The sequence below is a fragment of the Carassius gibelio genome, chromosome A20, assembly GCF_023724105.1.
Source record: "Carassius gibelio isolate Cgi1373 ecotype wild population from Czech Republic chromosome A20, carGib1.2-hapl.c, whole genome shotgun sequence".
NCBI classification, from domain to species: Eukaryota; Metazoa; Chordata; class Actinopteri; order Cypriniformes; family Cyprinidae; genus Carassius; species Carassius gibelio.
Window position 1 is genome coordinate 19,449,616 of NC_068390.1, and position 72,089 is coordinate 19,521,704.

A 72,089-nucleotide genomic window follows, 5' to 3' on the forward strand; every position below is an offset into this window, starting at 1 on the left:
GTTTTCACAAACACATATGGGGTTGTGTATTTTTACCTGTGAATAAAATACATCAAAAACCAGACAGAGCAGAGGAGGAAACATGAGAAGAGAGAGGGAGCGAGAGAGACATGGAGATAGAATGAAAGGATAAATAAATTAACTGAGAGAATGACTTTGTTTTTACCTTGAGTATGCCAATGAAAGGTACAAAAGCAGCCCTCTGAAGCTCATTTTTGTACAGTTCTGAGAGAGAAAGAGCATTAGAGGGAGAGATGCTGGTTAGATTCACTCTTTAGCCTACTCATAATGTCATTCTCCATCTATGATTGGCAAATAAAGTGTCTATTGATGAGGGACGGAAGGGGAGGAGGGACAAAAGCAACGAGGAGAGGCAGAAATTGATTTCTGTGGGCAGCGCAGGAGAAAGGCAGTACATGAAATTCATTACATTCCCAAACAATGAGCTCAAGAGAAGAAGTCTCTCTCTTTCTGCACAGGCAATAAACCTGCATCACGGTGAATGGAGACTTCAATTAGCCACATGAGCATGATAAGCCACACACACACACACACACAGACAGATGTAAAGAGACCATGATGAGGATATGCTGTTGTCTGTGCTGTAAAAGCTTGTTTAATACTGCTGTGGGCAAGAAAATCTAAAGGAAACCGAAGTGTCATAACAGAGGGATGTTGAGTCCAGTGAGACATGTTCAGCCAGTTCTCACCCAAGAAATGAAAGCATGCTATAGGGATCTTACTATGAAAGAACAGATAAAGCATTTCCATAGGCGTCTGGAGGCCACTCGTTTTAGTGAGTCATTCTTTTTTCCCTTTCTTTTTCCAAGAGCAATGCAAACTGGGATGACTCTTTTTCCTTAATATCCACTTATAATGTTAGTCTACACTGTTTTGTACAGTGTGCAAATTTTTTTTGCCCCCCCCCCCCCAACCCTTAAAATTAAAAAAGCTATTTATGCTATATATACTCTCAACAATTTTCCATATATATTAATTGTTATCTTTAATCCTTGTCCAGAAACATTACAAAAACTGAAAAAATCATGGGGGTTTTGAATATTGGCCTTGAAATTAAAAAGGTTATGAACCACTGCTTTAAGATGATTCTGCAGTATTTTATTTCTGACATTTTAAAAATACTGTTAAAACATTATTCAAATATTTTTAATTAAACTTGTCTTTGATGATTCTCAATCATCTGTTGTAGGTCATCAAATAAATGTATTCATATATATATATATATATATATATATATATATATATATATATATATATATATATATATATATATATATTAACACTACACAGACACATCTAGATACTTCTGAATGAATTCTACACTCTTTTGGCAGCTCAACTATATTATCCCGGTGCATACGTAAAGGGTCATTTAAAGATTTAGGAAGTGACATTTGTACATCCATTTCCCTCACTTTACCTGAAGAAATGGTTTTAGACGACGACAAACATCCAAGTTCAGACAAGTGAGCCTCTTCAGTCCAACATCTTTATATCAATAAACGAGCAATCTTTCGGTGCCATCTCTCTCCCTCCCATCTTTCATGTGTACCCGTCTATCCATTAGTCACCTAATTAAAATGGAATTAGATGGCTATTAAATTTTAGCGTAGGCTTTGTTCTCAGTGGCTGGTTAATGTCAGGAGAGGGTTTCTTTATGTTTTGTACTCGGCACACAAGGCCACTTCATACAACGAGACATTAGCAGCGCTCCAAGACAGAGACAGAGAAGAGAAAGGCAGGAGTGTCTTATCTCTACCCTTATCACGCTCCCTCTCCAGTTTAATGTAGCATCAATGTAAAAATTGTAGCAAATTTCAAAATACGGCGTCTGTTGAATCAACAATGAGGCAGAGGAAGAATAGTGGACAGAGATAAAAGACTAACTGCTCATGTTCAAGCGGGTATCAAATAAAATTGCCTCGTTTTATGATGAACAGCATATGGGGTGAGAAATCTTTGATGGCGGCCAGGTTTAAGTTTACACATGATTTAAAGGGATAGTTCAGCCAAACTTGTCACACACATAATTTTAAACCTGTATGATTTTCTTTCTTCGGTGGAACACCAAATGAGATATTTAGAAGAATGTCAAAGCTGCATTTTTCTGTCTTTCTTTTTTCAAGACAGCTTTTGCCACCATTCCCTTTCATTGAATGGAATTTAACAGCTTAGACATTATGCTAGATAACTGCCTTTGTCTTCCACAGAAACCAAAAAAGTCATAAAGGTGAGTAAATAATGAAATCAAATGTATTTTTGGGTGAATTATTCCTTACAACAAAAAAGCACATAGGAAATGGTTTGCTGATGAACTAAGGGTTTAAAGTTCAGATGGATGCTGCAGTCGTTGTATTTCAGCCCTGAATAACACTCCACAGATTAGTTTCATGTAATCCACCACACAGAAGCAGCCAATGACAGGTGTTGGTAAGAAAGGACGAAAGCAATAAAAAGCTGAAAAGGAGTGAGAGACTTTACGTGTATTATCAACAGACCTCAAACATCATGGCATCGAAATACACATATTAACCAAAGAGTGACTTAAAGGGGAGGTGAACTTTAAAAAGGTGTAAAAAGGAAGAAATAAGATCCTGACACATGAGATCGTGCAGAACTGGATTAGAACATGAGACGGATGTGTAGTTTAGGAACATGTTTTACTTTCTGGACACACAAAAGACTGAGAAGAATGAGAATGGTACGTTGGTCTATTGTTGGGAAGTTGGTTGCAAACAATACAAGGGGAAAAAGTAGAAGAGTCATGTGTGTGTGTGTAGGTGACAGGTCAGTATCAGAAAACACACTTAACCCTGGAAATTGATGGAGGGAATAAAAGGAATAAACTGCTTTTACTGTCAGATTTTTTTTTGAAAAAATGATTATGAATTATAAACTCTAATTTAAATAAATACCTTTACATTTTGGGATCTGTGATATTTGTTAATGTTTTTGAAAGGAGCCTCTTTCAAAAGGTGCAATTATTTGACCAAAATACAAGAAAATGGTAATATTATGAAATATTATTACAATTTAAAAGAACTGATCTGTATTTTAATTTTTTTTTTTTTTAAATGCAACTTGCTCCTGTGATGGCAAAACTGAATTTGTCTTCACTGTTATTATATTAGTTCCTTCAGAAATCGTTTTGATCGTCCTAATCAGAGTCTTTTCAGTATTCCAGGATGTTTTGTAACATTGTAACATTGTAAATTATGTAGTGAGACAGGTACATTTTTAACTTTAACTTTTCAAGTTTCAGTTTATTCAGATCAAAAAATAAATATCTGCTTAAATAACTGCTTCATTATCACAGCATCGGCTATATCTACCATCTGGAAAATAAAATAAAAAGAGAAATATTATTCATTGTACTCTGAAGAAAAACATTTAGTATGGCAACACATATAATCTGCATCAACATTTACTTTTCCTGCTCATGTAAAATACAGCATACCATCAGATAAGTTCATAGCAATAGGTCAAACTGAATCTTTGGCTCTGAATTCTAGAAACTGCCAAACTGTAATAAGATGAATGAATGTGTATTAATATATTAAAAAGGTCACTTTTAATTTCATGCTGACTTTAAAGCAACCTATAGCTACTGTTGTTTCCATTCAGTTCTCTGGGCAGGACTGTCAAACACTAAGAGAGTGAGCACAGATGATTTAGCTGAAGATGAGCGAGGAGCAACTCTCTCCCCTTTGCCCTTCCTCTGCCTTGAACTAATTGTGTGCATGCATGGATACTTGTGCATGCGTGTACATGTAAATGAATGAGCAAAAACCAGGTGTTGTTACATTTTAAAACCAAAGCCTCGGCCAAGGTCCTTTGACATCACAAGCTCGCACACAGACGCAGGACAGACACAAAGCCACTCCACCTGACTGTAAAATGACCACACAGGGTTTCTGCTAGAGACAAGGACAAGTGGTCCAAGCGCTGAAAAAGGTAAATAATTGAATACATAAATAAATAAATGAACAGCGTTTTGAGGTAAAATCAGTGGCACAATGACAGCCAGATGGCCACACCGAGACAAATACATACATACACACACACACAGATGCGCTCCCATTGTGCTCTTGAGGGCCTGGCATGGCTGTCCCTGAATCTCAGAAGCGAGAGGATGAGTGGTTCTTTCATTATTATCATTTTCATCATCATCATTCATTATTATCATTTAAACGTTGCCTTTTTCACAGCAAAGAGCTGTTGCCTCACACACATCTGCAGCAACACTGGGGCTGCTGACCCTTCCTTGACAAAAAGGAGCCCTTTAGTCAATAACACACAATGAGACCGACCATGGTCCGCTCTCATCTTCTCCCACGTTTCTGCTACTTTTTCAGGGTTGAAATGCATTTAGTCAAAGCGCATATAGAGTTTCTCCTCACTTCGCATTGATACTTTATCAGCGTTTGCATATCTGGCAACGAGGGGCCAAATTTGGGGCTGGGGATGTTTTTGTTATGTAGAAGATCTCCTCATTCACTGAGCTGTACTTTTCTTAGGAGGACACACTTATGACTGCCATACCCCCAACATATGTTGTTTTTCTTATATTGAAGTGTTTCCCTTTTTTGCATATTAAACCTTCAGCTCCATCAAACCCAATTAGCATCTTCTATAGTGGCCTTACGTGCGACAAGGTGGAGGGCATGCGTGTGTTGTAGAAAGGGTGGTCGGTTACAAAGATGAGGTGCTATGGCATAAATTGGATCCCATTCCCTTTAACCGTCCTCTTCTATTCTTTATTTCAAAGGAGTCATTTAATTATGACCTTTTCATCCGTCCTGTATTTGTTTTTTGTTTGTTGCACAGGCACCGCGACACTCATGTGTGAGTGTGTGTACACACACACTTTTAGTCTCGGGGTATTGATTGCCAGTTTGAGTGCAAGAAAGCCCTCTGTGTGGCGTTGTTGTGGACGACAGCGAAAACAACAGCACGGATATTCAAATGAGCATCCAATTATGCCAGCAAAGAGTCACTTTTGTGTGGCGCACACGGGTGCCAAATTGCACTCTTTTGATCTTAAATCTTTACTTACACAACTCTGTCGATGAGTAATTTCACCCGGCGACTGACAGGGGCCTGAGACAATGCCTCAAGCAGTTTCTGCTCGCTCTTTCCTCTTTCTATATCTCTCTTGGGCCTTCTCTCAATACCTTGCATTCATTAAGGGAGTGGAGAGGGACAAAAGGGGAAGGCTACAAATTACTGATAATGATGCCGGACTAATGAAGAGAATGGAGAAATTTCATTAGCATTTAAGAGGCATGGATATATGCGACCCGCCATAGTCGTTCTCCATTACCCCTCACTCAAGGAAGCAAGAGAGGCCAACTGAAACTCGATGCCTCATTTGCATACTTAAGTGGCAGTGGCTCCTGATTGGTAAGGGGCTGTCAGCTTCTCATTTATGCATCATAAACAAAATCTGTGTGCTTTCCATAATGCAGCTAGCGATGATTGGCGAGCAGATTGACAGAAGGTAGGCTTTCGGGCAATATTAACTAAATAAATATATAAATATATATAAAATAACTAAATAAGCTTTTAGCTCTGAGGTAAACATTTCAATTTAAAAGCCGTTAAAACATAAAAATAGAAGTCCTTCATCCTTAAGCAGATAGAGAACTCTTGATTATCAGAAATTAAATCTACACAGGTTAGTGGAGTACTGTGTGTAATATTAATAAGATAACTGGACATTTTTTTAAATAAATAACTACCACACTGATTCTGAACCAGAGAATACTAAACGAGATAGTTAATATGCATATAATTCTTTAAGGAAAATATTATCGATTGAGAAATGGGCTGATTTCTGAGTTTAAAATGGCAAAAGTTTATGTGACATTTCATTTAATACATCTGTTTGGGTTTGTGAAGAATAGTTCTCATTTCGGTTACCTGTGGCCTCAGCATGTGTTTTCTGCTTTGTGTGAAGGTATCTGACTCCACTAGATGGCTCCAAAATGAGCAAGCCTTATATCTATGAAGAGCTTTTCCACACTCTAGACAGATAAACATCCCACAAGCATGCTGATTCTTACTTACAATATTACATTTAGGATTTCTGCAGCTTACATTATTTCCCTCACTCAGAAAATATGCATTGAATTGCAGCTTAGAATTTTTTCAACAATTTCAAAAACTCACCCTCCCGATTTCCCTACTCCTGCCCTCACCTGAAACCTAACAAAGAATAGGAGACAGGTTTCCTCTGCGATCTCCATAGCAACCTGGAAAGATGGGGTCATACATTGTCATTCTACCAATCCATTGCTTTTGCAGACTCTGTTTCAGTTTGTGGATCTTTTTATTCATCAAATAATCCTGAAAAAATTTGTTATCACAGGTAAAAAAAAAAAATGTATTAAATATTAATATTTAATTAAATCTAATTAAATATTATAATATATTTTTACTGTGACCAATATTACTAATTTCTACTGTCACATAAATGCAGCCTGGGTGGACCCAGAACAAACTTCATTCAAAAACATTTTTAAAAAACATTTAAAAGATCGAAACAAACTATTGAATGGTTGTGTTCTGTATACTGTGTGACCTTTCATGATGTCTCCACACATACTTGAAAACTGGTCACCTAGGCTTAGTTAGAACTTACTTCCATGTGCATCTTCTATGTGAACACTGTTGTTTCTTTTGCTTTTCACAAATGAATAAAAAAGGTCCATCAGCATTGTTTTCCCAGTGCCTCTTGTTTATAAAACAATAAAACAGAATAGGTATTAATTTACCTCTCCAATATCCAGTCCAATCCCTCCAAAGTCGATGCATGTTTAAAATGACTGATCATTTTGTTCCAATAGCTAAAAAATTATCTCAAGCTCACCAACATTACCATAGATATAGGAACCGTGAGGAGAATGTGGCTTTGAGGCCTCCTGTAAAACAAGAACAAATATACCATCTTCTTCAAAGCTGTAAAAAAGCTTGTTTGGTTAACTCCGCAGATTTTAGCCTACATAGCTCATATCATAAAACAAATGTATAAAAATGCACATATCCAAGAAGGTTTTTATTTTGTCACCCACTAAGAAAGAAAATTATTTTTCAGGAAATTTAAAAGCATTAAGAGTCCCATTGACTTAACATTTCCAAACAATGTCAGCATTGCATTCAGCTTTCAGAGTACAAGGGGTTTGATGAGCTAGTCCAAAACTGTCTGTGGCTGCAAACAGTTGATTATTCAGGAAAGACACAGAACCGTATTCTGATTTTTTCTGGTGGGGGCAATGCTGTTTGAGCAGTGAAGCGCAGCGTTCTTGGATGACAGCGTGTGACTTCTCACTGACTTCCAGAACTCTCTGTAGCTCGTTATTGTGGCTGGTGGCAGTGGTCCAGTCACAGTAGAGTGGACAAACACAGAGCGGACACAGGCCCTGTCAGGGACGGGTCCACAAGGTGGAGTCATGCGCTACACTTTCACTGGGAAAAAGTTCACATCCCAACACTCTTAATTAGAAAGTCTGTTTTCCACTCTCTTTAACAAATGAACTGTTGTTTGCTCTGGTAATGCTTTAGATATACAATGACTTTGGGATTTTAATAAATTTTTTAAGAAGGAATATCTTTGGTTAATATAAGAAGTGATTCACTTTTAAATAAAAAGAATGCATTTAGTCAACCCTTGCACTGTTCAATTCACCCTATGCACAAAACATTTAGCTTTTTTGTCCTAAATAATCACCACAAGAGCACATCGCTGTACATGTTTATGTTTATTTCTCCTTATTAAAAATGGAGCTGGGAATCTCTTTCCCAGACAATAGCGACCCCTCATTACTGAGACGAGGGGTAGGTGGGGTGTCCTGACTCAGTAGGGGGCTGTGCTGTGATCCAGCAAGTGCTTGGTCTCGTCTTTCCTCCCACTCTACACCCCCACAAACACAGACAGGCTGCTTTGACCTACAAATAACAATCCCACAGCAAATTAGGCAATGGCACAGTGCAAGCGCTGGGGTCTGACTGAAGGTTGGACTGCTAAGCATTTTCTTCATTGTAAACATTCACAGAATACATTTCTCAGTTACGCACATACTATACGAGTCATTAACATCTCTGTCTTCTTTTCATTTGAGTTTACTTTATTCTCCAGTTCTGAGGTGGTTTGACTCTGCAAGCAGACTTAAGGTTTGAGAGAGAATTATTGGGATGTTGGTATAGTCTGTCATCACTCATAACTCTGTTTAACTGTCCTAACTGAAGAAGTGCAGCTCTCTGTTGAGCGTCCTCTCGCAGTGAACCAGAGTCTGTCAAAGTGGCTGATGAGTCCGAAGAGCCCAAGATGCTGATGAAGTATGTCCTGCAAAAATAAACATTTATTTGACATCTATTTAGTAAAGAATTTTTACAGTGCTTACATCACATAATACTTGATAATAATACATTAATAATTCACATGTTTTTTTTTTTATGAATGCAGAACAACAGAACTAAAAACGAACAAAGGTATACGGCAAGAGAATAATGTTAGCATTAGTAAAAGATGACCATAAAAATTTTGGGGTGAACTATAAATTTCAGGCAAAACATACAAGTGGCCATATCTTTAAATAAAATATGGTCAACATATGGATGATAATGAAATAGTAATAAATGCATAATCAAAAAAAGCCATACTGACCAACGCCTTCAAATTTAAAAAGGATTGTTCAAAAGGAGATATTTGAACTTAAAATATTTACATTTGTGGAAATATTCAAGAAATATGCTCTTATATGTAAAATAATACAGCACAATAAAAGGTTTGACAGACTGGTTATTTGTTTTTTTAAATAAATACAATAATATACTATCTGTATCTCTTTCTCTCGGACACCTTGATATCCCTTTATGTAGATCAGATACTCTGCTTCTGCATGGTGCTCTTTCAGGATTATGTGAGTTACATTATATGAGAAATCTATAATGTAACAAACACGTTATTACTTAAGAAATGTGTTTTTATAAATATAAACTGAGGCAAAACCTAAATCATATCTTAAATCATTAAGATCATCTAAATCATTTATCCAGTCACCGAGTATTTTGGCACGTGACATAAACGCTAGGCATTACTCTAGGACGGTTATAAATAGTCATGTAACCTATAACATATTCGACTTCACAAATGTAGCCTGCCCTTAACTAAAAAGTACACTCTACTTGCTATGACAGCTTCGATCCAATCAAAGCACAGGGATAGTACCACGTGACCGTGTCGGTATGTCACATGTCAGCTGTTCCTCAGCTGATCGGAAGTGTAACCGCTTGTTTGCTAAGAACAGAAAGCCATGGCTGAGGCTATACCAGATACGAGAAGGCTGTATACTAAACCACAAAACCTGAACGATGCGTATGGGCCACCGAGTAACTTTCTAGAGATTGATGTTTCCAACCCCGAGACGGTTGGCGTCGGTCGGAACAGGTTCACGACATATGAGATCAGACTGAAGGTGAGCAGCCAATGCTGGCCTGATCAGACAACAACACGCTCTGGCACACTGATCTGATCAGACTGATGCTTGAATATTCTCTTAATGCGATTATAAGAAGTGATCTATAATGGGATAGATCCTAGTGTAGTGAGGCTCGCGTTAGTTAATAATTCCATGACTTCTGTTGACATGCGCGTTCAGGTATAGCTTTATAAAACTTGATGGCTTGCTAAATATTTCCATGACAGTGTAATTGTTCAGCTTGCTTTTGATTTTGATTTAACAAAACATTGAGGACATCTTCGTGTTTATCAAAACCATCTAACTTTCTTTCTTGACTGGAAAACAAAAGGAGATGTGACTGAAGCTGTCAAGTTCACTTTTATTGAATGGAAATCAGGTTCATTGAAAGGTGGCTGAAGCTGGCAGTTGTTAACATTCTACTTAACATCTCCTTTATTTTGTGTTCACTAATAGGAATGAATACATGTTTGGATCAAAATGAGGGTGAAGACAGATTATTCAGGTTTTGGTGAACTATCCGTTTAATTTTTCCATTTGACACTGACCTAAATATTTACTTATGCCTGACTGTGCAATGAACAACTATGTTGTGTAGTCGAGTACCGTACGTAGTTAAGTTGGCTTGAAAGACTTTTAAGACAAGTTTCAAGCAATTTCCAGTTAGATCTCAAGCATATAGTCTGTGTGACCACACCTTTTTGTGTAAATTCAAGATAATGGTGCTTATAACAATAATGATAAACCTGGTTAAAACTGAAGTACTGTGCACATCTTCTTTATCAAGTGAGACCTTTCAGTTTTATGCTTGCTTCTTTAAGTTGTCTTATGATCAAATTCTTCTGAAGCCACTGTGTAGATTATGGCATATATTTTCCACATTTACACACACCATTCCTAAGAACGGAGTCAGCTTGCCCATATTAGTGCTGATAAAATGCATACCCTTTGGTTTGTTGGCCAAATTATTCTGAATGCTAGAGGAAGTTTAGAACAGTGAGACAAAGACACATGTGGCTTCCGTCTGCTTTGCGTATGTGAGTGTTTGTGCATGCACGGTTATGCATTGAATCAACCTTTCGACAGATAAAATGACTGACAGGCCAAATAACATGCAAACCTCCTAAATTCCCACACTGTTATGGTAAAAAGGTGAAGTTACGGTACATGTAATTTGAATTCTAGGTATCCGGAGACAGCTAAAATTGCAAATGTTCATCTAAAAGCAAATGATGCCCAGACAGAGCGATGATACAATTTGGTGCAGTTGCTGATATTAATATGCCTAAAAAGTAAGATGAATTCTGATAGCATATAATGTGAATCAGTAAGATCTTTGTAAACATTGTACAATGCTTCTTACAAGCTTCTAGCATTATATTTAGTGTTTCAACACTATACTTTGCATTCTGTTTTGCATTACTTCAGATTGCTTGTGCTTTCTGTTTTAAATTACTTCAAATGCATGAGAAAAAAATCATTTACATCAAAATCATCAGGCAGGCCAAATCAGAAAGCAAACTGACTCGTGTCATCATTTTGTTTCCAGGGGCATTCAGTATCTGCCCCTGAAAAGCAGTGGGTCAGTTGGTGTAAGTTGTGTAATTCATTTCAGGGTTTTCCCTGTATAGAGATGAAATTAAATTAAAAGAAAACCGATAGAACACAAAAAGATTAGAAAGCTAAGAATTTTTTTTTTTTTTAAGGGAAAAGTGTTGTTTTTTAATGTATTTTTTATTTTTATTTATTTATTTATTTATTTATTTAGCTTAATATAAAAGGCTACACATAAGTTATCTCAACAACATTATATGACAAAAATCCAAAAAAGTTATTGCAAACACTCGATGGTGGTTTGAAGGGAGATTTGTGTGAAATCATAGAATTAATCTTATAAATAGTCTTATGTAACTTGATGCTAATGTTAGCTCAGATACACCTGTTACCCTTCTGTGATTAAATTTCATGATTTATTCTATCAAATAATTTACGGGATGTTGTAAGAAAATGTTTGGTTTTCTAGAAATCCTTTTTTTAATAAGTGGATAAATGTATATTGGATCAAAGTGGTGTGTACCAGGAGAGATTTTCAATTTCATGCAGTGTTTAACGAACTGATGTTATGTTTATGTTCACCTACACTGTATAAGGGCCCCTTTTAGCTGTTATGTTGTGTTTAATTTAATGTTCAACAGGTTTTGTTTGTGTTGCGTGTAAAAAGTGTTTGCTTCTGCCAGTTAAAGGGTGGTGTGCATGATCAGAATGGTACCACCTCCACCTGATTTTGAGCCAGGAAACCCCTGTCTTCCTTATAGTTTTTAGAAGATTCCTATAACGAAGCATAAAATTTAGCAGTTCTCAGTTATCCTCAGTATTTTACTGGGACTCATTTTGGCCCAGACATACTGTTGTTTTCTAAGAGGAATTTATGTATCAGGTGCCGGTTTACTGTCTGTACTTCCACTGGTAGTCACACAATGCATTACTGCTTATTTTCATGAAGTTAAACTCAAGTTTGAACTTTATTGCTAATGGTCGAAGTTGCTCAAATTGCAGAAGTCACCAGAAATAACTTTGTTGCTGTGTGTGAAATGTCTCTTTAGCGAGGATACATTTGATTTAGGTGTAGGTGTGTAGCGAAGTTAGAAGTCCTAGTGGTTAAAGATTTAGGTTGGAAAACAAAAGATTGCTCTGACTATTGTGCACTCGCTGTCCCTGCAGCTTAACAATGCAACATTACCTGAAAGTGGAAACAAATTTTACAATTCTCAATTGTTTGTTGGTCTACAATTGTGTTCTACTCTCTGTTCTACTTAATTTATTTCTTGACATTTGTAACAATACTCAAAGGCTTCATACTTTCAGAAGTTATGATGAAAGATGTACTATTCATTGGACTCAGGTGTTGTTGTTGAAACTCTTCCCATCTATTTCATTTTTTTTTTTCCCTAAATAGCTTAAATTCTCCTTTGAAATGTGATACTTTTAAATTTAAGGTGCTCGTCGAAAGGAGGCGGGGGCGAAGATAAGACATTGTCAGAACCCCTTCCAGTCCTAAGCAGTGATTTTCCACAACTGATGAGTTGTGACAAGTGCTGTTGTGTCTGCTAATAGGCCACTGTCTTCCCAGCTTTCCTATAGTATTTTTAGCTTTCTCCTACCTACAGAGTGGGCCACCGCCTGCCATTAGCCCAAATCTAAAGCTACTGTACTTGATTAGCGTATAATAATTAGCATATGCGTGTAATCAGTATTATTGTGTGTCTCTGAGACTGCGGTGACCCTGCTTTGCATAAGGGAACACCCCACACATCCCTCTCACGCTATCGCTCTCTCGCTCTAGCCCTCAAGACCGCGAGAAAGAGAGGGGCTGTCAACTTTTGATTTGCTACTGAAGTAGCCCAATCGCAACAATGAGAGGAGATAAAGAGATTCTGTTTGTATTTGTCATAGTAACACTGCCTGTGTTGATTACATGCTTTTGTGTGCCAAGGGCACCATATTTCTTTGACGCTCTTCCGCACCATCCATGCACGCTTTCTCTCTTTCGCTCGGTGGCCAACCATTATCCTTTCCATCGTCATATCCCACATCCCATAGATGTCTGTGTGTCTTGGAGAGGGAGCGAGAAGCTTCTTAATCCCTTCTTTTAAAGTGGAACGTGTGAATGACTGTGGGGGTGCAGACCTCGTCTTAACCCCCTGCCAAACCCACCCCCCACTGCATGGCACAAACATGCCCATCCCCCGTCACCTGCTTCTCTGGTCTCGTCTCAGGACGGGCTTATCTCTTCCTCAGTTCAGATATTGATGGATTCTTAAAGTTCTGTTGGATTTTTTTTATTTATCTGTAATTTAAACTTAAAGGTAGAATTTATTTACTCTCATGTCATTCCAATCTGATTATCAAACTGGCATAATATAAAAAGTGAATATTTCCAATATAATTAATCAGGAACATTCATGTGAGCAGTATTCGATTTATGGACGTATCTTGTTGTGTGAGTACAATCTTTGTCATCAGACAATCGATTCAGTTCACAAAACCAAAACTGAATGATTTGTTTGTGAACTAACTGGCTCAATCAAACCTAAATTTTGTGTGTTCCTATAATACTGTCATATGACTTCAGAAGATATAAAAATGTACCACACAAGTTGCACGCACAACTTTTATGATCCTTTTATTGTTTTTGCATCCTCTTTAAAGCCTCCATTCCCATTCTTATAGTTGGAAAGTGCAACCAGTACAGTTCTTCAGAATCTGTCCTTTTGTGTTAAAGAGAGAGAGTCAATAAGGATTGAAATGACATTAGGGTGAGTAATTAATGGCAATTTTAATTTTGGGGAGAATTGTTCGAGAGATTTTAATGCAGTAACACAAAGCAGCTATATAGTTCTGTTCAAAAGGATACATTTAGTTGATTAATAAAGACTTTCGTTCATTCATTCATTCATTCAAGGTCTTTTGAACTTGTTCATTAAAGGTCTTGTTCATTAAAGAATTCTAAAATAAAGCAATGTTTTCACAAAAATATAAAGCAGCACAGCTGTTTTAACATTGATGATAATACGAAATGGTTTTGATGCCAAATCAGCATGTTAAAATCAAACCAGCAACTTACTCCGGTAATTTAAAATTCAGCTTCCACATCACAGGAAGAAATATATTTTTTAAATATATTAAGACAGAAGAGTTATTTTAAATTGTAATAATATTCCACAATAATACTGTTCTATTGCATTTTTGATCAAATAAATGCAGCCTTGGTGAGCAAAAGACACTTCTTTCAAAAACATAAAAAAAATCTTACAGACCCCAAACCTTTGAAAGGTAGGCTAACTTTTCTGTTTCTGCCTGATATTTGAGTTTGTCATACTTTTTTTTTTGCTTATGAGATAGGAAGCTCAAATAGAGAACAGTTGCTTTGTGCCATAATTTGAAAATAAAAGTCCCTTTAGTAATTTAAACAGCTGAACGTTGACTTCATTGCCTATAATCTTTCACTTTATGGTTTATGCAAATTTGCAACTGTGATATATTCACTTGTTCCTGGAATATGTCAGTTTTATTGGGTTTATCACAGGCAGTTCGAGCTCATATTCACATGACAGCACATCATAAGCATGGTCTCTCTGGTAATGACTTTCTGTCATAGAAGTTCTGTTTGTTGGCCTCAGTTCATATAACTTCATATAAGATCCATATTGTGACCATCTCACCGTGGCTTTAACTCTTTGTTTGTGGCCACCTTGTTTACAGTGCGTTACATGAGACCACTGACGTTGTTTACAGACTAGAGAATCCTCAGCCCCCCTTCTGCGTTTTTGTATACAATGCTCTCTTTCCCTACCCATCTTTCGCTCCCTTTCTCCTCTCTTCACCTCCTCCTCCTTGTCATCCCCCTTTCATTCTCTTTTCCAATTTCCAAAAAGCCCTCTCTCTCTCTCACACTCCCTTTCTGCCATTACTAAAAATGGCTTGCTTGCTTGCCTGGTTGTCAGTCCCAGTCAAGTGTAATCCAAAGTCTGCAGCATCCTCCCCGACAACTATTTTAATGGTAATGGGCAGCATATTGTATCAAGGCTACCATATCCTACTTGAGATGACAGTATCAAAAGTGGGAGTTGATGCTATGGGAACAAAGACAGGGAGCAGCTTTTTGCTAGAGTGAGGGTGTCGGGCGGGTGTGTTTTGCGTGTGTGTGTGTGTGTGTGAGTGTGAGAGAGAGAGAGAGCAACTTGTGTGTTAAACACAGAGGGGGATGATGGTGGGGCGTGAGTGCTCTCATTGTCCCTCTGTCCTCTTCTCTTTGGAGCTATGATGCAATGAGATGGTATTGTGCTTCCATTTTTGCTACTTTTATTTTGAAAAAGAGAAGAGATGAAATGCTCGCTCTTAAACTTGACTTGATCCGACTCGCTAAAAGCTAATGCATAGCCACTGCAGAGCCCTTCGCAGTGTGAGGTGACCCCTCAGCTGTTTTTTCACTGCCCTCGCTCTCCTCCTAATGAGGATACATCATTGTCCCCAGCACACGCATGCATCTGAAAACGAGGAGAGAGACCTGGATTCTGCCATCTCCTCATATCGGCATAAGCCATGTGGAAGCTTTTAACAGTGCAGAAGAGTGACTAAAAGAAAGAACGCTTTTAGTGCAGCTTTCACACAATTGGCTATTTTGGGGTGTTGTGCATAAAACGGACTTGGTCTGTATTTCTCTCAGTCTCTCTCCGACTTTTTCTTACCCAGTCATTCTGTCCCATTCTTTCTGGGTTGTTTTGTTTTTGACATGTTTAGGGTATTTTTGCATACAATTTGTTTGTACGACATGAATGTGCTAATAACATTGATCATACTTGTTGAATCTTGAAGACAGAACCTCTGGGTCAACATGGCACTGTAATGTTTTCATCAAAACACGCCTTTTTCCTCTGGTCAATATACATACATAATTATGACCAGTGAAAGGGCAGTTTGCACATTTTATTAACTAATTTTAGTCCATGTTTATGTCAATGTTGAAAACGGCTTATTATATTTTTGTGGAAACTGAGTTCTTTCAGGATTATTTGATGAATTCAATGTTATAAAGAACAGCATTTTATAATGGAAACACTAAAAATAAGTTGCTACCTTAAATTTAGTCAGTAAGTCATTTCAACTTAAATTTTTAATAAAATTACTTAACATCAAGTAAAATCTCTTTTATAACTTCAGAAAGTTGAAACTGGTTCAACTGTTTTGGTTAAGTTGAAGTAATGGAAAACATGTTGACCATTTTTTATTGTGAATCTTTTGTAACATTTTAATTATCTTTACTGTCACTTTTGATCAATTTAATGTATCCATGCTGATCTTTTAAAAACATTTCATTTCTTAAAAAAAATAACTTATTGGCTTAAAATCCATCACTGTGTCAATGGTCATTGCATTATGTGTGTAAATGTATTGTTGTGATCCAGCCACAAAGGGTTTTTCCTATTAACTCTGAATGTGAAAATGCTGTGCGATGTTACAAACATCTAGATCAGAACATATTTAAATTTCCTGATAATTTAATCACCTCCGTGTCATCCAAGATTTTCATGTCTTTTTTTGTATTTTGTCACAAAGAAATTAAGGTTTTTGAGGTTTTTTCTCCATATAATGGACAGGTTTCTGGGCTACTTCTGATTGGTTCGGATCGGCTCACCACATTTTGGCACGAACTGTGCCATTTGGGACAGGGCTGTATTTTTAAAATACAATTACAGAAAAATTACAGAAATAGACCTTAAATGTACATCATTTTTATATAATAGATTACTTTTTTATAGTCATTTTATAATTTTTAAGTAGTCTTTTTACAGGAATCCCCCCCCCCCAAATAAAAAAAAAAAATAAAAAAAAATAAAAAAATAAATACATAAAAAAAAAAAATAATAAAAAAATATGCACACAAACTAACAACAACATTGTTGCCATTGAAGATACATCATCATGCGAATGCCTTAGATATTCAGCCTAATGTTTATTCAGTAGGGGTGTAACGCTACACGTATTCGTACAAAATATTTTTGGGCCTTTCAGTAAAACAAATACATTGTTTTAACCACTGCATGAGTGGAACTTCATTGGAAAAGTCAAGTTTTATATATTGTTACTCATGTTAAAGGTACAGGTCTTAGGACCTGCCACTAGAGGGTGCATTACCATAACAATAACAGTCGCATGGTTTGATGACGCTAAGGAGGAGCGTGGAACAATGGGATTTGTCTTATACCCAACCGCTGACGGGCATCAGACGGAAAGATAAATCATGGATTCAATGCTAGTTCAACGATTTGCGCTAGTAGATTACATACAAAGTCAATGTAAAGACATGATCAGACGATGCCCTGCGTTTGGCGTGTATGCCCCATTATACTTATCTTGTTGATCGTTATAATAGCATACGTTTTCTGTAAAGATACGAATCAAAGCAACTCACCTGTTGAGTAAAACACAAGCAAGATCGGCATCTCTTTCTAGTTGAAGTTCCGCGTTTGTCCACGACACTGTTGTCATGTGGTTTCTACATCAGTAAAGGTGGTAACAAAGGGTAACTAACGTCATTGACAGGCGACTGCACTGCCCCGTGTCACTGTTTAGAATGGGAATTTTCTCATGATTTACAAGTAGTTGAAAACATTAGAGGTATTGTTAGTAAACATATAAACGCCTCAGTTCAAATGGCAGTGTGATCCTCCCTTCCTCTTTACTTCTAGTTTTAACATGAAATAAACATGAATGAACATCTCATGCCTCATGTAATCATTTAGTCAGTGTTTCAACCTTGGAAAGACAGCAATAAAACAACTTGTAAACGAAATGTCATGTAGCATTTAAAAAAATCACGTAGCATTTCATTTACCTCAGGCAAGTCATCAGTGTCCACAGCTCATAAGTGCGCTATAAATGAAGTCAAGATAAGAGCATTTTGCAAAGTGTTAGACTATATAATCATTATATTTTTCTTTACCTGTTAGTGATGTCTTAATTATTTAATGTTTAAATAAATCTGTTATGAAACAAGTTATGAGAGGCACTGTGCAAATTAATATATTTTAACAAGAAGTAGATTTTTTATAATTTAGAAGTTACTTTAAAAACTACATTATATCCATTTTACATGATTGCATCCTTTTTTTTTTTTTTTTAAGTTGAGCGTTGCTTGTTATATTTAAAAAAAATATAGTTATTACATTTTAGTCTGGGTTCTGTTGTTAACTGTAACCTTATAGTAGGCCTAATGTAAAAGAGCTCACTAAAGTTTAGAGCATACATCGAAGTAGATTTTTATGTAGATTTTTTATTAAGAAATTTTGATTATAACTGAATTTGTTTAAATAAAGAGCAATTTGTCCTATAAACCACTGTTTAATAAGAAAAAACACTGTACCAAAACTGTACCGAACTGTGACATCAAAACCAAGGTACGTACCGAACCGTCAGGTTTATGTACCTTTACACCAATATTATTCAGTGATGTAACCAGATAACTTGATCGTCAAAGTCATATGATGTCTATGTTTAAATTCTGTGTTTATATGCTTTATATTTCCATGTGTTCAAGTTGAACCTGAATAGATAATTAAACCAGGAGATGGACTTTTAGGCCCTTGACACATGCTCTGTTGTTAATAAATGTGATGGAACAGCAACTGTGGCCTTTTTAATATTACTTTTTAATTTTTGATATTAAAATTACAGGAACAAGCTGTATTTTAATTGCTGAAAATTTAATGTATTTTACGATATGGTTATTTTCTGTTATTTCACAATTCTTTTTCTGGCTCCTCAGCTTCCTGAATATTTCCTTTTTTTTTTTTTTTACTTCAGAAAATTACCGTCCAGTTTTTCTATTATTTGAATATATATTATTTTTATTTTTTTTTAATTTTTTTTTTACACTGCAACTGCCAAAAACTCAGTTTAACATTACTTAAGGGAACACTACACTTTTTTTGAAAATAGGCTGATTTTCCAACTCCCCTAGAGTTAAACAGTTGTTTTTACCATTTTTTTAATCCATTCAGCCGATCTCAGGGTCTGGATGTAGCACTTTTAGCTTAGCTTAGCATAGATCATTGAATCTGATGGACCGTTAGCATCTCGCTTTATAAATGACTATAGAGTTTCTATATTTTTCCTATTCAAAGCTTGATTCCTCTGTACTTACATTGTTTACTAAGACTGATGGAAAAAATGAAAAATTGTGATTTTCTAGGCTGATATGGCTAGAATCTATACTCTCGTTCCAACGTAATCAAGTAACTTTGATTCCCTACCATGGGTGCAACTGGCGTAGTGATATTACGCAGTGCCTGAAAATAGTCCCCAGCAACTCTGCTATTGCTGCAACTACACAAACTAGCTAGGGACTATTTTAAGGAGCTGCGTAATATCACTGGAAAATTAGCCTATTTTCAAAAAAAGCGGATTGTTCCTTTAACATCACGTCACTCTTGGTTTAGTCACAGTGTTATGCTTAATGACAAGAAAGCTTGTTTTTTAGCAGGTTAGTTGGCATCTACAGAGAAAAACATTAAATATCCCACCAAGTTTATGGAATTAAAATAAAAACCACCCAAGAGAGCATAGCTGGCCATCAGAGAGTCTCTAAGCATTTGATCGTGTAACACTGAGTCTCATTACCTGTGATTTAATCATGTCATATCATTCCCCACTTACCAGTATGCTCACAGGTATTGATGGACCTCTTGAAAAGCCCCGTCTTAGCCGCAGTGCAAGGCTGCCGTCTTAATGAATTGGGCTGTTTTCATCTGCTCATTGAGTGTTTGATGTGTAAGGGCTTCTGTCTGTGTGGTTAACTTTGGTTGCCACGGTAATCAGGCCCTTTGTTGGGCTGTTTTGTTTGCTTGTCTCAGGTTTGATTGAGATCATTAGCAGTGAAGGGAGGACAGTCAAACTCTTCAGAGTTTACATCTGCAGCTGTACAGTGTGACATACCCCTCCCTTCTCTTTACACACACTCACAAATACAACACTGCTCCCATCACAGCATTTTTGTTGAAGTGTAATTAGTGGTGCTTGCAAGCATCACTATTACCGTTGCTCATACTTAAGGTGAGAGATTTGATCAAACTCCTTACCCTAAATAGTAAACTTCAGTGTGTAACTATTCCTTCAATCATGCTGCTTGTTGTGTAATGTTACTTTCCTAATCGGTCAGACAGAATTTTCAGCTACAAAGTGATGAAACAGACAAACAAATCCTATTGGCTCACATTGAAATAGGGACAGGAGTTGTGTTTTTATGGTCTAATCTTAATGTACAGCTTTAAGATAGCTTTCTAAGTAAGGGATTTTTATGCTTTGCATTTTGTTTGGCAACTTTGACCTGGCCAGTCATATGAGCGGCTGGTTGTACTACCATATAGGGAGCGTTTTTGGCAAGTCTGTTCAGATACAATTTTATTATTGTTACTGCTAGTAGTGCAACAGAAGGAACACATTTTGGACAGTTGCAGCTTGTCCTTTGACTAAGTGCCACTAGATAGTTTAATATATAATATTAATAATTGTCATCAACATCCATAGGCTTTCTACTCTTGAGCATTGTATTTTGTTTTCGTTGACGTCTTGTGCCTTGGCTTGAATGACTTCAAAATGATACCTTCATTAGAAGATGACGTAAAGATGACATTTTTCTTTTGCAAGATAATCTTGTCCCCTGCTTTACTTTGTAAAGACAATACTGAAGTTGTAGAGTGCAATAAGAAACCTTCATGGGTCTTTATATTTTCTATGTGTGTGTTTTAAGAAATGTTCAAGATAAATGGGCTTTCACCCTTGGCCTAAGAACTAATTCTGTTCAATAACTAACAAACTCTTCCTCCGTTTTGACTGTGCACCGTATAATAGTTGAAAGCATGACGTTATTCTCATGACTGTGTGTATTAAATGAACTGTTACTGTGATCAATTGACGTAGGGATTAACTTATTTTGACCTCTTTACTTAGAATGTAAACCCAGTGGTCCAGCCATTCACAAAGTATTATCGAGCACCTCAGTGAGGTCACTACTAAACGCTTCCTTGGCATTGCAGCTATCCTGCTCTCAATGACCGCAAGGGTTGAAGAAATGCCTAGATCCGAGTTATAAAAAATGCAAATGGTACTGGAGATCACCGGAATACATGGTGTGAGGATCGTCAATGATATGATTAGAAAAGGAAAGGAAAGCTTACACCCCCCTGCGTCAAGCAAATCAGCCTGTTTATGAGTATTGATCTAGACTTTTATTCCCATCCATGTGTTGGTTACTTCCGCTGCCTTTTGCCTCTTAAGCGTCTCTTTGAATGCTGTCATCAGGCTGTTCTTTTATTTAATAAACACCTGCTTCTGCATTGACCCTGTTTTAGAATCTCAGTGGGCCTTTTTGTGGACTCTACCTATTTATTTAATGCTTTACTCTAGACTCTAATACTGAACTTGGTGTTATTGAAATAGTGATGCTGTTCAGCTACACCATCAGTCTTAACATGGTTTTCAAACTACTTTTATTTAAAAATGTATGTCTGTTTTAAACGTTTTCCCTTAATCTGGTGCTTCAGATGTTGTTTGTCCTTTCTTGTTCTCCTCAGACAAACCTCCCCATCTTCAAGCTGAAGGAGTCACGTGTTCGGAGGAGATACAGCGACTTTGAGTGGTTGAGAGGAGAGCTGGAGAGAGAAAGCAAGGTGAAAGATTGGCGAAGGCTAGATTATGAATAAAAGAATAGTGTTGATTTGGTTGGAACATGATGTTCAAATGTTCAGGGTGAGGGATTGTATCATCCTTCTGTGCTCTTGTAAGAGTCCATTTCAACTAGAAACATTTGTGAGCAAAGCTTTTTCAATCATTGGATTGGATAGGTTCTGTAGTTAAAGCAATCACATTTGAAGTGATTGTTAGAGACCTGTGATTGCATTCTTAGATGTATGTAACTTGAATGAAGTTTTTGTATTTCTAATAGGTGGTAGTTCCTCCTCTTCCTGGAAAGGCTCTGTTCAGGCAGCTCCCATTCCGTGGGGATGATGGTATTTTTGACGACTCTTTTATCGAAGAACGGCGGCAAGGCCTAGAACAGTTCCTCAACAAGTAAGTTACAAGTTCCTCCAGACCATGCATTTATGTTCACCAAGAACACATGAGGACAAAATTCCAAAATGTAACAATTAACAGGGATCCCTTCCAAATAAAGTATATTTTGTGCAGATTATTTTAAACTGAACTCACTTTGCACAAGGTTCCAGGTGTATATTTTATCAGTTCATACATTGCTTGGCTGTCAAACACATGACTTTTTTTTTTTTTATAGTGTGCTTCAATTATTGGCACCCCTGCAAATTCTTAGGAGTGAAATTGTAACCAAGTATATTTCCATTCATGCTAGACATTTTTAATGTTATCTGAGTGATTAGAAATACTAAAGTGTAAGCCATGAAAGAAAACTGGCCAAAGGTGCATGCACATTTGAGAAACAAAATGTTTTAGTGATGTTACTAATAATAAAAAAATATGTTATTTGTAAATATTTTGATTGACAAGACATGGGGGACACAGAAAAGGTGGTGAACTAATGGAGGAAACCGTATGTACCCATGATGCACTGTGAAAAAATAACTTTTTCCTTGCGATTTTATTCTCAAGTGTGGATATGACAAGATTTACATTGTCGTCTACTGCGTGTCCTTGCTTTTAACTTATTTTAGCCTCGGCACATCGAACTGTTTTTTATATGGAACACTGAAGCGGTTCTCATGATAATGAAATACAAGAGTTTTTAGTTAAGGTACTTCAGTAAAAAAGAAAAACAGACACTTGCCAGCCTTTGTGTCATCTGATGTCTTCCCTCACACTTTTTTCCTTCTCTCATAATTACCTACAGAATGATCGAAACTGATGAGAGGCCGCAAGTGCACCAGCTTTACTTTTTACATTTGTTTTATTTTTGATGTGTAATTTATGATAATTGCGAGTGAAATTACAGGCGTGCATACCTTTTCCCTACAAGATGTTGTGTGCTCTCTTGCTTATTTTTGATCCGAGGTGCTGTTCCCCCCGCCGACTGAGACAATAAAAGTTACAGTTCGATTGTAATTATTTGCTGTGATTGCAGACTTTGCCATTATCTTTGTTTCATGTGCAAATGCGCCAGCTCTACCTGTTTGAATTTTAATGCGAGACGAACAGCTGTAAATTAGGTTTGAAGAAAGAAAGGATATGGAGGTAATTAAGATGGGATTTTTTTCTTTTACCCAAAATTCCTGAATTAAATGTCATTGTTTGCTACTAATAGCATCTGGAGAAGGGGGATGCATTCCCATCATACATCTAGACTATGTGTGAGTAGATTTGTACATTTCCTTGTCCCAAATCTGAAAATCATCCTCCGTCATCTTGACTTGTAACATCGTGAGCATCGTGTAATTTTAGAGGTGTAAGGGTCCTTTTTCTTCCAGTGGAAACTGGAATAGATTGAATGGTAAAATAATGAGTTTAATTAGCATGATGGCTCATTCTACTGTTTTTAAAGATATGCGTAATTAAATTTTGATAATATCGCTCTGAAATTCAAACTGGATGATTTATGATCTGAAGAAGAATGCTGCAAAATGTCACAGCCTCCTAATAATGTCTAAGAGTTATATCTTGATTGGGGTCAAAGTTGATTCCGCCTCCTCTCTCTCTATCTCTCGTGCACTCGCTTTACAGTGTGTATACTTGCTTAAAAATTTTTTGGTGGCTAATATCCAATTTTTGGTCTGATTTTTCCAGAGTGGCTGGTCATCCATTGGCCCAAAATGAGCGCTGCCTTCACATCTTCCTACAGGAGGAATCGATGGATAAAAACTACACCCCTTCCAAAATTAGACAAGCCTGAACCGGACTGGACTCTACACGCACAAACACAAAAACATGGCCCACAAGCAATAAGAAATGTTTAAATCATTCTTAACTGGAACAGAATCTTAGCATGAACCACAGGATGTCTAAAACTTTTATGAAATGATTGAAAACGTTCTCTACAATTAGTCATTGTGCCACTTCACTTCTCCAAAAGATTTCTCTTTAAAGAGTGTTTCGGTCTTTTTGCTCTGATTTATAAATCCCTAATGTTAATATTACCACTTTAAGTCAGATCAAATAAGTTCTTGTGTATATCGATGTTGTCAACATTTATTTATGGTAGTCTTGTCTCAGAGCACCACTAACTTCGATTAGTATAAGATCAAACGAAACGAACCAAATAACTATATCACAATTATGCAAGCACTGTATCACACACATTGGCTTTCCTGTGTTATTGTTACTGCCTACCTGTGTTGCTTTTAGTGCTGAAAAACACGTACAGCAGCTCACCATGCAGGATGCACTTAATTGGGAACCTCCTTTATACGTGATGGTTGATCGTGTGCCGTGTGTCCCACTTAGCTGCAGACAAGCCTGTTTTTACTGTGTAATGGCGCTACACAGAAAGAGAAAGTGCTGCCTACAATGCATGTTTCCAGATTTGTATACTGCTGTGCCATTGTTTTGTTTATGAGAATTTTTCAATAAAACGGATCAAATACACACATGAATGATGTGGTTTGCAAAACTAAAGCACCTATGTTTGCTTCCTCTAAAATATCTTTTAAGAGATAGACAATTTGGTCTGCCTTTAAAGATTTTTCTCTTCAACTGTCAGGAGTTTGTATAAAGTAAGTCATCATGGGGTTTTCTATGATATCTGATTCATATAAATCATATAAAATCATATTGGCAACAGCTTTTGGATCTATGAAAATCCATTTGTTTCAGTAACGTTTATTTTTTTTTTTGATAAATAGCATGCACCTGAACAAAAAAACTGAAAACCATAGAAAGACTTTTATTTAAGATTATTTCAGAGGAAATAACTTGTGTTAACTGGAGGAAAAGTATTAGTATTCTGTGTGCAGGATATATTAAAATAAATGTTTTCTCATTTTAGCATTACACATTGAAAATAATTATACTATGTATTCATCCACAGAACATGGACATTTGTCAGTATTTTACACAAACAATATTAAAAACTGCATAAATTCATTTAGTTATTTGCTATATGCTTTATTCAAGTGTTTTAAAATGCACACAGATAACTGTAAATTGGGGTGATTCCATTTACTGATAAACCGATATCTAAATGGAATGCATTGATTTTTTTTTAGACTGAGGCAGGTGGCTTTGAAAAGGAGAATGGTATTAAGAATGGTTACTCAGAATAGAAAAGGAGTGGAGGAAGGAATGGAAGGTCATAGGACCCTGAATGCTCAGATACAGACAAGGAATCTCAAAGAACACGGGCAATACTAGGTTCTGAAGGTCAGTTCCTCCTCAAATGTCTTTTAAAAACAGTAGAGTAGAATAAACTTTTTTCATTGTAATGAATCATGGCTAGTTATTTCTATATCTGTGTGCCTCTGTGTGTGTATGTATGTAATATATAAAATATTTTAGGGTCAAAGTTGATTCATCGATTTACGAAAATGGTTTACAATAACTGGTTATTCAAATAAGGGTCATTTGTTTTGCGTGGGTATTAATAGTGTAGTTTACTGAAACCAGATGACCTGAAGTAAAGCGATAAACACTGCATTTATACTTTTTGGAAGTGTGTGTATTTAACTATATAACAGATGCAGTATATATAACCAAGTGTATGCTATTGCGAAACAGGTGTTTTTGTACTGTTTCTAATTGCTGTACAAGACACTGTAAGGTAAAGAGAAGGGCACAGCCGCTTGGCTCATGCAACCTTGGAGTTCACTCCACGTCAAAGCAGCCCATTAAAAAAGAACTGGGATTAAATGGATTGAAAGCTGTCATTGCAATCATGTTTCTTTCCATTGAATCCTCTCTATCAAAAAAATGAAGATAAAAAATGCAATTTGGGCAAAGCCCTTGATTTGTGAAAGAGTGCTTAAACCCGAGCTGTGCAAAGCACAGCAGCTTCATTCAAGGTCTAGGGTATTGTATTGGCAATGGTTTAATATGCACTTATGTGTCCCCGTTTAATACCCCGTTTAGGGTACAATGGACCTTTCGCTGCTTGTAGAAGGAAGAGTTAGAGACCCAAAAAGCAGGAGACAAAAATTTGAGTCGTTTAAGGACCAGGCGATCAATATTCAATATTTATTCTAATATCTTAGAACAACTTTCACAAAAATTATCACTGTACAACGAGAAATTTATTTACAGACTACAAAACCAAATCCAAGTGCTGATCGTGTCTCTTTTCCAGGGTTAGTAGATAGTCAAACAAAGGCTTCAGACGGTGACCTCTGACATGGGCCACGTATTGAGCAGAAACCGCTTTTTAAACATCAATAAAATTACTTTTTCAAATTAGGCGCACCGAAAACTCACAATGCCGAAAGAACTGTATCCAGAGGATTTCAAATGCCCTGCCCATGAACCCAAATTTCCTGTTAAGGTCACAGGGTGTGGGTGCTGTGGCTTTCCAGTCACCTCCATTGGTAATATGTGATGCATCAAGTCAGTAATGATCAGTCTTGCTCCCTCTCTGCAGAACTTTTCATTATACATTTCAAGTAAACCTGATGAGCTGGTTCAAGTGTTTTGATTAAAGTTGGAGCTTCTGCTAGAAATTTAAACAGGAATGAACTTGCTCTGCAGTTCTGACTCATGGGCCTTTGGTTTTCAGCACTGTGTCAAAGGGACAGCGAACTACTTCCTTGCAACATACCTCAGTTTCTTTTTTCTTTTTTTGGTTTCCTTCAAAGTTCTTGTGGACAAATGAATGATTATCTTGCTGAAATCAAAACAGCATTGGTCATAAAGGTATTGGTCAAATGGACACAAAACATCCCGTTTCGAAATGAATGATTGTACATAACCTCACGGACACTCCATTCAAATATATGACTACAAACTAATAATTTTGTATTTAAATCTTGACAGAACAAGAACAGATTAAGCTTGTTAAATTACTTCCATAAACGAACTTAAATAGATTAAAAGTAAATCAATTTAAAAAAAGTATTGGTTAAACGTTCATTTTTCTTTCTAAGCAGTAAGCTCAACTTTTAGAGATTCAGTCTTGTTTGTGTTTCCCTGTGTAATAACATCTTGACATTGGTAGAGCTTTATTCTCCAAACAAGTGCGTGAAGTATCACATTAGGGTATCTGGTATCATCCACAGCGTCCCAGCGTCCAATGCGAATGACAAAGGCCAAAGATACATTTTGTTGTTTCTTTTCCCTCTCTCAGTAGCTCATATATCACTGGATTTGTACATGTCGGAGAGCAGCCGTGTGATGGGCACGTTTCCGATGGTCTTTTTGAAGAACACCTCTTCAATGGTGGATGAACCAACTGATCGTAGAGCAGGCAAGAGCAACAGCAGTTTCCCAAAGCGACACGGCTGAGTGGGGTACCTGAAACGCAACCATTGGTTTTTTAAATAGGCCTACTCAAAATGAAGCAGAATTCAGAAGTGTTCTCAGTTTGTCATGCACAATAATTATTTCATGAACTTTTTAAAGTTAATTTTTCAGGAAGTGTTAGCTGTACCTAGTGTGGATGTAGCTGTTTAGAGTCAGCTGGGCTTCGTCCTGAAGGGCAGCAATGGCACTTGCATTGCGAAAGCTCCTCAATTCCGATCCACTGTGTGTTGGAACTGCAAGAACGGAAAAACGAAGGTTTGTTCACCTACTGTTTGGCCAGCAAAGAAAGTTTCTATAATTATTATTAACAATAATATTTCGCTTTAATATTTAGTATTTTATGTGATCGAGCCCCACCTGCTTTAAAGGTGACGATGCACTTAAGGCACGCGAACTCGGTAGCGTCCAGTCTTAACTGTCTGAAGCGCGTCACGACCTCCTGCAGCGCCTGGATCTCTGCGATGATTTTGTTTAGCCTCTGGGAATCTGTGTTCTCGGTGTTCATTCCTAATTCGAGAGATCACGCAAAATATTACTCTTGTATGCATATAACATTGGAAGTAGTAGTATTTTTACAGTACATAAACGTGACGTAAAATCTTGCGTAAATCTTAGGAGCTGGCTAAATGTTGTATGGTCTACCTGAAACAGCTAGGAGAGTGCTGGAGTCAACTGGAATGGCCCACTGCGCTATGCCCAGCACGAACAGTTCCCTCCAGGCGTCTTCTAAAAGGATCAACTGCAAATAAATCAAAAAATAATAACCTGCATTTGGGTTTGGTTTTACACTTGATGGCATAATGCATACTTAATCTGTGTAAAATGAAACCTTGGCAAATAATAAGTGAAGATGTTAAAACATTTGTTTACCTGGTCCGGTAGAGGCAGTGTGGAGAAGGCCGGAACACTCTTGGCCCATTTAATGCTCATGAAGAGCAGGCGCGCGGCTGATTCGCACACAGACTCGGTCGCCACTTCATACAGGTACATGGGAGTGCCGCTAACTTCATGAGGATACTACAAAAAAGATTACATCATCACAGAATATAAGCGAGGTGTTATGCATTATTCAGTTATGAGTTGAATTTTAAGTTCGTAATAAAATTCTTATTAATTGATATAACATTAAAACGTTAAACTGTACATTGTTGAAAAGGAACACTTTTAGCCTACCTTCGGTGTGGGTTGGGCGAGTCCCACAATGGCCTGTCGCTCCGGTGTGCTTGTGACCGTGTTTAACTCCAGATTGTGAGGCTCCAGCTGGGTGACTGTAGTGAAAAACGGCGGCCCCGGGATAGACGTGGATGGGAAATGGGTCGACGAACCGTTCACCTCTTTATGCCCTCGGAAATACAGTGCCACCTGCTTTCGAATGGTTGAAGTCCTCGGTCCTCTCTCGTGCTGCACAGCTGTAACGATCAGTGACATGAGAAATGAGCGTTCCCATGATACCAAGCAGAAAGTGTTTAAAAAATAGTTTAGGAGCCTGCAAAGTAATGCATTTGTTTTTGTTAGATTTATAATAATAAAAAAAAAAGTTTAGAGCATTTTCTATAGCATGATTTAATGAAGTTATTAATTATTTTACTTGCACATTTAAGACACAAAACACACATCTTGATCATTAGGCTAATATTTCTTTTCTACAAATCTTGAATATAAATTACGTAAATTAGTATTACCACATTCGACATTTTTCATAAAAAGTTTAATTCAAAGTGACTGACGGGTTGATACATGCCATATATATATATATATATATATATATATATATATATATAATTTTTTTTTTTTTTTTTTTTTAAGTGGTTTTAGGGATTTAAAAAACAAAAATCTGCATCTGTCAACGTGGATTACAGGCATCATAAAGGCTAGAGACAAAATAATTTTCTGTTCTCTAAAATTGATCGAAGTATATAAAGAAAACGTCAACTGTATTTGCTAGCACTTACCATCTTTATTCATATTCACGTCTAGACACTTTTTCAAGCGACAGGCGCGACACTGATTTCTGTGCGTCTTGTCTACTGGACAGCCGCCCTGAGGAAAAAAGGAGGAAAGAATAAGGGAATACAGTAAGATTCGTTTAGCAGTAATGGCAGACAAACAACCTCTTCTGCTATGCTCCGCTGGTCTCCACTCCACAGGTATGTGGGAATGGCAGAGTAATGACGGCTATTGACTCGCTCCCCCGCCGCACGGCCAATAGTCTCATTCCCGCCTACCGCTCTCCAAATCCACCCATTCCTGCCGGTGCGTTAGATTGGATTACACCTGTTACACTAGACGGGGCAAAGGGCCCTCAAAGGCGCGGGAGGGGGCTCACTTCTGGGATAATCTTTCAATTATGAAAATCACTAGAGGTGTAATCTAGTCCTTAGACGCGGTTGCTTAGATCAAATTAGCTGACGCTGTTATGGTTCAAACACAACGCTGTAATTGATTAGTGTAGCTCACCTGTGTGCCAGATTTGCACACATACGTTCGGTTTCTCCTTATGCTCCTCTTGAAAAACCCCGAGCAGCCATCACACGCATAAACACCGTAGTGTTTTCCAGAACTTCGGTCTCCACACACTTTACATGGAATGTCCAGAATCCGACCTAACAGAGATGGAAAATAAAACACTTATTCAAGGGGGGAAAAGTAACCCTATTGGAGACTTTGTCTATTGAAAACAATAAATATTCAGATTTTTGGACAAAATGTTTTCGAAAGCCCAGTCCACACCCTCTTTGGGTTTTTTTCCAAAGGGTGGGAGCTGATTATCCTAATTAAGGCTTGAACACCCGAGAGGACGTCCGAACAAAAAGTTGGGGGTCTTAAAAGTACATAGTGTATTAGTTTAACAAATTTGAGCCTACATAGGCTGCGTTTAATTAAATGTATGTTTAAAATTTAGAAAAAGCTCATATTTCCACCTGGCCATAAATAGACACTAGCGAACAAAAATTAGGATTAGGATGTAACCATGGCAACAGAAGGCTTCTCTTGCGCATTCGTTCAGGTTCAGTAAAGTGCGCTTTACCAAGAAAACAAAAGTGGGCTATACTTTTATTATTCGTCACTTTATGTTAGATTTACTTAGACAAGTGTGTAACGCAAAAATAAACAAATAAATAAATATAAAGTATTACTTTTTGGTTAGTGTTTGATTTTCTGTGATAAGTTCCCAAAATAAAAAAATTTCATCCGACTGCGCCAGGTGATTTTCTACATAAATTTTCTGAACATCATTGTATAATTTGCAGATTTGACCTAATAATCGTGCTAAATATTATGATAAAGGACGCACTTTTAATGAGTCTGTAGGAATGTGTAGACTAAATCCACAGGCCTAAATTGAGGTCGCGTTGGTGGGAAGCGTCATATCGCAGGACCCATAAAACAATGTTCAGTTGATGCGCACAATGGCGACATTAGGGAGAGTGTTAACTTAATGATTTCCCCATTGAGCCTCGTCTGACTGGCCTGGTCTCGACAAGCTGCCAACCCCGCTTCATAATGAAGCTCGACAACTGTTTTCTTCGCGCCGTCTATAGGCTCGCGGATTAGGGGGTGACACGGGAGAGAATAATGCGCACCAGCGCGTTTCAGCGACTCAAATGAAGTGTATGCAAATGAACTTGGAGTAAATGAAAATTGTGATTTTTCTTGTGTGAAGAACACTTTTTTTTCCTGTATTTAAGTCTGTCAATAGAGGTATATTTGCATGTATATGGGGGAGTCGTTCAGAGAAACGGCTATGTAATTACACTGACATATGTCCACCTGCTCATTGATTTTCCAGTGACCCGTCAAAAAGTTGTAGCATGGGAATTCGGATATAGACCGGTAACGACGGAGAAGGAAAACGACTTCATGCACTCTGACTTCTTAAAACAAGAAAAGAAAGAGAGAAAAAAAAACGATGTTACTTTTTAATGTAAAAACAAATTTCTGTATGTGCATGTCAGATGTTCCTCGTCCTTTCAGAAGTTAGAACTATATTTTAATACACGTTTTTTTGGTGATCACTTATAACGGAAAAGTGACTGAAGATTTTCTTGTGTGTGTGTATCTTATTTTAAAATTTAAGAACAGTGCGAGACTCAAGTAAAAGTCTCGACAACAATGTAGATTAATTGAATATTTCATATGCTTGTATTTTGCATGAATGAAAGACAACACTTCTCTTGTGATGGAGACAACTTGTTCCTTTTGTCTCCGAGTCGTTTTGAAACTTGAGAATTGCTCCACAATTAGGCTACACTTTTTTTCCAGATTATAAAGCGCTTGAAGCTAGAACGACTGCATTTTAAGTGATTTTACAATTTAATTTTTTATGTCTGTTTAAGATGACTAAACCCATCAAACCAGACGGTTTTTTTGGCGAGGAAGTAGAAGTCCTACTGTCCTTCATCCAGTCAGCTGGTACTGGTACGTTGGTAAGAAAATATGAATTGAAGGCGGACTTGTTTTAAAGAAAGGGACACGTCTTTAACTTTCCCTAGTTGGGGGTCCCAGTCCGTCTCATTGTGCGCTGTTATTGTTTAAAGACATATGGCATATTTCATCAACATCAACCCTGGAACCTGCTGGATTACGTGCAGATGTGTGAAACTCTGAATTTAATGGGCCTTCGACCACCCAAACGGTGGCACGATATCACCCATGTAAAACATAAATATTTGTATTTATAATACTCTTGTGAATTCTTTATCACCTGGGATCCCTAGCCCCATTTTGCACACAAAATAATTGTATGTATCAAATACGTGTAAAGTGTCAGAAAGATTTGGAGTAGGCATTCAAAATAATCAACGAAAAGTTTAGGCCTCAACGAAATTGTTTCACTTGCTCACCAGTGCTAAATAAATTACTCCTTACAAATGTCATATTCATACAAATTACTCATAAAATACTTGGATAGATTTAAAAAAGGTGTTAAATCTAAAATATGTTCAGTTTTGTTATTTAGAAATCATTACTTGTGTGCTTTAAAAAGTGTGATTGGGTTACCTTATTTTCTTTGTCTTTCACTAGAATTAATTTTATTGCCCTTTTCACTTTTACCTAAACTTTGAAATACCTTTAACCCTATTTGTTTTTTCGATTTCATTTCAGCTTAATGTAAAAAGTCAAAGAGAGGTACACATTTATTTATTTATTTTTACCACCAAACGCATAATGCAGGCAAATCACTCAGTATTTCATATTTCAATAAATGTTTCCAGTTAGACAATTCTGTTTTTTTTTATCTCCAAAATAAATTTTAACTGTAATACAATAAATGGACAGAAAACATTTATTATAGATTAATTTCAGGGCACTTGCATTCCTGATACCTTGAAATTAACTGAAAGTCAAAAGAGACAGGAGCAGCCTAATAAGGAAAACTTAGCAGATCTGCTTTGATGACATTAAGTTTACGCAAAGCTTAGGGCCACATTATTATATTTTAAAACTGTACATGCTGGTACAATATAATAAGTGTTTTTATTTTTAGAATTTCAGCACGCACAACTTACGCTCAACAAAGCGTAATGGGGAAATGAGGCTGTCAAAACATTCTCAGCATCACTAAACACAAACTTGTCTCAGATTTTTCGGGCTCATTCATTTATTATTTTCTTACATTTTCACATCTAAGATGTATACAAATAATAATTTATAGTGTGTTTGCCTGCTTCGAGATCATCTTGTTTGTATCTGGCAGTCGTGCTATAATTCTAAGATATAGGCAACAATTTGACAGCATGTAAACATTTCGATTTGCGTTTGACAGCTATGGAGTTTACGCGATTATGGGTCATCTTAACCCATAAGCAATTATTTTGCTTTTACTTATTTAGTAAACAAAAGCATTTTTGCTTCGCTATCACGCTATTTCTAACAACACACAAAACTCGAAAGTAAAGAAAGACTATCTACTCACTGGATTTGACATTTAAAATATCCAGACAACCACTTGTTGAACCAGCAGGCTTGCTCATGTTGAAGACCTCTGCTCCAAGAAAACTGCGTTGAAAAGTTACACTTCTCAGGCCCAGTGAAGTCTTAACACTTTTGACTTGGTTTTAAAAATTACAGGCATAAATTTAACATCCGATTCGCGGTGGACAACAGGATCCTCTTCTTTCTGATGGAGTTTTCTTTGATTTTGTCCAAGTCGCTCCTCTTGTTTTTCAGCAAATAGAATCCAGATATCGTCTGACTGTTGATAGATGCGAAGGATGCAGCCCCACAGACAATATGCCCAAACCGGTCCCTGGTCTCAAAGCGCCACGGAAACTTGGTGCAACTAATGGAGAAACACGGGCTTACGCCAGCACTGTACTGCTCAAAACCAGCTTAAAAAGTACAACATTAGCTGGGAAATGCGTCCAAGCCAGGAGCCTTGGTGAGTGACTTTGTGATGTGTACCGTCAGATTAAAGGTTTGGTAATATGTATGAGATGTATTAGAATGGGAGGGCGGGAAAGAGGGAGGGTGGGAGGAGAGCCCAACTTCCTTTGACCACTTAGCTTTTCCCTGCCTTCTGCTTCAACTCCTGCTCGCGCATATGACGTCACGGGGAAGAATGAAGTGATATTCAATTCACAGTGAGTCAGACACTGTCAGAGGCCAATGGTGCGCTCTATAGGAATTGATTGGGATCAGCAAGGCTGTTTAAATGACCGAATCAAACGTTCGCCACTGATTAGGAACACATTTCCATCCTCAGAGAGTTCAGTGACTTAACTGCTCCCAGACTGAAGTAAACAGTTTAAAGCACTCTATTTAAATAACCCTTAGAAACATTATCACTTTTTATTTTTTCAACGAACTTACTTTCTGTTGCGCTTTCTCGGATCCTTCCGTCGCGCGCGTGCACCTGTTGCGTTGCTAGAATGACTGCAGGAAGGAGCTCTGTCCTCTCGCGAGCACAAATAGCTATACGTTTTACATCATCGAGCTCTCTCATCTTGCCAGGTTTTCAAAAATTAGAGGAATTAGGCATAAGTGTATGTTTGTTGCATTTTATGAGTGAATCGACAGGTAAATGTGCCTTATGGTTACTATTGGAGGATAGCTACAGAAAACTAATGTTTCTGTTTTGTAGTAAATGCGCATTTATTTGGCACTGTAATCAGTTTTATAATCTGTAGTTTTCCCTACTTTTTCTCCTAAATTGATAATCTAAATGTACACATTGTTTGTTATATTTATAGTTCTATATTTAAAACGTTTTTTTTTCTTTCTTGGGGGACAGGCAACATGTACTTATTTGTATATGACAAATAAAACTTTAAACCTACTTTTTTTCTTGCCGAGAATTTAACATCATTAATCGTAACTTTTTCACTGCTTATAATTTAAACAAACCACTTGAATCAGAGCTAATTTTAACATGTAGCTATAATTAAAGTTATGTTATGGATTCTACGTCTGTATATTTAGATTTATCTATACTGCAATGGGGTCTATGATCATTTATTTATTTATTTTGTACAAGCCTTTAATACTGAATACATTTCACCACATACTCGGTTAAATTGCTTATAAAAGAAGTCGCTGTAAAATCAAGTGCGCGCTCTGTTTTAGAGGGGACACATGCGTGCGAGTCTCCCTCGTGGACTGGGAGAATCACAAATGTAACCCTTTGAGAGCGTGCGCAATGACATCTTGACCTTAACAGCGTGCCGTGTTGTGGCCTCCGCCAGTAGACACCCATATTTTAGGTTTAATTATGAACATTCCCACGGTAGATCGGGGCCATATGGGAGCCCTAAATCTCAGTCTAAACGTGGCGAACGGGGGCGTATCTAATCGCAATTAGTGATTGTCATGTCCTCCTTTAAACGGTGTTCTCAGTGCATTGAAAAGAAATTAGGATTTTTGACAGGTGAATGACTGCACATTCAAATGTGTGTTTTTCAGGACCTTATGTGCCTGACTGAGAAAAACAGTAGATCCATATCTCTGAGGGCATCACCAGCAAACTCTAGGCCATGAGTGATTAAATCAAAAAGATTCAGAGTCTAATGGCTTTTAGATATATGATATATTAAGAGGATCTTTTTTATTTAAAAAAATGCATGCATATGATTGTGAACAAATCTGATTCTATTCAAATCTATTTTCTTTCTCTTTTTCCACTTTCTCTATCTGTATATTTATATATGTGTGTGTGTGTGTGTGTGTGTGTGTGTGTGTCTTAGGGGTGGGGTGGGGTGGTCTGCTCGTAGTAATCTGCTTAACTCGCCCTAATCCTGTCATTCATAGATAGTCTTTACACAAACATAACCAACATCATGGTTGCCCCGGCTGCTTGCTTTCACTTTTTGTGCTTGTGACTCTCCTCTCAATAACAGTCAATGAAAATCTCTGACAAAGAACTATCTGATTGTGTATCTAGTTGTTGGCTTGACAGAATCAGTATGCAACTGCTTACTTAGCCCTTAAAGTGGAGAGGGACAGCAACACCATCTCTAATACTTACAACCACTCCTGTAACAGCATGTTGGAGATGTTGCAAAATACTTTTTCTGTGATGGCACTTTGTTCTGTGATGAACACATGTACAGTATGAGGCGGAATCAAACCAGAAAAAAAGATACAGGTCACTGATAACCAGTAGACTAAAAATAGTTAAGAGTTTTTGTTCCTGCCTTAAATACAGAGAAATTGCTACAATAATTTATGAAATGGGGGTAGCAAATTAAATATTTTAGACTTATTTTATTATGAATTAATCTATTTTAAAAACAAACATATATTTTTGTTTTAGCAGAAATTTGATTGATATTAACATTGATATTAATTGTACAAACACCCTAGTAACCTGTCAGTCAATTAGCAATGACAACATAAGTTTCCTTTCTGAAACTTGATTCATGGAGGTGAATTTTATGAAACTGTAAATGTATTTATTAAAAACTGAAAATAAATTACTAATAATTACCCATCATTATTGTCTCATAGATCATTGTTAAGGCTGTTGTGCTTACAAAACGCTCTCTTAAAACATGCATGTCCATCTATATGTGTATGATGTATAAAATATTTCCTTTTTGATGTTAAGTAATGTATATATATATATATATATATATATATATATATATATATATATATATATATATAGTGCTTATATGTATGTGGGCTTTTATTACACTTGTGCATTTTTTATTTTTATTTTTTTCACTTTCCTAATTTTGTAAATAAAACAATTCAATGCTTGCATTGTACCTTGAGATGTCTATCTGTTTTTTAAACAATAATAATAATAATAAATATATATTACTGTTAAACTGTTTTGTATTTATGTCTAGAATTATTTTATTTTTAGACTGCATTTGAATACTCAAAATAAATAAGTTCTCAGTCAAGAGAGGAGGGTTTTTTTTGTAATATATTATTTTATATATTATATGCCATTCAAATAGTTGCCAATTGACATGATTCTTTATTTATTTATTTTTTACCCTTTTTCCATTGTAGCTAACAATCGGATAGCCATTAACTTGTGTGTTTGTCTAAATGTATTTCCCATAGCAAGTATAATGTAATTTTGTCCTTTTTTTTCAAGTACTGTAAAGTGAACCCCATATTTTACCCTTTAAACATATTATGGATTCACTTACACATATGTTTTAATTTGAACGAAAGTTCTCCTTAGACCTGATACCAAATATATATATATAATTTTATTTTATTTTTTACACTTTTGTAAGCCATTGAAGTATTCATTTCAGCATGCACCTTACATGAGGTTAGACCGTCATACATACGTTTCTCTACATACCTGTATATAGTAGTATATAGTATTTTCCCATTACATAGCCTGCATTTCTAAAATGATAATAGTAATGAATGCCTAACACAACCTCGCCCCGTCTAACTGGCGGGTCGATGGACGCTTTCTGACAAATCTATTTGGGGCAAATTGTCAGTGAGAAACTTCCGCCTGAGCTGGCCTGGACAAAACTGGCTGTTGGACGGACTAAATCCTACTGCAGGAGGGTCGGGACAATAGGCTCTGAATGTGTTGATGTGCTGGCAGTGGCTTGGGCCTGATAATGGCCGGATTAATTGGTCCCTTGGCTGACTGATTTGAGATGGCTTCACTCGGGTCCTCTCCATGGGGAGCCCCATTGTCCTTCTCCTGATTCCCACTTTTCACAAACTCCAAACAAAAGTCAATTTCTTTCTCAAGGGGGTTTGGAAGAAGAGGAGAAATATCGAGACCTCGTGGTTCAGCTTCGCGAGAGGTGACTTTAAAAGAGAGCTCCTTTCTCCCCTCATCGTCTAAGTTTTTAAATGGATGACTTAACTCATTCCGTTTCCCTTTCTGTCTGCCCTCCCTCTCTTTAAGGCCCAGAGCTCCTCCTGAGACTTAGAGGTGTTATCATCAGCGGGACAGGAGAGAGGTTGTCGTCCTGTATGCGGAGAGGATCTGAGGCACCTGTTGAGAGCGCTGTCAGGCCGAGCCGAGGAGCTCGCTCTCATTAATATTAAAACATCAGAGATGCCATCATGTTGCTGCGCTGAAATCGGTCTGATGTTGTCCCCCCCACCGACTCGGCTCCCTGGAGACCAACTCTCCGCTTCCACAGTCAATCACGAAGGGCGCCCCCTCTATCCTCTCTCTGCCCGTCTCTTTTTTTCTATCCTCTCATTATCATTCTGCTTTTTTGAAAGGCCTCGTTAACAAATTATGACAGCTGGCTAAAGAGGCTTTGGCCGTTCACACCATTTCAGCAAACAGTTTAGGGGCACGATATGACAAACTTTATTCTGCTGTGACATCAAGTTTCCTTTATTTGTTTGCACACTCTAATTTGTCTCTTCAGGTGATGGCGTATCAATGGCATATTTCACAGAAGTAATTTGCCTGCCAAAGCCAAATTTAAATTTTGTCAAAGAAAATTAAATGGCTTTAATGTGATATTGTCACACGTGTGCTGTTAAAATAAATATTATTTTAATCATTATATATATATATATATATATAAAATGATTAAAATAATATTTATAGTATATAGCAATTTGTTTAACATTAACATCCTGGTCAAGTCACCTTTATTTCTGTAGTGCTTTATACAATACATATTTTGTCAAAGAATTTTGGTAAAACTCTACAATAAGGTCCAATTAGGTAATGTTAGTTAATGCATTAACTAATGCAACTAAATCAGCAATACATTTGTTCTTTTTAATATTTAACATTAAATAAAAATACAACTGTTTATTTTTTAGTACCGCTCCATTAGATAATATGAACAAACACAACTTTTGATTGTAATAAAAAGTTTTTATTAATTATTATTGTTAATCATGTTAACTAATGTAGTTAATTAGTGTTAACAAATGAAACCGTATTGTAAAGTGTTACCAAAATCAAGTAAAAAGTGCTTTCCTACTTTCCATTGCATATGTTAAGCTGTTAAGCAACAATTATTTAATATAAAAAACAAATACAATAAAAATAGCTCAGAGATTTTGATCATTTACTAAATTTTTTCAATCTCGCTTGTGCAACTTATGTTTTATTTTGACATAAATGCAATGCAGTGTTCAGCTACAGAATAAATATAGGAAAGGAAGAAAAATAATAATTCAAATGAAAACAGACACGTAATGTATGTATTTATTTATTTTTAACTTTTAACTTAATTAAATAATTTTGATCTATTATAATCCTCTTGTCTTGGCAATTTCATTTATTCATGTCCACCAATTTTGAAAATGATCATTATGCAATAATATATTCAACTGACTTTAACAGCTAATAACATTAAAAAATATATATATATTGAAATAGCTTATTATTTTATTGTATATGATCATGTATTTATTTTACACTAGTGAAGTTTGGGTAGCACTTTATTTTACAGTCCTGTTCCTCATGTACATACTATGTAATTATTATAGTAATTACAATAACTATGTAATAACTAGGTACTAACCCTGAACCTACCCCTAAACCTAACCCTACCCCATGTAGTTACCTTGTGTTACCAGAACTTTCTTAGATAAATACACTGTAAGTACACTATAAGTACATTTAAGTACACGTACTGTAAAATAAAGTGCAACCGAAGTTTGGGTCATTGGGCCACCCAATTAGAGTAAAGGTCACAAAGAGCAGAAATAGCTGATGTTATGATGCTGAAGCTGGCCTCAGTGACTGTGGGAAGATCACACCCAGCTCATTTCACGAGGAGGATTCGTTTTTGGGATCAGACAGAGGGAGTAGAGGGAGGGGAGGGGAGATGATATCAGGGCATGAGCGGGGTGGAGGGGGGCATTTTTATGTGTAACTGATGGATTCATTGTTTTCCCAAAGAGTGATTTGTGTTGATGTTCTGTTGATTCTCCGTGATCTGCTTTTTCTTTATTAAGCATAAATTGCATCCGTTGCCATGACTGATTCTATTGTAGATGGCCTATTTGATGGAGAAAAGACTATAAGCCAAATACATCCACTATACGTCCAGATTTCAAACTTCAAATTTCTAGTCTTCCTATAGTGAGAAATGGTAATCATACAGTTGCCAGACAGACCAGAAAGGTTTTCCTCCCTAAACTCGGACTTTCTCAAAAGGTTCAAACACAAATGGTACACAGAAGACTGGCCCTTGCCCCTCACTCCTTAGACCCCAAACTATCATTCATAACCTTTCTGCATTGCTCCAAAAAGGAAAAGAGGAGAGGAGAGAGGGAGGGGAGAGGAGGACTGTGGGGAGGACCATGAACGCTTATTTAAAAAGACTTCCTTTATTGGACCATGTGCAGGCAGTTCACTCTCAAAGGCTTTAAATAGGATATTTTCTGTTCCCTATAGTTGCTTTCCCTTTTAAGTGCCGAGGCAAAAAAAGTAAGTTTACAACTCCTCTCACAATGAAGCTCTTCACTCCCAGGTTGCTGAGACCCGGGCTGACCTGGGAAAGTTAATTAGGAGGCCAACAATGAGCGAGCCCGAGCAAAATACCTCTCCTCTCCTCCAGCCAAAGATGTCATCCATTAATTAGGCAAATCTTTAAGGTGGGCTTATTGAATTTACAGAAAGGCCGCAGTTTTGGCGGGCCACGTTTTTTGATCAGGCCCTCGCCTCAAACAATGCCTTCTCCTGGTTAAGGAAAAAGGGAGGGGATTGGTGGAAGCAGAGGAGGAAGAGAAAGAGAAGGAGGGGAAAAAGGAGAGGCAGAGAAAGAAACGTATGGCTTGCAGAGGCTCAATGGGAATAAGGATGGGGAGATTCACAGGGGCTTGGTGGGGCATGCTTCAGCGATGATGTCATGCAAAGGCAACCTGGGGGCTTGAGAAGAGTGGGTAAGAGTGTTTTTGGGCAGGGGAGGCCTCTCAGAGTTAACATGGCTGCATCTGGGCCAAAGCCTTCTCTCTAAAGAAGCAAAATGCATACACACCCCTGCCGATCAGAGCCAGGTTCACCTGGCATCTGCATCCCACCAAGGGCAGATTTGCCTCAGTGTGTTACCTTGATCAATTAATGACCGGTTATGCATTACACTTTTAGATCTATATTAGTGTCGGTATTATATTTTGTATGGTCATATTCCAGAACAACTGTTGGCATGACAGCCCATCTTATTTGTCTTGTTTGTGGAAATTACAATTTCATATTGCTCTAACAAAGGCATAATCATGTCATGAAAAAAAAAAAAAAAAAATATATATATATATATATATATATATATACAATATATATGCCTTGTACAATATTACTCCTGATGCATTTTTATTGTATTATTATTCTTTTTTTTTCTTTTTTTTTTTTTTAGAAAATGACTAAAAATGCTACAGTTAAAACTAATCTTACCATAAATGGTGCAAATGGCAGTAAAAGTATATTCCCAGAAATCTCTGTATGACAAGTGACATCTGATTTTATTTTATATAAATAATTTAGATTCTTCTCATTTTTGTTATCAGTAGTGTTTTGTGTTACATTTTCTATCATTAGTTAATAGCTAATACCATCTATATTGGCCATGTTTTATAAACTTGATGATTTAGCTTTGTATTTTACCACCTCTATTATCCTGGTGGTTATCAGTGCATTTTAAGGTAAAAGCTAATTTTTCATTTTCATTTCCAATTTTTTTCAAAGTGCCTTGGTACATTGCCATTGCATTATTTATGAAATATAAGGTTGTAAGGTGTATTAAAATATACAGGCACCAATATGTCATTCCATTATACAAAAAATTTATATTTTGAAAGAATTTCCAGCACTTTTTGTACACTACATGCTGAATATATTCTGTTGCATAATTACAGAATTACAGATAACAGTTGTTTAACATTCTTTACATTTTAAGTCAAGTCTTTGAGGGAAGCCTGAATGTGCATTAGTAATAAGATCACTTGACAATAAGAATCTCACTGACTAACATTACATGGCACACAAAAGGGAAATTCCTCCAGAAAGTATATTGTCCTCCCCACATAAAGCCAAGCTGCTCTTATTATTTGATTATGACTGCTATAATTCACCAAGCAAAGCTTCATATTGGATTTAATCTTTGTGGGATTTGGTCTGCGTGCTGAGATCTAGCTCTTTAGGAATTTCATTGATTCTGGAATTCCGGGCTTCTCAGACTGAGCACTGGTGTGGTAAAAGCTAATGCTGACACTTGTACGCAGGCTAGCGGTATAGTGAGTATAAAGCTTGGTAGGGGGAGGCTGGGTATCTTTCTGTCCTCCTCTTTGACATGACCGGTCTTTGAGAAAAAAAAAGTTTCCCTTGAAGGCCATACCCCTCCTCTTATACCCCTCCTTGCTTTAAGGGCACTGACTGGGCTGAGCAGTACCTCCCTAAAATACACCCTCCCCCCGGCAGTTCTAATCGGAGGGGTGGATCTATGTGTTTTGTTGCTTGTCAAAAACAATCACTCTTTGGGCCATTACAGTTGCTGCACGTCCTCCTTTAATTGGTGTAACGCACGGAGGAATGAAAGCAAGGGCGGCCCACAAAAGCCAGCCAGTGAATGAGAACCAACTCACACTGAACTGCCCTTCAGGGCAAAAAAAGTTCACAATTGGCAACTAACAAGGAGTTGTAGGGGGATCTTTCCTTCAGCGATATCACTGGCCAAACTGTCAGCACACCAACCTTAAAAATGTATTCACACTTGATTATATTGGATTAAAGGTAGCATTTTGTTTCAGTCAAGTGTAAATAAAAATATGATGATAAATGATTAAAACACATTACAGGGAAATTGACTAAGGCTCTTAAAGGAGCAATTTTTCCCTCTTTAAATAAGTTTTAAATTTTTCATTTTTAAAAGTATTTTTATCAAATTATTCATGTTTTAAATTGGGTACATGAGATGAAAACTCAGTAAATGATTTATTTTACACGAAAGGAGTCTCCTGATGGAGGTGGCCATTTTGAGATCACATGACCAGATGAATGCCATTTGCTTCATTATCGGACTCTTTAGCTTCGTCAAGCAGGTACTTCTTTTGAATCAGTAATACTTTGTGACTGTAAAAAAAAAAAGAAGAAGTTCTATATAGTGTGATATTGTATATTGTAAGAATTTAATCCACATACAACATTTGCCAAGTAGTCATCATCATGTGACCTACCAGGATCAGTTGAGTCAATTCACTGTCATTCATGCAGCAAAAAATGACCTTTAAAATATTCTGTCAAAATGTTTTGGTAAACTCTAAAATGCTATTACTAATTCTTATTCTTTTCAGAGAAAGCTCACTCTAAATGCCACCTTTTATGCCCAGTTCGCTGGAGCTGAAACAAGTCAGCATCTTGTCTTGTTATAAAACAAGACGTCCTTGCCTGGGGTGACTTGCGTGGAATGATGGCCTCGCTGTGGTGCTCCACAGAGGCGACCGACAGCGAGGAAGTCAATGCACCATTGTGTATCAAGTTCGTCAGCTACATGTTTGGCAATTATCCTGGCTCTTTGTTTTAGACTTAGATCTGTGAGCCAAGCAGGCCGACAGTACAGTACAACACCATCAACAAAGATGAATTTATTCATGAATGGTCAGCATGTCTAGTTGAGGGAGACAAGCTCAAAACATCATTGATTAGTGCTACTAATCAGTTCTCTAACAGCAAATGTCACCCAATTTTATTCACGGTGGATAAAAAAAATCACACATGATTTGTGCTTTTTAAAAGGTTTTATATATTAATCCACACTCTCAGAAAAGAAGGTACAAAAGCTACCATTGGTTGAGTACCCTTTTAAAAGGTACCATTTAGATATAATATTCCAATATAAGGTACTGATATGCACCCTTCAAAGATGTACAGTTTGTAAGGGTACTGCCCCGGTGAAATGGAGCTGGCTTTACATGGTTTCTAGCTACAAATGTGGGCGGACATTATGCAAATGTGTTACTTCATGACATAGAGCGTAACAGAATAAGATTCAAATTCCTGACGACTTTGGGTGATTAGGAGTCGACTCTTTTTTTTATTATTATTATTTATTTATTTTTACAGACAATAACTTTATCTATTGTGCACTGTCAGCTTCACAACTTTGCAGATAGTTTATGTTCACATACAGCTTCATGACACACTGCATGAAAGGTAATAGTAAAAAGGCTAGGGGGATTTTAAGTCTCTGGTCCTGCAGGAACTGTCGGTGGGGGGAGTGAATAACCAGTGCTCTCTTCTACCCCTCAATACCACTGCTGAGGTGAGACCCTTGAGCAAGGCATCGAACCCCTAACTGGTCCAGGTGTCACAGAATATGGCTGCCCATTCCTCCAGGTTTGTGTTCACTACTGTGTGTGTCGACTTGGATGGGTTAAATAAAGAACACAAATTCTGAGTATGAGTCACCATACTTGGTCACGTCACTTTTCATTTTAATGTACTAATATGTATGTAAATTTAAGATACCAATATCCAAGATTTAAAGGCAAGCTCGAACAAACATAGACAACAGGGTTCAGTACAGGGTTGGAGTACAGGGTTCTGTTGTTTGAGTTTGCTAAAGCTTAATCAGCAAAGTGTGGATTTACTTCACATTATTACAACCAACAGCGGAGATGCATCATATACACATGGCAACAGGTACTGTTTACTAATAAGGTGATAGCGCCAACTACTGGCCTGGCATATGTAATACAGCATTTGTAGCTGTTTTCGCGGATATTTGTAAATGCAAATCATTTTGAAAATGTTGTCATGTATAAGCCTACTTGGACCTATTTAAAAACGTTTTTTTGACTACATCATTGTGGTGTAAATATTAATCAAAGAGGTGAACGTATTTTTGCAGTCGCGGGACATAACTCTGGAGCAGTTCTTATTAGATCTGCTCCTACAATACAGATTTTCAAATCTTTGCGTGAAACTCTTTTCCATTACTTTTATTTTCCCTTGATGATTAATTTTTTTAATTAGACTTTTGTTGTTCTGATTTTCTTTTGATATCTTGTTGATAATTAGTCACTGATTTTATCAGATATTTAATTTTTTGCTTGTATTTATTTTATATAACGCTGTAAAGCACATTGGTCAACTGCTGCTGTTTAAATGGTGCTATATAAGTCAATTAAACTTGAAACTTGAATATAGGTACAAAGGTGTAGCTTTTGAAAAGATCAAGCTTTTGTACCTTTTATTGTAAGCTAAAAACCTAACACCACATTTTGCCTTTGAACTATCCCACTTGAAAAAAAGAAACCGTGAATTGCAGTTTCTAACTCCTTAAAAGGGTACTGTCATACAGAAATAACTATAGCTACGTATTACCAACTCTTTACCACTCTTGTTTTGTTTTAATGGGCCAACTGTAGCCTATGTAATTTCCCCTTTAAATGTTGTCTTTCTTAAGTTTTGTTCAGTTTTTTAAATATAGGACCACCATTAATAGCAAATTAGTGAGGTCCTGATATTAACATTTTAACAAGAAAGTCAGGAGTAATTCATTAGGCTGCAGGGCTCTCTAACCTATGTAGGGGGATCCATTCATTGAACATTGAGATTGCGTCTCTCCTGTCCAAGGGCTTTTCTCCTGTCCAGCTCTTCTCAGTTCACAGTGCCTCTCAGAGGGCAGAATAGCCCAAGCCTTGATCCTCATCAGTTGTCATCCCCAGTTCGGGCCACTTTGGCCGCTGCTGGTGGGGAAGTCAGGCCTAATCCCTGGAAGGAATCAAGGCAAAAGAAAAGCAACAATAACCAAGTCAACCGTAAAAAATTAAAGCAAAATCTCTATTATCACCCCCAACATTTCCCAGCAATGCAGTGAAATCAGGCTGGTTTGTCATTCGAGTCAGACACCGTCCAGGGGGAGAATCTGGGGTCACTTTGGGTTGGTATACTCACACAACGTTTAGAGAGCAATATTTTGGTCAAAGGGGGCCTCGCATTTGCAAAATCCCCCTCACATCCCGCCATAAGCATTAAATGCAGTCTGACTTTATGTTGTATAGGCAGTGCAAAACAAGAAAAGAGGCACAGTTCTTGCATAAAAGAATGCGGTTTTGGAGGATTAGGGATGGCCCAAAGGATGGAGAATAACTTCTGCATAACTTTACAGCTCCTCGCTTCCCAGGTCTTCAGTTAACCCTTAACTGGTCCCTTATAGTAAAGAGTCATGAATTACCAAGCCAAAATACAGCTACTAAAATGTGATACAGTCTAGCTACACTGCAGAATAAAAAGAGACTGAATTGCATTTATTTTTTCATCTTATAGTTTTAATATGTAATATTTATATTTCATCAAGACATATCAAGAAGTCATTAATTGTCATTTAATTTATCCACCAAAGAGAGAGACAAATGATCAAATTAATCCACACTCTTTTGTGTAACTGTTAATCCAAAGGTTTATTTGGATAGCAGATTTTTGATGTAAGGTTTTAAACGCCTTAAGAACAAAATAATGATAATGTCATCACGATCACTTCCCTGATTAAGGCCTATCTCAGAAATTATCGTAAGGGTCAGATGACCCATGAAATCAATGTCTCTTGTAGTTCCCTGAAAACCTGCTTTTCGTTTTTAAAAAATCATTAGGATAATCTTGAGCCACACGCATTTATAATTTTCTGAATTTAAGCCAAGTTATCCAGGCTCATCCCTTTGCTTAAGAGCTCTCCAGGCGATGAACATAGCCTACTTCACTTAGGTAGCCTAATTAGTGATTTTTGCCCTTGTTCAATTGCCCCTGTCTCCATTGTGCATTCAAATGCACATGGTAATTAACCTAAAACCTGAATAGTTTCACACTGATCAATAATCTTATTTCTTCCAGGACATGTGAAATAACATATAACTACCTATATATTTTGTGTTTTGTGTCAATGTTCTTCCTGGTATCTCTGTATAGTTTTGTATACCACATTCATATAGCCTAAGCTTTGCTTGCAAACCGCTGAATGCAGCTGCTGGGGGGAGGAGGAATGACTTGGATCATCCAATTTAAGGATGTTTATTGTTAATCACAATAACAGAGCTGCTACACTATAAGTAGTAGAGAGCTAATGCCACAATCTCCGACATAAAACCTGCGAATTTACCCTTAGACATCAGCGCACGCAGCAGAATAGCCCTTAATGCGAGGCATTCTGAGTCCCACATTTCCATCAGGCTCTCATGACTGCAGAATTGCCGCGGACTGCAAGTTATCAAGAGGCACTAATTTCACATTAAAGACCATTGACTGCAGTGGCTTGATTCGAGGGTTTGCGACAATTAACACAATCAGAATCGGAGCCCTGATCGTTTACCTTGACTCCGTAATTATTTTTTTTTGGCCGAGCGCGCTAACACATTCGTAAAATTGCGCGCGGTGTCAAAAACCGAGAGAGAGGATGCGGCGCGTTTTTATAAAGCCACTGTCTCCAAACACACAGAGAATAATGAAACTGAAAAATAATACAGTCAGGAATACATAAGATTATTATTTATCCCTAATACTAATTTTGCAACTTTAAAGAAGCTATTACGTTTCTTATTAATTGTAGGTCTATTTCCTAACTCCAATAAAACCGTGACAGCACAATATGTCTATTTTCATTAAAAAAATCACAACGTTATAAACTAGTAGTAAAATGTAGATTTCATAAAAAAGATCATCAAAGCCTATAGTTTAAGTTAAATAGATGGGCAGGGGTATCATTGACCCCATTCAGCTTTTTTTCTGTAATAATGAAGTGCAATGTGCAGAAATTCAATTCTTTAAAAAAAATCTAAATTCAAGCAAATTTGTTTTATTTGAATAATAAAGTGTAACTTAACACAAAACGACTGGAAATGGCTGCAACGTGACTCAATATCCACTTCTTTTTCACTTTGGATATTACCTCAGAGCCATAGAGAGATGACTGGTTTAGCCGTTGTCTTCTTCATCTTCCTCAGATTCCTCAATGCCATCACTGTCCTCCTGGTCATCCTCCTCTTCTTCAGTTTCTGGGATATCCCACTGAGGGTGGTTATCCATCATGGCCTTCGCCTCCTGAACCTCCAGCTGAAAAAAAAAATATCACCAAGGTTCTGGTGAATATCTTAAAATGTAAGATATATATTGTTATATACACATTTTATATATTATATATTAATATATATTACATTTATATTACTTTTTTTAATCGTTATTTTATAAAATAAAATTAATTATGCTTCTTGATCCCCAATTCAGCATATTAGAAATATTTCTGAAGGATTATCTGACACTGAAGAATGGAGTAATGGCTGATGAAAAATCAGCTTCCATCGCAGGAATAAATTACATCACATGCATTAAAATAGAAAGGTTATTATAAATTTTAATAATATTAAACAATATTGCTATTTACTGTATTTCTCATAAAATAAATGCAGCTGTGGTGAACATAAGAGACTTCTTTAAAAATCATAAAAAATAAAATAAAATAAATAGCTCTGTGCGCCTGTCATTTGAAATCCCGTGCATCGCGAGATTACACTTACCACGTGACCGTGACCGAGACGTCGGGATAGGAAAGAAAACAGGAAGCTGTTTAGAGTCGCAAAGCGGTAGCGTGTTGAATTTAGAGTGTATACGATATGGATGTGTTAACAAAATTTACATTTGTAATAGCATGCTGGGCTGTTATATTCATTACCGTTGCTGACTGCTCGAATGATCCATCAGAGATGAGTGGCGACAGTGCACGAAAGCTGCCATCAGTAGTCATCCCTGTATCGCAGGCGAGCACTTTGGGATCCTTCTACTCTCTCAGTCTTTCATCTTTATTTCCAGAGGACTTGAACGAGTATTGTATTGAACTGCTTAGCATCTACCGTCAGCGTTACGTGACTTACGCGAACTGCCTGGTGACTTATGCGCGACCTGTCAAAATCTGTCAGAACTGTTACACTGACTTCAACAGTCTGGCGGACATTTATAAAAACATATCATCTGACCACGTAAGTGCTCATTGAAATATCCACTTATAACACCAAAGTGCCTATAAATGTTCTCGCTTGGTTTTAAGGTTGACCGAATTGCCACCCGCTGGTCACATGCACCCATGTCTCGTGATTGTGTGTGTTCACTGTGTTTCACCAGACTCACACTACCTCTGGAATACTTTAGTATGCATGCTTACAGAGCTATTTTTAGAAATTTTTCAAATAAACTAAGTCTATTTAAATAGTTACACATATAATTATAAGATTATAATCATAATCTGATTGTACATTTTTATTGTAACGTTACTGATTTTATAACATCACGTACAATCAAAAACACCCTACTAACCAGCATAGGTGTTAATTTCTTTCTGTTTATATATATATATATATATATATATATATATATATATATATATATATATATATATATATATGTATACACACACATACATACACACACACACACACACACACAGACACACACACATACACAGCCAAGTATGGTGACCCATACTCAGAATTTGTGCTCTGCAAAAAAATAAAAAAAAAAATAAAAAAAGATTTAACACCTATGCTGGTTAGTAGGCTTTTTTTGTCATTGTATGTGTTGTTATTATAAAATCAGATATGGACTGCAGCCTTAGAAGTTAATGAAAATTTCTTAACTTGTGATTTATGTGTTGTTCTTTTAGCCTGGCCCTGGGAATGTCAGTTGCCATGACAGCCTGATGCGTTCGGATAGGTTGATGCTGCTCTATGCCCTCTTCAACCAATTAGATGAGATCTGGAGATCAGCAGCATGCAAGCGTAAGTAACATAGCCAGAAATATTATAGCTTCTTTTAAAACCGGCATTAGACTCTATGCTTCCCTTAAACATGAATCTTTCATTTTCACTCTTAACCAGTTTATATATTTCTCACAACTTAGTCATAGTATGAAGAAATCCAATCAGTTTTTGAGTAACAATGTTTGTTGTTATTTCATTTATTGAATGTTATGATTATTTGGAGAATAATTCTAATATGTTGTGCTCTTTAGAATGCCTGACTAAAGAACAAGAGGCTCTTTCAAATGATACGGTTTACTTCATGGCCACTCTGAATCAGTCACTCTCCTGTTTTGAACAGTATCAGGTAATATCAAATGGCTCATATACATCTGTACAAGCTCAGTTAAAACAAATTACTTGAGTATCCTGTTCTCTTAATAGAAGAACCACTCTGAACTGTGTAAGGACTGCAAAGCCTCGTACAAAAAGTTGAAAGCGCTCTATGGTAGAATGGACAAAAACCAAACACTCTGCATTGATTTAGAAGACGCAGTAAGTATGCACTAATATACACTAACCCCTGTCATTTGACTCAAACACATTCCTAAGTTTTTAGCAAATACATTTTATGATGTGGAATTTTGGGAGAATTGTAAAACAGCACCCTCTGTAGCCATAAATCTGTACAAACGAAATGCTGGAATACACAACACTACTTTTGTACAGATTTTTGCCATATTGCAGTCTGGACCAATGGATGATAGTTGCCAAAAGTCAGAGCCAGTCTACAGATTTCACAGAAAATCTTTTTTTTTTTTTTATTGTTATTATTTAATTTTTTTTCTATTTAACATTTATTTTATGTTTTAGCCAATTTTAAAACACATTATTTTCATTTGTCATTTAGCTCCTAACATCGAAGCACATGTTTCTGTGTGAGTTTGTTTGTTTTCAGAGGATCCTAAAAGTCTGGTAGTTTGTGAACCTCAGTCATTTAGTGTATGATGCCCAGTTTTCCTTTGTAACTATTTACAATGTTGGCAAGTGTATGATGCCTAGTGTTTTACAAGCTGATCAAATTGTAAAGGAATGGTTCAGATTTGGATAAATTTAGCATTGCATCACTTTGCTCACTAATAGATCCTCTTAAGTGAATGGGTGCCATCAGAATGAGAGTCCAATTAGCTGATAATACATAATAATGCTTCCCCCAGTAAAAAAAAGTCCATCCTCTGTTGTCCTCTCACATTAAAATCCACTGACATAAATGTTTAGAACTTTTTTTCACTTGTAAGTGTGCTTTATTTTTGCATATTTCTCTCCTGATTCAAATGAGTTTGTTTCTTACAAACACACAGCTTTTCACATGACATTAATTATTGAACTGGGGTCATGTGGATTATTTGTGGGTGACTGTAACTTATCAGCTGTTTTGACTCTGATTCTGACAGCACCCATTCACTGCAGAAGATTCATTGGTGACCAAGTGATGGCAAATGTTCATTTTCCTTTGGATAAAATCATAAAACCATCTGTCGAACACATTCATGTAATATAAAACACTTATCCAAATTTTTGTTGGTACAATGTATTTTAGAATTGTTTTTGTTTTTTTTGTCTAAAATCAACCGTAAGTGTCTTTATAAAGATGTTGGCATTAGAAAATTAATTAATTAATTTTTGCTGATACAGTGTGAACCAGCCTCAATGGTAGCAGGTTATGATGGAACTATCCGATATGTGGTATCATTACCTTTCTTACTTCTCAGATGAATATAACGCAGCAGCTGTGGAGTAAAAACTTTAGTTGCCTGTTACCTCGGGAGGAGACGGTGCCTGTCATCGCAGTGTCCAGCTTCATGCTCTTCCTCCCCATCATCTTCTACTTAAGCAGCTTCCTGCACTCAGAACAAAAGAAACGCAAGCTTATACACCGTAAGTGACTTGCCTAACTGTGCAAATTGTGTCTGCAGAAAGCAGAAGTAAAAGGGCATGGGTCTTGGACAGTGTTAATTGATCTTGCTTGATTTGTGCTGCTTAGGTTTCATGGTCAATCACTGTCAGACAGTATTTAACCAAGTAGTCTCAGACATGACTAGTTTTTCAACTTTTTGAAGCATGTAGAACACAAAGTGCATTCTTAATGCTCTGAGCAGTCTCTGACTTCAAGGTTAAACTGTGCATTAATTATTCTGTTGTTGCATCTCTTGTCTAGTTCTAATCTATTCTCATATCCCGATCCACAGCCAAAAGAGCCAAGTCCAGCAATAGCCTAATGAACATCCAAGACAAATTCAACTGAGTGGAGATGAGGCGAGGAGGGGAAGAGAGGGCACTGAATCTTTGGTTCACCTCAACAGACACTTTCAGCATGGATGGGTAGGATTCACGTCTTCTCCTGGACCCCAAGCACATCCTGGTTCAAAGACTTTATGATGCTCTACAGATGCTGTGATCACAGTCTATTTAAATCAGTTTCTTTTTGCACTATTTGTCATTTGCACTATTTATATAAATACGGCAATTGCAAGGTTTACTGTTTTTTTTTTTCATTTCTTTTCTTTCTTTTTTTCTTTTTTTTTTTTTTTTTTTGCTTAGCGTTGAAAAATAAGATGGTTCTACAGTTTTCACAGAGGATCAGTGATGATTTCAATAATTATGATGGATGTAAGTATTACATTATTGTATTTTAGGCATGAAAGACATATGATACCGAAAGAGGGAGATTTATCTTTTACATCAGACTGGTTATGCTGTATTTTTACTGCACCAAGGGACCATGTTACGTTTTATATTTTAGAATTTCCTAGGTAATAACAAATGGTTACACACACACACACACAGAGACACACTACATGGCAATGGTACCACTTCTAAAAGCACTTCATGTGCATTAGAGAAAGATCTTGTAACAAATACTTTATTCAGGGTCAGAGGTGTATGCAGTGAGTAGAGTAGAAAAGTAAAGGATGGAAGAGGCAACATGCAGGCTTTTTAGATGTTCCATGTTTCTTTTTTTACTTCACTTTTTGTTTTACAATGGATTTGCCATAGTCTACCCTCATTGTGTGGATATATACCCTACTGTCAGATATTTGATGATCACACACCAGTTATTCTGAAAGGAATAGAAAAGTTTAATTAATAGTGATACATCAGAGAGATCTTTTCTTTTCTGTACTCAGATGTTGACCATAGCATTATCTAAATTAAAGTGTTATTTTGTTTACTCTGAATGCAGTTAGGTTTATTTATAGAATCTTTGCATACTTCTATAGTTGTGAAATAATTTTCAATTCAATAGCTTCCTCATACCTTTATTAAAATGTTAATTTTGCTTCACTCTTAAAGCCTTCCTTAGTGCAGTTGACAGGCTCTTTGTTTTCAGGGCTATGTGGACTTTTCCATGGACTGCTAAGCGCCCGTTTCCCCAGTCATTAGCAGCTAATCTAAATGTAGGATAAAGTTACTTGGCCGAATAATTGTAACAACACATCCCTTTAAGCTGCATTGGCTTTTTGGTCTTATGGAGCCAAGCCATTGCCTATCACACTGCCTGTTAAGCGCATTTTGTTTGATTTAACCTATCATATGATCATACAGGAAGATATGGGGGAAAAATAGCCTTTTCATTTGTGGCTCATGAGTGCAATGTCTTAATAAGAATGACAGCTTTCCTCCCTGCAATGCCAGATCCATTGGTAAAAGTCATCACTCTAGCCCTGAAAGCCAAATGTAGCAACCAAGCAAATTTTACGGCCACGTGTTCAAGGAACTGACGCAAAACCTGAAATACTTTTTGAGATGTGTGGCTCGAGCCTTACTTTACCTGACATGAACCTTAGAGAGAATGAGGGGAAACTGGTGGGGGATATGAGATTATCCCGCATCACGTTTTGCCCTGGTAAGAATCAGAGCAGTGACTTTGGACCTTAAGCAGTGAGCCCATTACGAAATATCCCTGAGCCTGAAAGTCAGCAGGGACTGATCCAACAAACCTTTAAAGTAGCTGCTCCATTGTTTAAATGTTGCCATTAGGATTTTGAATGGACTGTCATTATAAATGAAAAAAAAAAAAAATGTATGTGTTGATTAAAGATTGCTTTGTGCTCTTTTAGAAGAACTTGCATACTAACAAAAAGTCTGATTGTATTTTGACATTTTGTAAGACTGTAATTTTATTAAGAATAATAAAGATAATTGATTCTGAAAGTGTTGCATTGTATATTTGTTATTTATTTATTATTCATATGTATAGTTTGTAAAGCATATGTTGTACGTGGCATGTTTAGCAATGGAGCTGCTAAAAAAAAAAAAAAAAAAAAAAAAACCTCTGGCTTGATTCCAAGCACCGTAATCTACCCGAAGGAGCTTTAATAGGAACTGACTGAGAAAATTATTTTTATCTGGTTATTTGGAAAATTTAATTTAGTAATTTGATTCCATGTCAGTCACCCTTTGCCTCAATATTACTTGACAGTTATTTATAAGGAAAAAATATGACGTTGGCAGTAGTATGTATATGCCATCATAAGTTGTTATTTTGTTTATTTTGTGTCAAAATTAGTACAATTTAGATGTATTGCAAAACATGACATTTAACCTATCATATTAAGATCAAGTATTATGTTGGGGAAAAAATCTCAAAGGACAAGTCATCAGCTCATGTTTTAGAAAGCAAGAAAAATTATGCAGTGTAAACTTGTATAATGCAATATCAAAATAAATATACTACTATTTTTATGTAATAATAATATCTGGGATATAAATAAGATCACCACAAAATGAATTGACTAATCAATTTTCTATCTCTTTCTCATTCATCCTTTCTTGATTTCTGTAATTTAATCATCCTCTGAGATTCCTTCATCTAGTGTAAATCAGATGTCATCAATGAATCACACATACTTTCGATGTAACTTTGGTAGTTATACAAACCTTATAAAGCTGTCAATTGGCTAAAGCTGAATATGGTGCTTTGGTGAAGAAATTACAAAGCCAACGTGTTGCTGAATGAAAGGGGCCATTATGACCTCATAAGGGTCAGAGTCTGAAGATCATGGGATTATGGGATTATGATAGATTATAGAATCACTTCATCACAGTGGCACTTTAGCACTGCTGATGGCTACAGAGCTCTCCATTCCAGTCTCCGTTTGTTGTTAATCATTCTAAAATGTTCCACCTCATTACAAAGGTCGTATGAGAGGTCAGCTGGAGGAGACATCGCAGATGCTGATTGGTGTGTCAGAAACCTAAGGTGGATGACTTCTGTGCCCCGTAGCTTCTTTTAATAAGACAACAGGATCACTGTTGGCAAGGCTTACACAGACCCAGGGGGTCTGTCAGAATAAGAGCTTTTGAATAAGGGGCTATGGCATAAGGGCAGAAACATCTGACCCTGTTGGGCACCCTGCCCACTCATCTTTGGGTACAGTGCAGCTGGATAAGACGGTTATAAAGCCTCTTGACTAGAATTATAGACAAGATGTCAGGGAGACAAAAGGTGGCCGCTGTAGTGCTTCATCGTCATCAATTGATGGGCTGCATTCAATACTATTTCTAATGAATAGCTAAGTAATAGCTACAACATAACAGAAAACGCTGGATGAAATAAATAATTGAAAATAAAATAAATAAAAAATTGCTTCACCAATAAGCCTATATATTAATGGCCATGAATTTACTCTCAAAAGTTTTCTAATTAAAATGTTTGTTCACTCTCTATTGCGTATTCATACCAAACAATTTTACAACCGTATATTATCTGAAAACATCAGTTAAGAAAGAAAATTGTCAACCAAGCATGAGCAACAATATTACAGTAATATTAATACGTTTCATTTACTCGGTCTGATATTCAACATCACCAAGCATGAAAATATTTGAATGTTAAGTATTCCAGGGAGCCTCGTAATAAATTGTTAACACGCAAATATTCTTCTTTTAGGTTTCAAGTGATTTGAATATATGTCAAATGTATAAGAAGCATGAACACAAATATTAAATATTTATGCAACTGACCTTTATTTTACAATGTCTACAACTAAATATCCCCTGGGACGAAATGTATAAGTAAGTTGTCTTTCATTATAAAAAGAACATTTACTTAGTATATTTATGCATGGAACAAAAGGAAATGTCACAGTCTTAATTTCCATGCAACTTCTTATAGTTGATTTTTATACAGATTTATGGCCTTGTAGTGCATAACCTCCATGTAATAATGTGTAAATTAAGATGAGGGGTTGTGACCTGCACAATTACTCCCTGCATATTTAACTCTGTCTGATTAATGCAGGATGGTAAGAGCATCTCTCAAGTCTGAAGTAAACAGTCTCATCACTGTAGCTCTTATTTGTTATCTTGTGCTGCCATCATCATTCAGGTCAATGGGATTGAAGAGGAAACAGCAAAGGTTATTGAGGAGGGTTTGAGCATGATCACTTCCTCTCATGATATTCTCTCATATCAGTATACAAACTTGAAGTTTTTCTTTCTTTTGTAAATTATATGGAATTTATTCACAGTTGAACCATCTATCTACATGGAGATGAATCATACACCAGGTTTATAAGATTACTCTGGCGCCATCTATCGATGGAATATGATTTTAAGCCACACTCTGTTTAACGTTTATAGGAGTGAATTAATAGACTGAGACAATATATGTTTTCATGCCATCACTGCTGTATATATATATATATATATATATATATATATATATATATATATATATATATATATATATATATATATATATATATATAAAATCCTACTTAAATCAGACTTTGTTGGTTTGCTGGTTTTCAGCCTGGTCACATGGCTGGTTTTAGTTGGTCATTCTCGGAGACCAGCATTTAGACCAGTTTAAACCACATAAGACCACCTAACCATTAGGATGGTTTAAGATATTTTCAGGCTAATTTTAGCTTGCTTTGTCAAACAAGTTTAGTGGGGAAATCCATCACGTCATATTGCAACAGTCTGAATCTAAAAAAACATGTTGCTGAAACATATATTGCGTTTTGTTTTTAGCTGACAGTTATGATGTTGAAGATTTCTTATTTTTCAAGAAAAATGCAAATCGCAAACACTGGAAAGTAAGGTGAAAAAACTGTATTCTATGTATTGCTATGTCACTCCAGTTCGTAAACAAACAGAACGGTGCTTCTTTTAATGCTCCCTTTATTTACTAAAACTGGCAACTGTTTGACATTTGGAAATATTTCTTCAGTTTTCCAGCCTGTTGAAAATCCAACTTAAACTGGGGATATTTTGAAATGTGGTTGCTGGTACCTTTAATGCACCAAAAACAGCTTGATTATACATGTTAGCTGTTGATTGAAGACCACTAATGGCCAGCTATAGAAACCAGCAACCAAAAGGCTGCTTTTAATTTCAGGAGTGAAAACCCATTGATGCAACTAATTATTTTTAATATTCATTTATATTTTAATAGAATGAAGCTGAAAAATGAACCAAGCGATAATCTGCAAAGGTAAGATGATACATTATTTTATATTAGAAGGATACTGTTTATAATAAACATTAGATAAAAGCATTAACTTTTTTCCTGTTTCACTTGTCAGAGAGGACGACAAAAGAGATTTTTTCAGTAACGTGCTGCAAAGCTTGAAAATAAGTGATTTTAGTTTATGTTTGTCCAATTTTCTGCTAATCACACTTGTAGTCTGTAAAACAAAATAGTTTTTTGAGTGTGTTTGTAGGAGTTGGTACGGCTATTGGCATTTTGGAAATGGACTGCCATTGTGCAAGAGGAATAGACAAGTGTGGTATGCTGTGCTTGTTAGTCTGGCTCTTTTTACCCAAGAGTCTTACCACAATATGGCAAACTGCTTTCACGTCACTCATTTGTGATCAGCTAGGTGAATTCTGCACCCTTGTTACCAGTATCTTGGTTAATGAAATCACATCATTGCCAATTCAACCTCTCCACTTTCAGAGCACCTTCTGTCTCCATTCCCAGACTAGGCAACAATATAGGACAGAAAAATGTATGTTATAACCAGAAAGTGCAGTCATTACTTGCAGTGATGCAAGGCTCCATCAGTACTCTGAGAAAACCTTTTCAGAGTCTCAGATATCTGCAGAAGCATTCAATTTTTAAATCCAGTTTAGCTGTGAAGACCTGCTGTATTTCATTCAACATGTTCCTAAGAAAATAATAAGGATGATGTAGCCCAAAAACTTTTCCATGAACTACCCTATGTACACTCTGGACGTCTTGATGGAATATCTAAAAGACAAGACTTTGCAGCCACACTTGAGCGAACCACTAAAAAAAGAAAATGTATAAGTATTATCAAGAAATGTTGCATACGATAATGAATGCAATATGTTGACAAAATGTTCAAATTTTAATTATAAGGTAACTGTTTTGTTAATCACTGTAGTATGTATTTTATTTTTTGTTGTTATGTGTACTACTATGTTGGAATATGTTGGAATGACATAATAAAATAGTATAAGTTGAATTACAAAATCAAGAAGGACAGGTTTTTGTATAATAGGGATCTAATGTTTTCATCTGTAAATTAAAACCAGGGTTTTCAACTTGGGGTCTGTGGGCAGATGTGTAAAACAGGATTTTATACTATGCATTCTTAATCCATTATGCATTAAGGAATGTTAATTATAGTTATAAATTAACATTAACATATAAAAATAATACAAAATGCTATTTAAGTCTTTGGGTTGACTAATAACCTGTGTGAGGGATCCCTACATCTGTACAGGATGAAATCCCCTCTTTATTTGAAAGAAAAGAAAAACTAAATCTAAAAGTACGAATTGTGTAAAAACCATAGACTGTATAAAAAGTAAAAACACGTACTACCATAGAGCACATGCGTAGAACACGTACACGCTTGGCGCATACATTTGTCGTCGTGTTTCAGAGCGTCGACTGCAAGCGGCGAGATGTTTTTAACACGATATAATAGAAGTCCATGTTTTGTTAAACGTGGAAATCTAATAATTTTTTATACTACCAGCATGTGATCACAGTCTAATAAATTAAAAACGTATTTTAACAAATAAACTCAGATTTTTACACAAACAAAGACCTGCGGGTCAGTCTTAAAAAATTACACGAAAACCTTTTATTTTGAAAATAATCGCTATCGTTGCAGAAAGTGCCTGGATGCTGGTTTCCCTCTCCAGCATATGTGACTAGTCCTACAGTGGGGCGACTGATAGGGCGGCAAAGCGGCTGAAAAAAACGGGGTTTAAAGCCGCTGCGAAATGGCTGGACAGCAGTTTCAGTACGACGACAGTGGCAACACCTTTTTCTATTTCCTCACGTCCTTTGTGGGACTAATAGTAATCCCAGCCACCTATTACCTCTGGCCCCGGGATCAGAATGCGGGTAAGGCCCCATATGCTAATACACGAAGAGATAAACTATTCACGTCACATGTCTCTTGATGCTAAGTAAGTTACTGATAACTAGATTGCCACCTCTTTGAGTAGGATTTTCTGACATTGCAGTATTCAATAAAACGAATACCTAAGGTAAGCCCAGTAATGACGAAGAGTTCGCCTGATTGTTGATACCTAGCATTAGCAGCTCAACTACACTGGATGAGATATTTCCAGTATTTTGAAGTGTCAGTTATCGATCTAAACGCAGATACTTTTAAAGAGGCTTCAGTTTAAATGTCTATTTGAGCATTGCTACCCTCACGTACAAGCGTCCTTCGTTAAATGTGAGTGACTTGTCTTCTGTTTAATGTGTGACAAACACATTGCTTTAAGATCAGTTGATCTGATCATATAATGGTCGCCATTGATCATTACTTGTTTCTTCACTGCCACTCCCACTCACTTTTCTGCATGTGTTATGAAATGTTGCAAGGTATCTGTTTATTTAGTTGTTCATTGTGGTATATGCACGTTCTTGTGAATTGTACTCTCTCATGAACTGCACTTTTGCATACCGTTTACATGCATCAAATCGACAACTTTAAGTCAGTCGAAGTCAAATTCGCAATAAATGAACCCATGTTTGCAGACAATGGTTTGTAGATTATGCAGTTGTGCAAATAATTATGCAGTGTGCACAGCATCACATTTCTACAAGAAAGGCTCATAGGTTTTTGGTTTTATAGTCCATTATGGTTCAATATTTTCATGTCAGACTGAAAACCTTTCAGATATCAATGAAGATGGGTTTATTGTACACACATCCTCTTCCTCTGTTTATTCTCTACAATTTTGGCATATTTTGAGACCGCTTTTGTAATCTTGCTCTCAATGTAACAGAGGTACACAGGGTCACATTTTGCAGTACCTCACTAACTAAAAAGTAACTGTACTATACCATGCTTTTTGAATATGTTAATACTATTACTTTATATAATTTGCTATTATTGTACAATGGCACTTTACTGTAGAGGTAGGATCTATATGTTTGCATGGTGGGTGTGAGTTAGATTGCACAATGCTATTTTTTTTCTCATTGTTGTCCATTATAAAAATGAATTTACAGAGCAATTAAGATTGAAGAGCTTACGACGAGTCCATGGAAGATGTCTGTGGTATCGCCTTCGGCTGATGAAATCACAGCAGAGCATTGTTCCAACACTTAAGTAAGTGATTATCTTTGTGTGAAATTAAAGGCATTTCAGGGGAATCAATCTCATTTAGCTCATTGCGCCTACTGTTATTATGACACACTGCACTTGTGTCCTAGCGGTTTGCTCTTTGTAAACATTTATTTTTTAACATGCACACATTTTTTTTAGGTTTCTGGATGTATACAGTGTGCACTGGACAAACAAAATTAATTGGATATCAGTATCTCTTAAAAATCATGCAAAGTGCAAAAATATTTAATTAGCTATGAATGTATGCATAAAGCTATTTATGTATGCATTTATGTATCCTTTAAGTATACTAAAGCATATAAAAAAAGCATATTGTATTATATGTATTATATTGTTAACATGAATTAAATGCAAGGGGACAACAATGCTTTTACGAGAGTCTTGCAACAGATATTAACACTTTTTTTTTTTTTTTTTTTAAATATGATTAATGAATTTTCGGACACCAATCAAGAATCATTTTATTGTGATGGTCTGATTTATTTATTAATTTTTTTATATAATTCTGTGGCACCTGCCACAATGGTCAAAATGGATGAAATTATTAATTCTTAAGCATGACAATGACATCAGACACTCGTCAAAGCTGTGCTTGGTCTATTTAAAGAACAAAGCTTGAATAACATGTGTGGAGTATTCTGAAATATCCCTTCTTTCATAGCTCTCTTATGCTATTTAGTCATCATGATGTATTGCAGCTGCTGTCTATTTTATTGTACATTTTGGTCACATGCTAAAAATGTACTTCTCTATCATTTTAGAAAAGCAGCCCTGTTGTTTGGGTGGGCAGTATTTCTTCTCCTGGCCTATAAGGTGTCTAAATTAGATCGAGAGTACCAGGAGTATAACCCCTATGAGGTCCTCCACTTGGAAGCAGTAAGGAAGCATTTCTTGACTAATTCTTTGTCATTTTAAACTCTAACCTGCTTCTTCTCAAGATTAATAGATCCATTATGTTTCTGTTTAGGGAGCGTCTGTTGCTGAGATTAAGAAACAGTACAGAGTGCTGTCTCTGAAACACCATCCTGATAAAGGTGGAGATGAGGCCATGTTCATGAAGCTTGCTAAAGCTTACTCTGCGTAAGACTGCTGTCACCACCTCTTTTATTTACTGTTGACTTTTACATTTAATGTCATGTTATTTATAGCAGTCGCAACTCATTTTTCTATGTGGGTTGGTGTTGGTATTGCAGTGTGTAATTATAGGTGCAGCACAATACCGTTCATAAAAGCTATTTGTAAAAATGTCATCCACTGAGCCTCCTCATGCAGCACCTTTCTGTTATTTGTCAATATTGCACTGCGTGTAATCATTTGGGTTTTTGAAATCGTTTTCCATGCTGATACATTCTCACAGTTTAACGAATGAGGAAGCACGGGATAACTGGGAGAAGTATGGCAACCCTGATGGCCCAAGAGGTGACAGTTTCTTAACTTGTCAACTTATTTCTAAACAATTGTTCCGTTAGTATAACCTGTGTTGAAAGTTCATCATTATTCTGTCTTTTTACTGTTGATCAGTGACAAGTTTTGGAATCGCTCTTCCTGCGTGGATTGTTGACCAGAAGAATTCCATGCTGGTAGGTTCACCCACTCATTTTTTCCAGCTGTCAGTTAAGTCTTGACCAAATTTAAGGGTCAACTAATAATTAGATAAATACAATAAGAATGCAATAACTTGCGAAACCTGTTTGCATGTGCCTTTCACAGGTGCTGCTGGTCTATGGGTTGGCTTTTATGGTTATACTTCCTGTGGTTGTGGTAAGCCATTCTTTTAGAGCGATAAATAACTTTGACATGAGATGACATTAAAACAAGTTTGGGGTCAGTTAGATTTATTTCTTTTTAGGTTTTTTGAAAGAAGTCTATTATGCTGATCAAGATAATTGATCAAAATGCAGTAAAAACAGTAATATTGTTTATTATTATTAGAGTTTCAAACATCTCTTTTCTATTTTAATGTGTTTTAACTCATTTATTTATTTTTAAATTGGAAATCTGAATTTTCATCATCTGTGTCTCAAGCTAGAGTAACATTATAATAGTCAGTGTTGATAATCGTGAGGATAATTTGTATAATTATAAATGTCTTTATCACTAATGATCAATTTTAATGCATCCTTGCTAAATAAAAAGCATAAATTTCTAAAAAAAATATATATATATATATTTTTTTATTGACCCCCAAATTTTCAAAAGGTAGTGTACAAGTGCTTGGAAACTGTAGTATAGAAACCCATTCTGTTCATTAATATTCTGATACAAACAATAGTAACTAGCCTTTTTGTTTAGGGCACATGGTGGTACCGCTCCATCCGCTACAGTGGTGATCAGATCCTCATCAACACAACACAGCTTTTCATGCACTTTATGTACAAAACGCCTACAATGAACATGAAACGTAAGTTGAAGAAAAATATTTTATGCCCTCTTTCGATCTCTTAGAAACCTCCGACTGAGTCTTTTCTGTGTTTGACAGGATTGGTGATGGTTTTGACGGCAGCATTTGAATTTGATCCTCGTAGTAACAAAGAGGCCATCATAAGACCAACAGACAACATAGAAGTTCCACAGGTAAAATGTTCAAACATATATGTATTTTGTGCTAAAGATTTAGAATGCTTAATGAAGTGGCTAGTGGATAATGATTAAATTGAATTCTCGTGTTGTGTTGCTTTGTGCAGTTGATTCGGGAGTTGGGAAACATTAATGTGAAGAAGAAGGAGCCTCCGTTCTGCTATCCCTACAGCCTGAAGGCTCGAGTCTTACTACTTACACACCTTGCCAGGATGGATGTTTCTGAGAACATAGAGGAGGGTAAGCATTCACAAACGCCTCTCAAGTGTCAGCATTTAATCCTGTAGGATAATAGCACACCAACTACCGTATTTTCCTAGTTTTCATAGTTCGGCTGGTCCTGCGACTTATAGTCAGGTGCGACTTATTTATCAAAATTAATTTGACATGAACCGAGAGAAATGAACCAAGAGAAAACATCACCGTCTAATCAGTTATGATACAGCGTTACCTATTCATAAAAGTAAAGCAATAGAGTACTCATGCGTTACCAAAAATTAAAAGCCGTTTGCAGTGGCTCACACATGACAGACACAGCCCCCGGCCCCTTTAAATGCACCTAGAAGTCGTGACTCCCGACAATGAATAACGTCATTCATCCGACTAAATTAACACTGCAGGATAACAATAACAGGAAAGACAGTCAGCAATCGGCTATTCCACATGGCGTTTTATTTATTTATTATCACAGAACATATTATTAATCAAAATTCGCACCTACCCAGCCCGGGTAGCCTAGGCTACTGTATATTATGAGCACCACAAGATAACTCCTGATTTTTCTTTAACTTTAAATAATGCAGTTATCAAAGTACAAGTATGCTTACTTGTAAACACAACCTTAAACAGGCTTGCAGATTTAAATCCATTTAGAAATGATGAACAACCAGCCAGCCAACGATCTAACAGAAATTAACAGCTGCCTGTCAAACAAAAATGATAACAAACCGAATTAAATCCTTCACTGCCACACAGGCAAATGACAAATCGCTTAATAGCCGAACTAATTATTATTAAAGTGTCACTCACAGTCACAAGCCTAAATTCGCTGTAACACAGTCCTCTTACATTTACTCTTCAAAGTAGTGATTAAAACGTAGCAGAAGCAGATTTTCGAAACGTTTGTCCGACAGTCGATTTCTTTTTCGTTGACAAATTGAAAATAATGTGCGTACTTCCATAAACCAAATGCTGTCCTCTCTGCCATCTTGCCGGAGTTCGAAAAAAAAAACCCCACACACACACACAGGGTCAGGCGCAGGGCACAGACGTATCACAGCCATTGACTTTACGATCACAGAGCTTCGGCTCCGCTGATACATCCGCAGGTGGCACACTAGACCTAGGCATACTGTCTGACAAAAAGCAGGCTGCAGTCGGGATTTTCCTTTCCTTAAAATAACGGATTACTTTTTTAAACAAATAACAAAGTTACTGATTACTTACGCACAAAACTAACGCGTTAAGTTACACATTTCAGGAAAAAAGTAATTAGAGTACTCTAACGCGTTACTTTGTAACGCGTTACCCACAACACTGCTCATCATGACATATTTTTGGACTGATGGGACTTATACTCAGATGCGATTTATTGTCCGAAAAATACTGTACCAGCTTACAAGCAATATATTAAACCAAATATGTGTTATCCCTGGGAATTACATCCATGACCTTGGTGTTGCTAATGGCAAGCTTAATTAATTAGCTGTTTTGTATCTTCTGCAGATCAAAGGTTTGTGGTGAAGAAGTGCCCTGCTTTACTACAGGAAATGATCAATGTCGGCTGTCAACTTACTATGATGGCAACCAGCAGAGGAGGTAATTATGTAATTAATATAAGTATATACATTACTGTTCATAGGTTTGATCAGTATGATTTATGTGATGAAATTAATCTTTTATTCCGGCAAGGGTGCATTAAGGATGCATTAAACGGAGCAGGAGTTGACACTAAATACAACATTGTTAAAAAAAAACAAAAAACATAAGAGACTTTTTTTTTTAAAACATGAAAAAGTCTTTTGAAAGGTAGAATATAATATTATGCATGATTGAAATATGATTTTTGCTGTTTTTGATTTTATAGGTCTTCGGGCTCCCAGGTTGTCGTCCATAGAGAACTGCATGAAGTTGTCTCAGATGGTGCTTCAAGGACTGCAGGAGGCCAAGTCTCCTCTGCTTCAGCTGCCCCATTTTGAAGAGGAGCACCTCCGATACTGTATCTCTAAGAAGGTACGTCTTTCTCAGAGGCATTGAAGCACAGAAAACTCCAGTTAAATTTCTAAATATGGCCCATCTTTCTCATCAGTATAAGGTAAGAACATTGCAAGATCTTGTCAGTCTGAAGGACTCTGACAGGAGAAACATGCTGCGATTCCTCGGGGAGGAGAAGTATGATGAGGTCATGGCGGTCCTCGGGAGCTTTCCCTGTATCAACATGGAAACCAAACTTCAAGGTGAGATTGTTCAGCAGCACTTGAACCTTCATACATTCATTAAAAACCATTACGTGTGATTTAAAGACTTCAACTCTTTGTGTTTCATTGCCCCATAGTATTGGATGATGAAGATAGCAATAACGTCACGGCAGGATCCATTGTCACAGTTACCGTCACCTTGACAAGGAAGAGAATGTCTGTAAGTAGCATATTTGAGAGCCACCATTTCCTATCCAGATGTTTATTTGAGGGTGAGAGTTCAATGCTATTCAAATATAGCAGTTGATTTATGTTATATATGTAAGTGATTATGGTCATGGTATAGCACATCTTGCAGTTGCAGCAGGCATCCACAAGAGGTCAATGCTATGCTTCTTTAGTTTTTAGGTTGAGAATTCATTTCAAGCAAGACTAACTACTACCATGTATTCTTTTTAAAAAGCGCAACAACATTTGTACTAAATTTCTGTTTGTATTTAGGAGATGTTTGAGAAAGAGGATGCACCGCTACCTACAGAGGAGACTAATGCAGAGGAGGTAGTAATGCTATTCTAGCTATGTGTTTGGCAGACATAATTTTATAACAAATTAAAAATGCATATTTACATTTTGTTGTTTGCTCGTAATAATGTCTAAAAGTTTATGAATATTATTTTGTAATTTGCAGCAAGGTGATGCCAAAAACAAGCCAAAAGTATGGCAAAATAAGAATAAAGGAGCTAAAAAAGCTGCCAAGTCCAAAAAGAAGAAACTGACTAAGAAGAAACCAGTCACCCAACAGCAAGCAAAGGGAGACAAGGCCAAACACCCCAATGGCAATGTGGCAGAAAATGTAAGGATTCTAAAACTATAGACCTGTAAATGTTCAGTGATGCACATTTTTTTAGTTTTTTAAAGAAACGGACTTTAATTTTATCCATTCAGAAAGTTCCGAAAGATTTTTAAAAAATAAATTAATACTTTTATTCAGCAAGGATGCATTAAATTGACAAAAATCAGAGTAGATTGTTGTAGATTTCCATTTCAATTAAATTGTTCGTTTGAACTTAAAAAAAAAGTATCACAGTTACCACGAAAAATATGGGGCAAAACAACTCATTTCAACTTTTATAATAATAATAATAATTTTTTTTCCCCGAATATTAGAAAGATTTCTAAAACATATGGCACTAAAGACTGGAGTAATGGCGGCTGACAATTGAGCTTTGCCATCACACAAATCAGTTATATTTTAAAATATATTAAAATAGAAAACAGTTGAAATTGTAACAATAGTCCAAAATATTGCTGTTTTTGATCAAGAGGTTTGATTCAAAAACAAAAAAAAATCGGCAGCCCCAAACTTTCGAACAGTAGTGTATATTATGTTATATTTATTCATTTTATTCAGATTTACTATGATGTTTATTTGCATCTGCATGTGCTTAAAATTTCAGTCACAGGATGTTGCTCCTGCATCAAAAGTGGAAGAGGACGATCTTTCTGATAAAGGCAGTGAATCAGATGAAGCAGAGGGAAATAAGGACTCTCCCAGCGAGAAAGATGAGGAGAGCGACAAGCAGAGTGACACTGAGGTGGACGAGATTGCCGGAGATGATGAGGAGGTGTGTGTCATATCCTTCTGAATGCTGATGTGACTGCCGATGGTAGTCATTGCAGTGCAGCTTTCCATAACCAGCATGTCTTTTTCCGTAGGAATGGGAGGCACTACAACAGAGCATTCAGCGCCGTGAAAGGGCACTGTTGGAGACCAAGTCTAAGGTCACACATCCTGTGTACAGTTTGTACTTCCCTGAGGAGAAGCAGGAGTGGTGGTGGCTCTACATTGCAGATAGGAAGGAACAGACGCTGGTGTCTATGCCCAACCACGTCTGTACACTCAAAGACTCAGAGGAGGTGAGGCCACAACCACCTGTTTGTGCTTTTTTCATTCAGAAAGGGTGACATTATGTTACTCGGAGTGGAATAAAAAATTTTCTGGGTATGAAAGTGACTTAAAACTTAAAAGTCGTGGAAATTTGAGGAAAGTTGCTCAGAAATGTTTTTACTGGCTAGACAACATTTTGAGTAAAGGCTGTGTAAAGTAAATTGTGCTAACAAATCATAGTGATATTTAATTTTAATATTTTAAATTAGCATTTTTTTTATATCTATCGCATATATATATTAATTGTAAAATGTAATTTAATTTAATTTATATATATATATATATATATATATATATATATATATATATATATATTTATTTATTTCAATAAAGCTAAACAACCAAATGTTTAATAGTTTTAGTTAAAGGGGTCATATGTTGTTATTTAAAATGTTTGCTTTCTCTTTGGAGTGTTACAAGCTTTTGGTGCACGAAGAAGATCTTTAAAGTTGCAAAGACTAAAGTCTCAAATCCAGAGAGATAGTCAACCATGGCCCCCTAAAACGGCTCGTTCTAACATGCCCTCACATGTTTATGTCACGATGTGGGAAGATTTGCACAACACCGCCCAAATGTTCACGAAAAGAAAGAAGGTTTAACCTTTAATCTTGCAGTTGCCGCCGGCACAATGTGGTGGAAATGCTGTGTGTTTCCTTGTGAAAGTGAAACTACTTAGTTTGGCCTTCCAAAAGAAGACACAACTAGAACTTAGTGGTTAAGTTGTATTTACAACACTGTTCCAGAACAGTTCAACCCAAATATTCAGAAAATGTGCAAATGTGCAGCGCATTTTATGGTGGACGAGGACTGTTTCCTGAACCATAGCCTACAATGCTTCTGTGCACAAAGGCTTTTACTATAAAGTGTGGCAATTCCAACTTTGCATGGACAGTCTGGCACTTCTGACTCACAGTCAGTAAGTATGTTTACATATTTATAGAATTTGCCACTGATTATTAAAATGCAAGATTTGAGCAGTGTAGAGTAGCGCTTGTTGTTTGTCATTTCTCAGATCACAAATGCAGACATAGTTTTGTTTATGCCAGCGTCTGTTTTACATTATAATCCTATGGAGTAAACCGTGTTTTCAAAAAAGTCTTGAGCGCTTTTTAAAAAATCACTGCCAGCAAGGGTTGTAAAGGTACGCAAAAATCACTGTTCGGTTCGTACCTCGCTTTTGAAGTCACGGTTCGGTTCATTTTCGGTACAGTAAGGGAAAGAAATGCAAACATTAAACTGCAGGTTGTTGTTTATTACTATAAACTTTTTTTTTAAACAATTTGTTTAAAATATATATAAAATAAAAAAATAATAAGAAATAAAATACTGCTGCAAAGTTCTCCAGTTTTTCGTTTCAGTTTTTAGACCTGCTCAGATTTCGTTATTGCGTTGGACCGATTGGAAATTAAGAGCAAAGGTCTGTTTAAATGCTGACGGGAGCTCTGTTTGAATTACAATCTTTTTTTCCTAGTTGTAGTGATGTTCACACTCGCGTGAGGCCTTTTGAAAACCTTAGGCCGGTGACACACTGGCATATTGCACCTGTCAAACATAGTCTATTTTGCCGTCAATACTGTTGACGGTGTCCTTTATCAGTAGGCTTTATATTTATGCTCAACATGAAGTATAGATATTGTTGTCGTGAAGATAGATATTGTTTGTTATTACAAAAGAAATAACAAAGCATTTAGAACCAGAATAAATAATGGCAAAAACAAATTGCCGTACTAGAATTAATTGCGATATGGTGTTCTGTCATTATAATATAGTAAAGTGTGTTTGATTGTGTGTGTGTGTGTGTGTGTGTGTGTGTGAGACTGGCTGAGTGCTCTAGCTACATTGTCTCCTGCACAGCAGTTTTCCCCATAGCCTGTTGCCAGGCAACCTCCATACTGCAGTCTCTGTCTGGTTACAGAGCAGCCAGACGCCTGTCATAATTCTGTCTGACACACAGAGGGCTTCCTCTCTGTGAGGAGCATGAGAATGCAGTGTAAACAAAAGGGTCATAAATTATCCCATATCTCCCAATTACTCCTCCGTTTTAGGTTTTGCAGAGTTGTGTAAAGTGATCAATGATTATCTAAACTTCCTGTTTGCCTCAGGTTGAACTGAAATTCCCCGCTCCATCCAAAACGGGAAACTATCAATACTCTGTGATTCTCAGATCAGATTCATTCATGGGATTAGATCAGATCAAGCCACTCAAGGTCAGTTTTTTTATATTTATAATCTTAATACTATATATATATTTTTTTTTTTTGGAAATTTTTTCTTCTATATCTTAATTTTCTAAAATATTGATTTAAGTATTTATACATTTTATAAAATATTTTAAAACAATGCATGTTTAAAGTTTTGGGTTGGTTAAATTTTTTATAATGATTTTTAAAGTCTTTTATGTTCACCTCAGCTGCTTTTATTTTATAACAAATACAGCAAATAGTTATAGTGTTAAATAATATTAAATATTTAAATCACTTTTTTATTATAAAATATATATATATATTATTTTATTTCAATGTGTTTTATGTAATTTCCTGCGATGAAAGCTGTTTTTTCATCAGCCATTACTCCAGTCTTCAGTGTCACATAATCCTTCAGAAATATTTCTAATATGCTGATTTTGTGATCAAGAAACATAATTAATTTCTTTAAAAAATATAACGAAAGACATATATATATATATATATATATATATATATATATATATATATATATATATATATATATATATATATATATATATATATATATATATATATATATATAATTTTATTATACATTTTAAGATATTCACCAGAACCTTTGTGAATTTTTTTTTTTTTTTTTTTTCAGCTGGAGGTTCATGAGGCGAAGGCCATGGTGGATAACCACCCTCAGTGGGATATCCCAGAAACTGAGGAAGAGGAGGATGACCAGGAGGACAGTGATGGCATTGAGGAATCTGAGGAAGATGAAGAAGACAATGACTAAACCAGTCATTTCATGCAAACTTGAGCACAGCTCATACACCCTTGTGCCCACTCATGCGCGTGCACACACACACACACACGCTCCTACACATCCACATAACCCCAGACATCGACGTCTTCTGGGTCACCACACACTGGAGGCAAACAGGAGATAAGGATGTTGACGCCCCATGTTCCTGTTTAAAACAATCATGAATCACAAATCTGTCCTCCAATGAAAATAAGACATAAGGAACTGTTGGTTATCTTTCCCTGCATTCGTCCAGTCGTTATTGGTGGGCTGTGACATGTGACAGTGGTTATTTGTGGGGTCCAGCTGTGTTTCAGATTCCTCTCTGCTTGATGAAAAAGATGCATCGATGCAACCAATGCATCGGAAAAATAAAACCCAGAATACCGTTGAAAAATCACACACCTCATGACTGTCATTTGTCAATATCACCGTTTATGCTTCAAGGGTGTTTTCTACCTTATTTTGTAGTTTTATGTAGTTTATTAGATATCAGATTTGCCAGGTGTTTCCACTTTTTACGAGGCTGTGTGATGTGTTATCTGGAGTAAGCATGAACCACAAGGGTGTGGATGTTTTCTGAGCTTGAGCAGGAATTATGGGATGAAGGGTACTGCACTACTGTGGGTTGCATCTCAATTCATTATGGTCATCTAGTGTGAAAGTCCAATACATTTATAAATCTCACCTATTGTAACAACTTCCAGCTTTTCTCTTCACTAGCACAGGTTGTCTCAGCCTCACGAAAAAAAAGACTGCAGACATTCCACAGGCAGGTCTATGGTTTAGTCCTGATTTTAATCCTAATGTCGCTTTACCTAGAACTGCTGTCTGTCTGTTCCACAAAAAAAGCAAGCTGATATAAGAAAGATTTCTTGGCACTGTGTCATAACAGTCTAAGTAATCCAAGGTTTGGATTTGTGAAAAAGAGCATTTTTTTTCTTCTCCTTTCATCAGTTACACTAATCTCTTGGCCATGGGGCAGCAAAAGATGGTTGGGTGTCTTTTTGAACCAAAAAATTATTACATTAATTTGTATTTATATATAATTTTGTCTTGCATTCCACACTCATCAAATATGGATGCCTTATTCGATGTACAGATTTTTTTGAAGCCACAACTATTGCAGATGGTTTGTTATAGAAATGAATTATTTAGGGTCTATGTTTATTTTTGCGTGTTTTGTGCGTGGCGGGATGCCAACCATGCTCAAACTTGAGGGTATATTTAGCTTTTTTTGTGGATATGATTATTTTCATCTATTTTAAATGTTATTTTGCACCAGTGGACGGTCTGACAGCATATTGGAAGTGCTGATTTAGTGGTTATGAAAATATTGGTCTGGTCTGTTCATTTGTCAATTAGTGGGAGAGGTTAAGATGACTGATAAGAAATTATTTGAGTTGTAAAAATGCGTATGAAATGTAATTTCAATTGTTTTTTTTGTTTTTTTTAAATCATGAATTAATGACAGGAAATTGAATTTTCTTGTTTGTTCCCAATATTTAAAGTATGTAGGTACATTTGGAAAACTGCAAATGTCATTAGAAAATCTGAGAATTATTTTACTTATTTCCCCACCAGTGTTCATTAGCATAAACACAATGCAATCATGACATAGGGAAAGTGTCATTCTGGTTGCATGTAACACAACCAATTTTATACAGTTATAACAGTTTAAATAGGCAGATAAATAGACATTTTAGTATTATAGTTCTGAAAAAGATTGTAGCCTCATAATTCATGCTGTGAAAGCTATGAACCGAAGGGCCCAGATTATGAGAAATCATCTCTTCATAGACACACATAGAAACTCACTGGCCAGAAAAGGGGTGAATTGCCTAGTAAACAGTATCTGCTACTTTTGTTTACAAGAAAACTGTCATTGTAAATGGAAAATATATATTATTTGTATTTAAATAATTTCAAATAAAATAAC

The 72,089-nt window shown here is 36.5% G+C and overlaps 4 protein-coding genes across 6 annotated transcripts; 3 read left to right on the forward strand and 1 right to left on the reverse strand.

Annotated features, from left to right (window-relative positions):
* Nucleotides 1-9,277: 9,277 nt before the first annotated feature.
* Nucleotides 9,278-24,605, forward strand: LOC127938907 (sorting nexin-3-like). The gene is made up of 4 exons (XM_052535822.1): nt 9,278-9,497; nt 21,632-21,727; nt 22,003-22,127; nt 23,808-24,605. Exons 1-4 carry the CDS (start codon nt 9,336-9,338, stop codon nt 23,911-23,913), a joined length of 489 nt encoding a protein of 162 aa, XP_052391782.1. The 5' UTR covers nt 9,278-9,335; the 3' UTR covers nt 23,914-24,605.
* A 1,565-nt stretch (nt 24,606-26,170) lies between these two features.
* Nucleotides 26,171-33,879, reverse strand: LOC127938776 (nuclear receptor subfamily 2 group E member 1-like). Of its 2 annotated transcripts, none has more exons than XM_052535639.1 (9): nt 33,382-33,879; nt 29,922-30,067; nt 29,417-29,504; nt 28,638-28,873; nt 28,335-28,481; nt 28,107-28,203; nt 27,822-27,971; nt 27,592-27,697; nt 26,171-27,455 (listed from the first exon to the last, which is right to left on the reverse strand). In XM_052535639.1, exons 1-9 carry the CDS (start codon nt 33,437-33,439, stop codon nt 27,293-27,295), a joined length of 1,191 nt encoding a protein of 396 aa, XP_052391599.1. In that variant the 5' UTR covers nt 33,440-33,879; the 3' UTR covers nt 26,171-27,292. The 2 variants fall into 2 exon arrangements, 1 of the variants encoding a protein (XP_052391599.1); XR_008148806.1 differs by having other exon boundaries at nt 27,317-27,455; nt 27,592-27,732.
* Nucleotides 33,880-48,378: 14,499 nt separating this feature from the next.
* Nucleotides 48,379-53,807, forward strand: ostm1 (osteoclastogenesis associated transmembrane protein 1). Its single transcript, XM_052535793.1, has 6 exons — nt 48,379-48,836; nt 49,517-49,631; nt 49,865-49,959; nt 50,037-50,147; nt 51,365-51,530; nt 51,842-53,807. Exons 1-6 carry the CDS (start codon nt 48,474-48,476, stop codon nt 51,895-51,897), a joined length of 906 nt encoding a protein of 301 aa, XP_052391753.1. The 5' UTR covers nt 48,379-48,473; the 3' UTR covers nt 51,898-53,807.
* Nucleotides 53,808-58,744: 4,937 nt separating this feature from the next.
* On the forward strand, nt 58,745-70,550 carry LOC127938643 (translocation protein SEC63 homolog). 2 transcript variants are annotated; one of them, XM_052535390.1, is made up of 20 exons: nt 58,745-58,986; nt 60,109-60,208; nt 60,988-61,102; nt 61,194-61,306; nt 61,584-61,645; nt 61,748-61,806; nt 61,937-61,987; nt 62,519-62,627; nt 62,706-62,800; nt 62,911-63,043; nt 64,529-64,621; nt 64,890-65,035; nt 65,112-65,259; nt 65,358-65,440; nt 65,722-65,778; nt 65,909-66,073; nt 66,678-66,845; nt 66,937-67,137; nt 69,271-69,375; nt 70,004-70,550. In XM_052535390.1, the coding sequence occupies exons 1-20, from the start codon at nt 58,863-58,865 to the stop codon at nt 70,139-70,141; spliced, it is 2,265 nt and encodes a 754-aa protein (XP_052391350.1). In that variant the 5' UTR covers nt 58,745-58,862; the 3' UTR covers nt 70,142-70,550. The 2 variants fall into 2 exon arrangements, with proteins under 2 accessions (XP_052391350.1, XP_052391351.1); XM_052535391.1 differs by having other exon boundaries at nt 58,746-58,986; nt 66,684-66,845.
* Nucleotides 70,551-72,089: the final 1,539 nt, after the last annotated feature.

Bases quoted from the DNA above. Each gene is read 5' to 3' on its own strand.
- ostm1 (XM_052535793.1), top strand. From the start codon at position 48,474: ATGGATGTGTTAACAAAATTTACATTTGTAATAGCATGCTGGGCTGTT. The intron at 49,632-49,864 runs GTAAGTAACATA...TGTGCTCTTTAG, and splicing joins GAGATCAGCAGCATGCAAGC to AATGCCTGACTAAAGAACAA. The intron at 50,148-51,364 runs GTAAGTATGCAC...CTTACTTCTCAG, and splicing joins GCATTGATTTAGAAGACGCA to ATGAATATAACGCAGCAGCT.
- LOC127938776 (XM_052535639.1), bottom strand. From the start codon at position 33,439: ATGAGCAAGCCTGCTGGTTCAACAAGTGGTTGTCTGGATATTTTAAAT. The intron at 30,068-33,381 runs GTGAGTAGATAG...CATCTCTGTTAG, and splicing joins TATTTTAAATGTCAAATCCA to GTCGGATTCTGGACATTCCA. The intron at 29,505-29,921 runs GTGAGCTACACT...TTTTTTCCTCAG, and splicing joins TGTGCAAATCTGGCACACAG to GGCGGCTGTCCAGTAGACAA.
- LOC127938907 (XM_052535822.1), top strand. From the start codon at position 9,336: ATGGCTGAGGCTATACCAGATACGAGAAGGCTGTATACTAAACCACAA. The intron at 21,728-22,002 runs GTGAAAGATTGG...TATTTCTAATAG, and splicing joins AGCTGGAGAGAGAAAGCAAG to GTGGTAGTTCCTCCTCTTCC. The intron at 22,128-23,807 runs GTAAGTTACAAG...TGATTTTTCCAG, and splicing joins CTAGAACAGTTCCTCAACAA to AGTGGCTGGTCATCCATTGG.
- LOC127938643 (XM_052535390.1), top strand. From the start codon at position 58,863: ATGGCTGGACAGCAGTTTCAGTACGACGACAGTGGCAACACCTTTTTC. The intron at 58,987-60,108 runs GTAAGGCCCCAT...ATGAATTTACAG, and splicing joins GCCCCGGGATCAGAATGCGG to AGCAATTAAGATTGAAGAGC. The intron at 63,044-64,528 runs GTAAGCATTCAC...TATCTTCTGCAG, and splicing joins TTCTGAGAACATAGAGGAGG to ATCAAAGGTTTGTGGTGAAG.